Source organism: Nerophis ophidion, linkage group LG12 (genome assembly GCF_033978795.1).
Source record: "Nerophis ophidion isolate RoL-2023_Sa linkage group LG12, RoL_Noph_v1.0, whole genome shotgun sequence".
Classification (NCBI taxonomy): domain Eukaryota; kingdom Metazoa; phylum Chordata; class Actinopteri; order Syngnathiformes; family Syngnathidae; genus Nerophis; species Nerophis ophidion.
Window position 1 is genome coordinate 18,061,543 of NC_084622.1, and position 72,089 is coordinate 18,133,631.

Consider the following 72,089-nt stretch of genomic DNA (forward strand, 5'->3'; position numbering starts at 1 on the left):
AAAGTAGGTATTTTTCTCTAAGTGTCAAAAAGTCAGTCACAAAGTTTAGATTTGTTCTATATGTCAAAAAATCTGGATTTTTTTTCCAAGTATTAAAAAAATCGGGATTTTTTTCTAAGTGTCAAAAAGTTGGGATTTTTTCCAAATCACAAAGTCTAGATTTTTTTTCTAAGTGTTAAAAAATCTGGATTTTTTCCAAGTGTCAAAAAGTAGGGATTTTTTCTTAATGTCAAAAAATCTGGATTTTTTTCTAAATGTCAAAAAATCTGGATTTTTTTTTCCAAGTGTCAAAAAATCTGGATTTTTTCTAAGTGTCACAAAACCGGGATTTTTTCTAAATCTCAAAAAAATCGTTATTTTTTCTAAGTGTCAGAAAGCTGTGATTTTTTTCTAAGTGTCAAAAAATCGGGATTTTTTCCTAGTCACAAAGTCTCGATTTTTTTTCCAAGTGTTAAAAATCTGGATTTTTTTTCCAAGTGTCAAAAAGTATGGATTTTTTGTAAGTGTCACAAAACCGGGATTTTTTCTAAGTCTCAAAAAGTCGGTATTTTTTCTAAGTGTCAAAAAGTCGTGATTTTTTTCTAAGTGTCAAAAAGTTAGGGTTTTTTTCTGTCACTTATTTAGGTTACTAGCAGTTGGAGGGAAAAAAGTTGGGATGTTTTCTTAGTGTCACAAAGTAGGGATTTTGTCTAAGTGTGAAAAAGTGGGGATTTTTTCTAAGTGTCACTTATTTAGGGTACGGGCAGTTGGTGGAGAAAATGGCGACGGTGTGCTTGTTCAAGTGACAATCTACAATTTCCCTGATGTTGATTACGTGCTCATACAACGCCGTTATTTCTCCAGCTCGTTAGAGTTTTTTGACAGCCTTGTTTACGATCATGGATACGTGGCGGGCCCTTATTTGTCAGACTGGTTCTTTAACGCTGTGACACAGTGGCAGAGTCAAAATGAGGTGAGTTGGTTGACCGCACCTGTTCGGACAGCACCTGTTCACAAAGTCAGCTGTGGCTTTTCAAACCACTGAGTGATCAGAGCAGATCTGAGGTGCACATGCGGCACACTTGTGTGTGTGATAAGTGGCTGTCAGTCACTCCTCGCCAACCACCAGCTGCTGGCTGCACACATCAATGGAGGCCATTGGCTGCCATCACGCAGTAAACATACACAAGCAAAGATAAAAACATATTATTTCACACCAGCAATGTCATGACGTGACGACGACGCCTTCATGCCCGGGAACTGGTACTTTTCAAACAGTGTATAGTACCGTCTTTATTCATTACTACCGCGATACTATACTAGTACCGGTATACTGTACAACCCTAATATACATATACGGTACTACTTTGACTGCACACTGTAACTGTTTAAAGCAATTATCTACAATAGATTTAGTCTGAAATGCTTCTTTCAAATGTTTTAATGGACGTGTACTCTGCTTCTTCAGGATTTGTAATGTGATCTTCATCACATCAAACTATATTTTCTACTCAACGTACTCAAGGGAAGAGTTCATCAGCGGCATCCTTGGAATTAGAATAAGCTCCATTATGATGTTTCTCCTGGACATCTCCGAGCAGTAAAAATAGCAATAATAAAAGCTTGATACGTGTGTTTTGTTGACAGAATTCCCAATTCTCACTCTCTGCTTTGTCACCGTGTTTTTACAGAGTACGACAAAGAGGATGAATATTTGAGTTGGAGTCAGTAGACCAGGGCTAACTAAACTTTCATTTATTTTGTAAAAAACAAAAAATAAAGTAAAATTAAAAACAATAATAGATAAATAAATTTGAATATTTTTCATTTTGTAAAAATCATATAATGAATGAATAGTGTCAGGCTGGCTTCACGGTGGCAGAGGGGTTAGTGCGTCTGCCTCACAATACGAAGTTCCTGCAGTCCTGGGTTCAAATCCAGGCTCGGGATCTTTCTGTGTGGAGTTTGCATGTTCTCCCCGTGAATGCGTGGGTTCCCTCCGGGTACTCCGGCTTCCTCCCACTTCCAAAGACATGCACCTGGGGATAGGTTGATTGGTAACACTAAATTGGCCCTAGTGTGTGAATGTTGTCTGTCTATCTGTGTTGGCCCTGCGATGAGGTGGCGACTTGTCCAGGGTGTACCCTGCCTTCTGCCCGATTGTAGCTGAGATAGGCGCCAGCGCCCCCCGCGACCCCGAAAGGGAATAAGCGGTAGAAAATGGATGGATGGATAGTGTCAGGCTTGCCACTGACAGTTTGTTTGTGTTTTACTTTTTCCTCTGTGCGTTTATATTTCCTGTTTTTAGTTCCTGTCAGCGCTCTTATTTTGTCTGTTTCCTGTTTTTTCCCCTGTGCGCTGTTTTCCCCTCAGCTGCGGCTGATTGACACCTGGCCACAACTGGTGTCAATCAGCCCGCTCCTATTTGCACCTGCTTTGTCTTCCAGTCAGTGCTGGATTATTGGATTGTCATGTCGCTCTCGTCGTTGCTACATGTCGTATCTTGTCTTGTCAATGCAGTGTTGCGGTAAGCTATATTTGATTAGGGTTTTTAGTTTACTGCCTTTTGTTCCCTGCTTCCAAGTTGGTTTTTATACTACATGCCCGACTTCTGTTTCCTGCTCACTACCTGCTAGCTTCCACGCTAGGCCTTTTTGTTTTTGCTCGCTTCCATGCTAGCTCTCTTTGTTTGTTATCCGCCTCGTGCGCGCTTTGTGTTTGTACCCTTTTGGTTTTGGTTTTGCCTTAGTATTTAATTAAATCATGTTTTCTCACTCCATGCCTGCTTCCATCTCCGCATCTTGGGGTCTGTCAACAACTAACTTTGACAAATAGAATACAACAATAAATACATACATATAACGATTTGTAATGTTTATTAGTAACAACATCTTAGTTTTGACTTTTTTTTGCGCTATTTTTATTTTTACAATGTGCCGATAAAAACTTTGGACACCCCTGCAGTGGACACTTCATTAGGTACGCCTGTATAACTTATGTCAAGGCCTCCCCACTGAAAAAGTGCCTCTTGCGTCGTCATAACATCAAATGAATAAAAGCAGGATGACAGGAACTGCAGAATAAAGTGTTTACTAAGCACAGCTGCTTGCATGCCGATGATATTGCATAACCGACCCCAAAAAATTTAAAGATACCTTCAAGTCATTCGCTCCTTCCTAAAATAAAGAATTAATTGTGAATAATATAATTCAAATCCTACAATAATGATATATAGTTTTTGCATATTTGTGTTACTGTACTACTCCTTTCAGCAATTACACTTTAAGTTTATTTTATTAAACAATTTCGTTGAACTTCACACTGTCTGGATTTTCGCTCAGTCCTGTAATCCTAATGCATCGCTCCCTCTGAAAAAAGTAGAAAATTCACAAGGTCCACAGGAAGTTGCATCATTCATGTACCCTGTAGGCCGTGGGAAGACCATAAGTAAGTCCACTCATGTTTTATGTTTTCATTCACCCAGGTCGTTGTTTTCTCAGGGCGTCGAATCAATCACAACTTTTAGATCGTCTTCAAAGACCTTTCACATCTCATCCAAGCGGTATTCATCAGTTCATGCTCTCAGTCTTAGATAGGACAGTCTAGTACCCGCACTCTTTTACTACGAAACCACACTGTTGTAAAATGTGGCTCGGCATTTTCTTGCTGAAATAAGCAGGGGTGTCCATGATAACGTTGCTTGGATGGCAACATATGTTGCTCCAAAACATGTAAGTATTAATGGTGTCTTCACAGATGTGTAAGTTAACCATGCCTTGGCCACTAATACACCCCCATACCATCACACATGCTGGCTTTTCATCTTTACGCCTGGATCCGGAGGACACAACATCCACATAGTCCCCCAAAAAATTGAAATGTGGACTGGTCAGACCACAGAACACTTTTCCACTTTGCATCAGTCCATCTTAGATGAGCTTAGGCCCAGCGAAGCAGGCGGCGTTTCTGGGTGTTGTTGATAAATGGCTTTCGCTTTGCATAGTAGAGCTTTACCTTGCACTTACAGATGTAGCGACAAACTTTATTTAGTGACAGTGGTTTTCTGAAGTCTTCCTGAGTCCGTGTGGTGATATCCTTTAGAGATTGATGTCGGTTTTTGATACAGTGGAGGGATTGAATGTCACAGTCATTCAATGTTGGTTTGCGGCCATGCCGCTTACGTGGAGTGATTTCTCCAGATTCTCTGAACCTTTTGATGATATTATGGAGCGTAGATGTTGAAATCCCTAAATTTCTCGCAATTGCACTTTGACAAACGTTGTTCTTAAACTGTTTTTACTATTTGCTCACGCAGTTGTGGACAAAGGGGTGTACCTCGCCCCATCCTTTCTTGTGAAAGACTGACCATTTTTTGGGAAGCTGCTTTTATACCCAATCATGGCACCCACCTGTTCCCAATTAGCCTGCACACCTGTGGGATGTTCCAAATAAGTGTTTGATGAGCATTTCTCAACCTTATCAGTGTTATTGCCACCTTTCCCAACTTCTTTGTCACGTGTTGCTGGCATCAAATTCTAAAGTTAATGATTATTTGCAAAAAAATTGTTTTTTATCAGTTTGAACATCAAATATGTTATGTGTTATATATGTTATATGTCTAACACGATTTCCCAACTCATATGGAAACAATGTTTGTAATCTACCACTATAAACATGTACTTATTGTGTTATGATAATGTTACATTAGAGGAATAAGAAATGCATGCAGGATTTAAAACGATGGTTGCATAATTGGTTGACTGATATTACTCCTGTGAGGTCATTTTAACGCACAAAGATGAATTCTTTCAAATGAAACGTCATTCCTGGATGCAAAGTGCTTGTGGAGTCGCTGGCCAGCCAGGCTAGAAGAATCCATAAAAGTGAGCAAAGCCTGAGCAAGACAGGAATTATTTTGAGAGACATATCTGGTGACGCTGGACCTTGGACTCTCGGCACCCAGGCTTGGATCCATATTACAGACCAGGGCAGGTGCAAGCAAGAGAAGGCGATCCTAAAAATATCCAAAGCATCTTTGTGAAGATTAGAAGACACTCGCGTGTCCAAGCTCAACGCCAGTCTGGGGTCCTAACTACTTTTTAATAAAGCGGCCAAACGTGCTGTAGTACACATTATGATATTTGACTCTTCATGCATCTAAATAGGCAATATCATCATTTCATATGTAGAAATAATTACACTGTACTCCACTAGGGGGAGCAAATAAGGAATTGAGATTTGCCTTCATCATAACAATAATATATACAGTATGAATTGTATTACTATATATAACTATTATTGTGTATAAAATATATAGGTGTGTATATTTTTGGGTCATTATTGCAAGATAAATTAAATTACAAAGCTAGTTTTAAACCTCAACAAAGTACACCAGTTTTTCTTAGACGACATTTGGCCTCTCTTCATTTCATGCACATAGACTTCTACTTTACTACCATCTTCATAAGGTATTGTTCATCATTGTACTGAAAGTCCAAAGGTAGGAAAATTAAAAAAAAACGATTTTAGTTTATCGTCACTCAATATTTCTGTCCTACTCTGCTCGAAGTAAGTCGGTGTACGATTTGAATGAATAATTGTTATATCGCACAATACACATATTGCACAGAATATATATAAATATATGTATATGTGTATGTATATATATATATATATACACACACACGCACATACATACATATATATAAATATGTATGTATGTATAATAGATATTTGTGTATACACATATTTATGTATATATGTATATATGTATATCTAATGTGTGTGTGTGTAGGGATGTAATAGCTTCAGTGTTTTTTCCTGACCTAATGTATATTCCGATCGACCCCGGTATTAAGAACGGATAAACCATGACTATATATATATATATATATATATATATATATATATATATATATCCATCCATCCATTTTCTACCGCTTATTCCCTTCTGGGGTTGCGGGGGGCACTGGCGCCTATCTCAGCAACAATCGGGCGGAAGGCGGGGTACACCCTGGACAAGTCACCACCTCATCGCAGGGCCAACACAGACAGACAGACAACATTCACACTCACATTCACACACTAGGGCCAATTTAGTGTTGCCAATCAACCTATCCCCAGGTGCATGTCTTTGGAAGTGGGAGGAAGCCGGAGTACCCGGAGGGAACCCATGCATTCACGGGGAGAACATGCAAACTCCACACAGAAAGATCCCGAGCCTGGATTTGAACCCAGGACTGCAGGACCTTCGTATTGTGAGGCAGATGCACTAACCCCTCTGTCACCGTGAAGCCTATATACATATATCTATCTATATCTATCTATATCTATATCTATCTATATATATATATATATATATATATATATATATATATATATATATAATAGATGTATATATATATATATATATATTATGTATATATATATATATATATATATATATATATAGAGAGAGAGAGAGAGAGAGATGGATATAGATATATATATATATATACATATATATATAGATATAGATATAGATATATATATATATATATATATATCATGGTCAGTTGTATTTCTGTTTTAGTGTGATTTTCTTATTTTATTTAAAGCATGTACAAAATAGATACTGATACAAAATACAATAAAAATGATAAATGAAAAATTCTATTTTACAGTTTTGTTTTTTTAAATTAAATGAAGGTTGTTTTTTTTGTCCGTTTTGTTTTGACTTCAATTTTCCTTTAGTATACTTTACTTTTGTTTGAGTCTACGAATGTGGAAAAAAAACCCTCATACTTCTTTATTAAAATAACATTTTAAATAGTAATTTATTAAATCAAATAATATTAATATATTAAAATAGTATATCATAAAATATTATACGTAATTGAAATATTTTAATAAAATAATAAAATGCTGTCTCCCTATTTAAAAATACTGTTTAAGTCAAAGAAAGCCGACAAAAATAAACTAATATTATTTTCACAGAATAATACTATTTTACTAAAATAACATTTAAATAAAATAATAGTATTTCATCAAAATAGTCATATTTTGATAACTGATTTAAATTTTAATCAATTCTGATTGATTTTATGATTGTATTTTCTGATTTGAATGTGAAATATTTGGATTTTTGCCTTCTTCTCATTTTCTGTAAAGCACTTTGAACGTGTGCATGAATTGTGCTCTAAAAATAAACTTGCCTTGCCAATATTATTTTGTGACAATCATGTTGTTAAAATCAAAGAAAAACACACATTTACAGAATATAGATTAAAAAGTAAAAATAAATACGTCTTATTTGATACAAGTTGTGTACATTTCCCAGTAAACGACCACAGCACACACACATATTAAAAGGTGTTTATGATGACTTTATTACCTTTTCAAGCTGGGTTTCCTTTTTTTTACACACAAGAGAGAAAACTTACAAAAAATGTTTGATAAAAAGCAAAACACACACAACATCAAAAAAACAACGAGGAAAACTGTTTAGAGTACACAAGATATTACACCCCCAGCCTCAATAAGATGTGAGGTTGTGTCTGCCTGCGGCCAAAGACATCAACAGTTTACAAGGAGGATTTCCTGTCGATTATCAGGTAAACTCATCGTTTTTTGGGGGCCTCTCAGCTTGAACAAATATCCCAAGAAGCCACTAAATGGAGCTGCCCTTCCCTCCCGTCCAAACACACTCTGTATGTTTTTAAAAGTCTGCTGCAGCTGCTTGTGGTTCCGCACTTTTTGAGGGACTGTGAATGAGAAAAAACATTACGAGGAGATGCTCTTCATCTCCATTAAATACAAAAGCCAAAAGTAGTGAAGTTGTCATCTTGTTGAAATTGGAAATAAAAACATTGGTTTGCAAATCCTTTTCAACTTATATTCAATTGAATAGTCCGCAAAGACGAGATATTTCATGTTCACACTGTGAACCAACTCGTTGCACAAAAGTTGTCAGAGGGGCATTTTTACCAGTGTGTTACATGGCCTTTCCTTTTAACAACACTCAGTAAAGGTTTAGAAACTGAGGAGACACATTTTTTAAGTGGAATTACTTGATGTACAGCTTAAGTTGTTCAACAGTCTCCTGCCTCATATTTTAGCCTTCATATTGCACCACACATTATCAATGGGAAACAGGTCTGGACTACAGGCAGGCCAGTCTGGTATCCGCACTCTTTTACTATGAAGCCACGCTGTTGTAACACGTGGCTTGGCATTGTCTTGCTGAAATGAACAGGGGCGTCCATAATAACGTTGCTTGGATGGCAACATATGTTGCTTCAAAACCTGTATCGACCTTTCAGCTTTAATGGTGCCTTCACAGATGTGGAAGTTACCCATGCCTTGCTGGCTTTTCAACCGGATGGTTCTTTTCCTCTTTGGTCCAGAGGACATGACGTCCACAGTTTCCAAAAACTATTTGAAATGTGGACTCGTCAGACCACAGAACATTTTTCCACTTTGTATCAGTCCATCTTAGATAAACTCGGGCCCAGCGGAGCCAGCTTCGTTTCTGGGTGTTGTTGATAAATGGCTTTGGCTTTGCATAGTAGAGTTTTAACTTGCACTCTCAGATGTAGCGACCAACTGTAGTTACTGACAGTGGTTTTCTGAAGTGTTCCTGGGGCCATGTGGTGATATCCTTTATGCACTGATGTCGCTTTTTGATGCAGTAGCGCCTGAGGGATCCAAGATCCGTAATATCATGGCTTACGTGCAGTGATTTCTCCAGATTCTCTGAACCTTTTGATGATATTACAGAGCGTAGATGGTGAAATCCTTAAATTCCTTGCAATAGCTGCTTGAGAAATGTTGTTCTTAAACAATTTGCTCAGGCATTTGTTGACAAAGTGGTGACCCTCGCCCCGTCCTTGCTTGTGAATGACTGAGCATTTCATGGAAGCTGCTTTTATACCCAATCATGGCACCCACCTGTTCCCAATTAGCCAGTTCACCTGTGGGTGTTGTGCTTTGTCATTTCCCTGCCTTTTCCTTTTTTTTATGGTGTCTGTTTTCTTCAGTTAATTAGTCCCCAGCGAGGCACACCTGCAACAAATCCTACTCAGGTGTATTTATGCTCGTCACCGACAGCTGGGTCCTGCCAGTTATTCTCTTCTGTACCTCCCACGTGCAGGCGCCTTTTTTACCTCGTCAGTCCTGGTACCTTGTTTTTCCTTATTCCTGAAATTCCTCACCTCTTTGTGTTTGCTTCCTAGCCTCCCTGAGGTGAAGAGGATTTTGTGCTGGACTTTTTGTTATGCTCAAGTGCGCCCAGGCCTTTCCCCCTGCCAACCACTGAGGGACCTGTTTGTGTTTGATTATTCATGGTGTGCACTTCTGCCCCATCGCTTTTTGTTACACTTTTTGGACTTATTACATTTTCCTTGATTTGTAATTCTACCTGGCTTCCCGTCTCTGCATCCTGGGGTCATCCCCACTTGATCAAATCCTAACACTGGGATGTTCAAATAAGTGTTTGATGAGCATTCCTCAACATTCTCAGTCATTTTTTCCACTCGCGCCAGTTTGTCATAACCATGTTGTAGGCATCAAATTTCAAATGAGCTAATATTTGCAAAAAAATAACTAACTTTACCAGTTTGATTATTAAATATCTGGTCTTTGCATTCTATTCAATTGAATATACCGTATTTCGTTGAATTGCATATAGTATGCGCCTGCCTTGAATTACTGCCGGGTCAAACTCGCTTCCCAAAATAATTAGCGCATGCTTAGTATTACCGCCTGGTCAAACTCGGGAGATCACGAGTGACAATTCCTTGTCATCATTTTCAAAATGGAGGAGGCTGATTTCAATACCGGTAATTTGAAATCACATAAAGGGAAGAAGATAAAGAGCTATTCAGTAGGATTTAAGGTCCAAGCTTACATCACACTCAAATTTTTACTGCATGCCTTTGTTAAGTGCCGGAGTGAGAAGAGGTTTTAAAATAATTAGTGCATGCTTACTTTTACCGCATGCCTTTGGTAACCGCAGGAGTGAGAAGAGCTTTTAAATTAATTAGCGCGCCGGCGGCAATTCAAGGAAATACGGTATGTTGAAAAGGAGTTGTTGTATTCTTTTTATTTACAAGGTGACAACTTCACTGGGTTTGGGGTTTTGTAGCGTCTGCTATGAGCAGCAAGCCTGCATGCACATCCCATATAAAGACCTCCTAAAGGCCAAGTGTGTTCAGTAAGATTGGACGAATCACCACAAAGACCCTGAACAAGACGTTCTCCTCCCTCCCCAAAAAAAGTATTGGATGTCTGGCAGGAATCTGCGGGGCCCCCTCCCTCTTCTAAGAACATATTTGTGAGGCCGCTCCGAAGGCAGAGCCCGCACTCCGGCTTCACGTCCTCTCAGGAACACACGCCGCTCTCCAACGCTCTCGCCTGCTTTGTCTTTTTTCGGGGAGGGGAAACGCTGAGGTCGGTAAGCAGCCATGGACGCCATCAAGAAGAAGATGCAGATGCTGAAGCTGGACAAGGAGAACGCCTTGGACCGGGCGGAGCAGGCCGAGTCGGACAAGAAGGCAGCGGAGGACCGAAGCAAGCAGGTCAGACTCGGAGCACGCGGGTGTGATTTGCTTTCTTGACGTTCATAACCTGCTTGTCTTTATGCATGCGTGTGTGTGTGTGTGTGTAGTTAGAGGACGAAATAAGAGAGTTGGAAAAGAAAATGCGTGTTACTGAGGACGAAAGAGATAAAGTGTTTGAGGAGTTCCAAACTGCTGAGGAGAAGCTGCTGACTGCTGAAGAAGTGGCTGCCAAGGTATCCGCCCTCACCTGTGTCGCCGCCGTTAACTTTCTCTTCTCTTCTCTCCTGTCCTGTCCTGTCCTGTCCTCTGTGTGTGTCCATATATGTGTCTTCCACCTGTGCACAAACACAAACACACACACACACACACACATCAGCTTGAGGACGACCTGGTGGCGCTGCAAAAGAAGCTGAAGGGGACGGAGGATGAGCTGGACAAGTACTCCGAGGCGCTTAAAGACGCCCAGGAGAAACTTGAACTGGCTGAGAAGAAAGCCATGGATGTGAGTAAAAAAAAAAGAAAAAAAAAAGACATACGCACAGACACTTTTTCCTTTTCCCTCTCATCACTGCATGGTTCACACCCTTCTTTTCCAGCTTCAAAAGTGGACATTTCCTCAATACCTGCTCACTTTTGGAGCAAAAATCTGCCTTAGAGTCTGATACAGGGTCACCAACCTTTTTGAAACCAAGAGCTACTTCTTGAGTACTGATTAATGCGAAGGGCTACCAGTTTGATACACACTTCAATAAATTGCCAGAAATAGCCAATTTGCTCAATTTACCTTTAACTCTATGTTATTATTAATAATGAATGATATTTATCTTTGTGTAAACACTGATCCTCTTAATGATTTCTCACAATAAATATATATTTTTGATGACATGTTTTAAATAGGTTAAAATCCAATCTGCACTTTGTTAGAATATATAACAAATTGGACCAAGCTATATTTCTAACAAAGACAAATCATTATTTTTACTAGATTTTCCAGAACAAAAATTTTAAAAGAAATTCAGAAGACTTTGAAATAAGATTTAATTTTGATTCTACAGATTTTCTAGATTTGCCAGAATATATATTTTTTTAATTTTAGTCATAAGTTTGAAGAAATATTTCACAAATATTCTTTGTGGAAAAAACAGAAGCTAAAATGAGGAATTAAATTAAAATGTATGTATTATTTTTTTACAATAAAAAAAATAAATTTATTTGAACATTGATTTAAATTGTCAGGAAAGAAGAAGAAGGAATTTAAAGGTAAAAAGGTATATGTGTTTAAAAATCCTAAAATCATTTTTAAGGTTGTATTTTTTTCTCTAAAATTGTCTTTCTAAAACTTATAAGAAGCAAAGTAAAAAAAAAAAAAAAGAATTTATTTAAAGAAGTGAAGACCTGGTCTTTAAAATATTTTCTTGGATTTTCAAATTCTATTTGAGTTTTTTCTCTCTTAGAATTAAAAATGTCAAGCAAAGTGAGACCAGCTTGCCAGTAAATGAATGCAATTTAAAAAAAAATAGAGGCAGCTCACTGGTAAGTGCTGCTATTTGAGCTATTTTTAGAACAGGCCAGCGGGCGACTCATCTGGTCCTTACGAGCGACCTGGTGCCTGCGGGCACCGCGTTGGTGACCCCTGGTCTGATAAATCCATCCCGTTTCCTCACAAAAATACGTTTTTGAAGGTCGCTATAATGTTATTTATCATTACGTCAATTGCAAGCTACCAGAGCGGCATTTTTCAACAACTAGTGTGCCGTGGAAGATTATATAATTTCTCCTATTTGGGTTAAAAATATTTTTTTGCAAACCAGTAATTATAGTCTGCAAATGATGTGTTGTTGTTGAGTGTCGGTGCTGTCTAGAGCTGGGCAGAGTAACCGTGTAATACTCTTCCATATCAGTAGGTGGCAGCCGCTAGCTAATTGCTTTGTAGATGTTGGAAACAGCCGGAGGCAGTGTACAGGTAAAAATGTGTCTAATGCTTAAACCAAAAATAAACAAAAGATGAGTGCCCCTAAGAAAAGGCATTGAAGCTTAAAGAAGGCTATGTAGAACGAAACTAAAACTGAACTGGCTACAAAGTAAACAAAAACAGAATGCTGGACGACAGCAAAGACTTACTGTGGAGCAAAGAGAATGTACATCCTAACATGACATGACAATCAACAATGTCCCCACAAAGAAGGGTAAAAACAACTGAAATATTCTTGATTGCTAAAACAAAGTAGATGCGAGAAATATCCTTCGAGGGAAGACATGAAACTACTAGAGGAAAATACCAACAAAACAGGAAGAATCACCAAAATAGGAGCGCAAAATAAGAAGTAAAACACTACACAGGAAAACAGCAAAAAAGTCCAAATAAGTCAGGGTGTGATGTGACAGGTGGTGACAGTACACCTACTTTGAGACAAGAGCTATAGTCATGCATGCTTGGTTATGCTTTAAAGCAGGGGTGTCAAACTCAAATACAGAGTGGGCCAAAATTTTAAAGTGAACAAAGCCGCGGGCCAAGGTTGAACAAATTAACCTTTTAATAGGGACCCAAACAAGTTTTGCATTAAATATTGAACAAACAAGGCTTATATAACTTTAGTGACATGCAAAATCCAGTTTCAAATAATGATAATAATAATAATAATTAATAAAAATATCAATGTCATATCAAATAAAATTTAAATTAAAATGTTATGCCTTTTTTTCTATTTGCAATCTTCTGAGGTAAATATCAATTTTTTTTCCACAGGCTAATAATAAATTTGAAAATAAAATAACAATAATGAATGAACCAAACATTCTAGCCTTGAAGTAGCAAGAGAAAATGCATAAATAAAACGTTAATTATTGGTCAGTTTGCTGGACGTTTCCCGGAAGAGTTAGTGCTGCAAGGGATACTGGGTATTAATTATGTTGTGTTACGGTGCGGATGTTCACCCGAAATGTGTTTGTCATTCTTGTTTGGTGTGGGTTCACAGTGTGGCGCATATTTGTAATAGTGCTAAAGTTGTTTATACGGCCACCCTCAGTGTGACCTGTATGGCTGTTGACCGAGTATGCCTTGCATTCACTTGTGTGTGTGTGTTAAAGTCACAAATATTATGTGACGCGCTGTTAGTATGGAAGAAAAGTGGACGTGACAACAGGTTGTAGAGAACACTAAAGACAGTGCCTTAAATGCACGCCCCCAATATCGTTGTCCAGGCGGAAATCGGTAGAAATTCGGGAAAATGGTTGCCCCGGGAGATTTTCGGGAGAGGCACTGAACTTCGGGAGTCTACCGGGAAAATTAGGAGGGTTGGCAAGTACGAGTATCAGCGGTGAATGCGGTGTTACAGCGGCACCGACGCTGTATAACACCGGCGGGCCAGCTCTAATGCTAAATTGATATTGCCTCAAGGGCCAAATTAAATTACACGGCGGGCCAAATTCGGCCCGCGGGCCAGAGTTTGACACCCATGCTTTAAAGTCATACCCAACGACTTTTTACTGTCAACTGAGTTTATGATTTCTGTTGATGGTGTGCCTACGCATTTATTCAACACAAAAAATGTGCCTCGGCTCAAAAAAGGTTGAAAAACACTTTACCAGAGGGTGTGTCAGTCGATCGCCAGCCAGGCATTAAAAAATAGACCTCATTTATCTTTATTTTTTAATATAACCTTTTATTTATAATGTTGAACATTTACAAACAAACATATACATGATAAATGGGTTGTACTTGTACAGCGCTTTTCTACATTCAAGGTATTCAAAGCGCTTTGACACTACTTCCAAATTCACCCATTCACACACACTGCAAAAAGTCAGTGTTCAAAAACAAGAAAAGAAAATTCAACAATGAGGGGTATTTTATTTGAACTGAGCAAAATTATCTGCCAATAGAACAAGAAAATGTGGCTTTCCAAAACAAGTCAAATTAGTTAACCTCAACAAACCCCAAAATAGCTTAAAATAAGTATAATCTCACTAATAACAAGTGTACTTTTCTTGGTAGAAAAATAAAGACCTTTTTACTCAATATGTTGAAAAATATTCTTAAATGAAGTAAATTCTAGTGCCATTATCTTGACATAATGATTTTTTTTTCAATCTTGAAGTAAGAAATTATTACTTTAAAAAAAGTAGTTTTATTGTCGTATGTCGCTATGGTGTGGTTTGTTTTCCCGGAATGCAAAGGAAGGTGACGGGACATGGCGTGATGGTAAAGACGTATTTAATCTATTAATATAAAAAAAGTGCAAACCAAAGGCGCACACAAGGCGGAGAACAAACTTGTTTAAGAAAACAAAACTAGCACAAAGGCAGAACTATGAAAGACACTAACCGTGGCATTAATAAACAAAAACTTGCGGTGACGTGAGCAGGGCAGCATGAACTATGACATGAAACAGAGTGGTCATAAACAGGGTGATGACGCCAGAACAACCAACTGAAAAACCCGGCTTAAATAATAATGACATGATTGAAACAGGTGAGACAGGTGAAACTGATGGGTCGCCACGGTGACAAAACAAAGGGGTGAAAAAAGAGGAACTAATGGACTCTTGAAGCAACAGAACATAACTAAATAAAACATGCTCACCAGACATGACATTTATACTTGTGAGTGTTGATGACACAGCTTTGCAACAGTTGGTATTCTACTTTCAAGCATGTTTTACTCCAGCGGTCACCAACCTTTTAGAAACCAAGAGCTACTTCTTGTGTACTGATTAATGCGAAGGGCTACCAGTTTGATGCACACTTAAATAAATTACCAGAAATAGCTAATTTGCTCAATTTACCTTTATATATACATATATATACAGTATATATATATATATATATATATATATATATATATATATATATATATATATATATATATATATATATAAAGGGTATTTCTGTCCGTCATTCCGTTGTACATTTTTTTTCCTTTTACGGAAGGTTTTTTGTAGAGAATAAATGATGAAAAAAACACTTAATTGAACGGTTTAAAAGAAGAGAAAACACGAAAAAAATGAAAATTAAATTTTAAAAACATAGTTTATCTTCAATTTCGACTCTTTAAAATCCCAAAATTCAACCGAAAAAAAGAAGAGAAAAACTAGCTAATTTGAATCTTTTTGAAAAAAATTAGAAAAAGAATTTATGGAACATCATTAGTAATTTTTCCTGATTAAGATTATTTTTTAGAATTTTGATGACATGTTTTAAATAGGTTAAAATCCCATCTGCACTTTGTTAGAATATATAACAAATTGGACCAAGCTATATTTCTAACAAAGACAAATCATTATTTCTTCTAGATTTTCCAGAGCAAAAATTTTAAAAGAAATTCAAAAAACTTTGAAATAAGATTTAAATTTGATTCTACAGATTTTCAAGATTTGCCAGAATATTGTTTTTTTAATCTTAATCATAAGTTTGAAGAAATATTTCACAAATATTCTTCGTCGAAAAAACAGAAGCTAAAATAAAGAATTCATTTAAAATTTATTTATTGTTCTATTATTAGGCCGTAACCAGGACCCATCAGGAGCAAGGGTGAAGTGTCTTTGCTTAAGGACACGACGGTTCGTGACTAGGTTGGTAGAAGGTGGGGGATCGAACCAGGAACCCTCAGGTTGCTGGCACGGTCACTCTCCCAACGGCGCCACGCCATTTTATGAACAATAATAGAATGCAAAATATATTATACATGTTGCAATGTGTCAAGTCATAGTTCCGTAAATAATCCAGATTCGGAGCACAAAATCATAGTTTTCCCTGTTTTTTGGAAAGACCTAAAAATGTGCGATCATCAATCTTCACCGTGACGTCACTTTGGTCACTTGATTGACATCCACGCCACCCGAGGCTCTCGTGGCTGCTGGCACATCTTTATTAAGAAAAAACGACCGACAGAAAGGCGAGAAACCATTTCCATTTCAACCGCCAAAAGCCTAAAGACTGACCGCACAGTTTCTGTCTTCACAATAAAAGCGCTGCTCCATGCTGCCGGGGCTAACAAAATAAGAGTCTCCGAATGCTGATGATATATATCAGGGGTGTCCAAAGTGCGGCCCGGCGGCCATTTGCGGCCCGCTGGTCATTTTTAACGGCCCCACTTTACATTTTAAAAATACAATTGAAAACAATTAAAAACATGAAAAGTGGTATAAAAGAGCAAACAGGTGAAATGTGACAAGAAAATGTTGCAATGATTTAATAACACAAAGCTGCCATGCAGGCTGTTTCATTCTTTAAAAAAATAATACTGAATCAAAATCAATGTCATTTTGAATTATTGACCTATGCAAGGCTTCAATTACGTCACATTAAATATTCCACTTTGAGATATTTTTTGCGGAAAATGTTGCATATTTTGTGTTTTGCCATATAAAAAACTAAGCTGTTTTTTTTTTTAAAGAAGGGCCTAAAACATATAAACAAAACATAAACAACAATAAAACTTCAAATTGACGGCTATATCTAAAGTTGATCTCAAGATTATTGAGTAGGAAACTTTTGGATCCCCAATTATTTTAGTGTGATTTGTTTTTAAGTGTCATTGCTCCAAAAATAATAATGAATCAAAATCCAAAATTAAGGCTCCAATTATCACATAATCTCAAATATTACACCTAAAAAGGTTAATTGGGTAAAAATATTGCATATTTTGCGTTTTTTTCCCCCAAAAAATTCCTAATGTTGATCTAGAGATTTTAAACTTGAATAATAATGAAAATAATACTGAATAACGACACATTTTTAATATTTTTTTGAGTGGAGGCCTAAATGCATATTTTTTATACATATATTGTATTGGTTTTTAAAATAAAAAATATGAAAATGGCCCCCGCTTGCTTTGATTTTTCAGTGTGCGGCCCTCAGTGGAAAAAGTTTGGACACCCCTGATATATATGAATGAGGTAGATCCCCTCCACTTGGTACATTGAAAAGTAGCTCGCCTGCAGAAAAAGTGTGGCCACCACCGGGCATAAAACATGACTACATTTCAATTTTATTTATCATAAAAGATGAATACTGCCAGGTTCAAACACTGATGACATTTATTAAACAAGACAAGAAGCAAGGAATTAAACAGAGACAGAATTACATTTGGCTCAATTGAGGAGAGACATCAGGCCTGTACTCTTTGTGCAGTCTCACCACGTTCTGACGAAAGATTGTACGCCTCCTCTTTTATTTGGACTTTCCCTGATTACATGGCAACAGCTCTTTCTAAGGCACGGGGGTCGTAAACAGCCATCGCCTTTGATTACAAACAGTTCAAAGAAAAGGTCGCCTTGAGGGGAGTCCGGTCCTGCTTCCTGCCCGCTTTGTAGTTCTCGGGTCAAGACACAATCTTTCCGTGGATTACAACACGTCAAAGAAACAGAACACCTTCATGTTGCTTCCCATCCTACACCGTTGAGTTTTACAAACCTTCTTCTTGGTAGGATCAAACACAGCTTTTGTTTTCTCGCCAGGAACTCATTTAAACACAAAGTTTGGTGATAACTCAGATACAATTATTCTGACAAATACATTACAATGTTAAAACATGACCACATTACAATGTTATTTATCACAAAACATGAATACCTTACGATGTTATTTATCATAAAATATGAACACATTACGATGTTATTTATCATAAAACATGAACACATTACAATGTTATTTATCATAAAACATGAACACATTACAATGTTATTTATCGTGAAACATGAATACATTACGATGTTATTTATCACAAAACATGAGTACATTACAATGTTATTTATCATAAAACATGAATACATTACGATGTTATTGATCGTAAAACATGAATACATTACGATGTTATTTATCACAAAACATGAATAATTACAATGTTCTTTAGCGTAAAACATGAATAAATTACGACGTTATTTATCATAAAACATGAATAAATTATGACGTTATTTATCATAAAGCATGAATACATTACAATGTTATTTATCATAAAACATGAATACATTACGATGTTATTTATCATAAAACATGAATACATTACAGTGTTATTTATCATAAAACATGAATACATTACGATGTTATTTGTCATAAAACATGAATACATTACGATGTTATTTATCATAAAACATGAACACATTACAATGTTATTTATCATAAAACATGAACACATTACAATGTTATTTATCATAAAACATGAACACATTACAATGTTATTTACCATAAAACATGAATACAATACAATGTTATTCATCATAAAACATGAATACATTACAATGTTATTTATCATAAAACATGAATACAATACAATGTTATTCATCATAAAACATGAATACTGTCAGGTTATTTATCATGACTTTATGTGCACAATTCAATCCTCAACTCTATAGGTCGTGTCAGCACAAAAAGATCCATCTATTTCCAATATGGACACACGATAGCGAGCCGTAATATAATATTTTGCACACTCGTCCTCTCAGTTTTACATGTCTCTGACTGCTGAAGGAATTTTTGTTCCCTGCGAGTCAGACAGTGCAGGATATATATAGTCTGCTTCTTTATATGGTCAACTTTCAGCTGCTTGCTTAGCAAAAGAGGGAAAAAAAACCCACACTGTTCCTCCTTGTGTCCTCACACCAAATATAGCTAGAAGTGGAAAATATGTCATATGTGGAAAGAAATGCTGGCCGTGCAGATGTACTGGCTGGACAAATACCTCGCTGCGCTCATTTAGTTTATGGCAGGTCAAAAGTCAAAACGTGATGTTTTTTTTGTCACGTTAAACATGTAAAATAATTATAATAGTACAAATACAATATGATCGTGCATAACTTTTCTACTCCCAGATGTTGTAGATGATTTGGGGCTTTTTAAAAATGTTTTTTTTATATCATTGGTGTCAAACTCAAGGCCCGGGGGCCAGATTTGGCTCGTTACTTTATCTTACAAGTCTGGAAAAATGTATTGTCCTTTTTTTATTTTTATTTTTTTGTACTAAATACATTCGTTCTTTCAATTTTGAAATAATTTTATTATTATCTGATCATGTCAAATATTGTATTATTATCCATATCAGGGGTCACCAACCTTTTTGAAACCAAGAGCTACTTCTTGGGTACTGATTAATGCGAAGGGCTACCAGTTTGATACACACTTAAATAAATTGCCAGAAATAGCCAATTCGCTCAATTTATCTTTAATAAACAAATCCATATATATAAAAAAAATGGGTATTTCTGTCTGTCATTCCGTGGTACATTTTTTTTCCTTTTACGGAAGGTTTTTTGTAGAAAATAAATGATGAAAAAACACTTAATTGAACGGTTTAAAAGAGAAGAAAACATGGAAAAATAAAAATGTAATTTTGAAACATAATTTATCTTCAATTTCGACTCTTTAAAATTCAAAATTCAACCGAAAAAAAGAAGAGAAAAACTAGCTAATTAGAATCTTTTTGAAAAAATTAAAAAAAGATAATTTAGGGAACGTCATTAGTAATTTTTCCTGATTAAAATTTATTTTAGAGTTTTGATGACATGTTTTAAATAGGTTAAAATCCAATCTGCACTTTGTTAGAATATATAACAAATTGGACCAAGCTATATTTCTAACAAAGACAAATTATTTCTTCTAGATTTTCCAGAACAAAAATTTTTAAATAAAATCAAAAGACTTTGAAATAAGATTTAAATTTGATTCTACAGATTTTCTGTATTTGCCAGAATACTTTTTTTTAACTTTAATCATAATAAGTTTGAAGAAATATTTCACAAATATTCTTTGTCGAAAAAACAGAAGTTAAAATGAAGAATTAAATTAAAATTGATTTATTATTCTTTACAATACAAAAAAACATTTATTTGAACATTGATTTAAATTGTCAGGAAAGAAGTGGAAGGAATTTAAAAGGTAGAAAGGTATATTATATGTTTAAAAATCCTAAAATAATTTTTGAGGTTGTATTTTTTTCTCTAAAATTGTCTTTCTGAAAGTTATAAGAAGGAAAGTAAAAAAATAAATGAATTTATTTAAACAAGTGAAGACCAAGTCTTTAAAATATTTTCTTTGATTTTCAAATTCTATTTGAGTTTTGTCTCTCTTAGAATTAAAAATGTCGAGCAAAACGCTGCCAGCTTGCTAGTAAATAAATACAATTTAAAAAACAGAGGCAGCTCACTGGTAAGTGTTGGTCTTTGAGCTATTTTTAGAACAGGCCAGCGGGCGACTCATCTGGTCCTTACGGGCGACTGCGTTGGTGACCCCTGATATATATAATATGATTAGCAAAAAATATTAATTTTGTTAAATAACCCAGTTATATATCTGCTTGTCACCTTTACTGATGATTTTAGTTTATTAGATTAGTTTATTATTTTTTCTTCGATCAGTGGTCAACAAAATAATCAAAGAGTTTTACATAAACAAAGAGTTGAACATTCATAAAGTGAAAATGTTGCAGACAGAAAGTGTTTAGGCTGAAGTTGAACACTAAAATACCCAAATTCACTTGTTTGTTTATGTAAAATTGTTTGTTTATTTTGTTGACCACTGACCGAAGAAATAATAATAAACTCATTGTTAAAGCAAGTTTTCTACCAATATGTGCATAAAAAAACCCAGAAAACAATAATCAGATGCTTTGGCAAGCCTGCAATAATTAGAGTTGATTATGCAATTACATAATTGCTGGCAAGTGATTTTTTTTTTAAACTGATGCATCACACTTGAATTTCAATTAATCATGATTAAAAACGGGTTATTAACTACATTTTATTTTTTGAAAACAAATATTTTTACATTAAATTATACTGTAAAAAAGTGTATATACAAGGGACGGCGTGGCACAGTGGGAGAGTGGCCGTGCACAACCAGAGTCCCTGGTTCAATCCCCACCCAGTACCAACCTCGTCACGTCCGTTGTGTCCTGAGCAAGACACTTCCCCCTTGCTCCTGATGGGTGCTGGTTAGCGCCTTGCATGGCAGCTCCCTCCATCAGTGTGTGAATGTGTGTGTGAATGGGTGAATGTGGAAGTAGTGTCAAAGCGCTTTGAGTACCTTGAAGGTAGAAAAGCGCTATACAAGTACAACCCATTTATCATTTATCATTAAATTGAATTATTCTGAAAGGGTTAATTGTTGTTTGTATTTCTATTCAAAATTTTTTCATATTTATTTTCCTAAAGGAATGACAGTTTGGAGTTTTTCACTAACTTGTCACCAAAAATGTTTTTTTTTTTGCTGCTGGTGGACATATTTATCTTATCTTTAGTCAACATGAAATAGGAACCCAAATTATGCTCAAAATATTAATATTTTTATTAATATTTTGAGCATATTCTTTTAGTTTTTTCAAAAAATATTTCAGATTCATGTGAACTGGTTTCACATTTTTTCTGTGTTTTTTTTTTTATTATATTTGCTAAATCCCCTATAGACACGTGTACTGCTCACATCTGGCCAGCAGAGGGAGCTATGGGGTAGTCAATCCCTGATGTAAACATTTAAAAGTTACGATGTGAACCAACTCTCAGTAAAATACACAGAGAAGGGGGAGTTAAATATAAACTTTGCCTCTTTTCTACTCCTTTTCAGATATGTTGGAATGTGCAAATGTCACCAAGGGATGTTTCTTAAAGTGACTTGTCAAACATGTGAGACTTAAACTAATAAATCATAACTATACATGGAAGCAGTCCCAACCAACACAAAAACAAAAGATTTGATGTTGATTTTATTAAAATATGTTATTTTTTATTTTCACATGAATGAAATATGTCAGATTAATAAGAACATATAAATGGCTAGCACAATTTTTAACCAATGTATCATCGAATTCTGTTTTAAATTGTTTTACATCAAATTATACTGTAAAATAATGTTTATAGTATTGTTCTGTAAGGGTTAGTAGTTGTTATTATTTTCAGTCAAAATGTTTCCACATTTATTTTCCTAAAGTTTTGAGTGTTTCGCTAATTTGTCACCAATATATATTTTTTTGCTCCAGATGGATATATTTATTTTATCTTTAGTCAACCATATTAAGCTTAAAATATTAATTCTATATTTTTATTTGGTTTTCAAAAACAATTTTAGATTTTGTAAACTGGTTTCACATTTTTTATATATATATTTGCTAAATCCCCTATAGACACATGTGTACTGCTCCCATTTGGCCAGCAGAGGGAGCTGTGTGCTATTTAATCCCCGTGTTTCGTTGAGTTAATTTCTTCACATTGAATTAAATTGTACTGTAAAATAATGTATATATTGCTGTTATTTGAGGGTTAGTTGTTGTTAGTTTTTTCATACAAAATGGTTCTACGTTTATTTTTCTAAATTAATGATAGTTAATTAATACATTTTCACTAATTTGTCACCAACATTTTTCTTGTTCCTACAGAGGACATATTTATCGATTACATTTTTAATCATAATGACATAGAAACCCAGATTATGCTTAATATATTAATGCCATATTTTATTTTTGTTATTTATTAAAAAAAATTAGATTTATGGAAACTGGTTACACATTTTTCCAGCATTTGTTTTGTTAAATTTTCGCTAAATCCCCTATAGACACATGTGTACTGCTCACATTTGGCCAGCAGAGGGAACTATGTGCTAGTTAATCGTGTTTCGTTGAGTTAATTCCTTCGCATTGAATTAAATTATACTGTGAAATAATGTATATAATACTGTTCTGTAGGGATTAGTTGTTGTAAGTTTTTTTATTTAAAATGTTTCCACATTTATTTTTCTAAATTAATGACAGTTAATTCATTTTCACTAATTTGTCACCAATTTTTTTGTTGTTGTTACTTGTGGACATTTTTATCAATTAGATTTTCAATCATAATGAAATAGAAATCCATATTATGATCAAAATATCAATACTATATTTTATTTTCGTTATTTTCATTTTTTATTTATATATATATATATATATATACATATATATATATATATATATATGTATATATATATATATATACATATTTATATATATATATATATATATATATATATATATATATATATATATATATATATATATATATATATATGTATGTACTGGTTTCATATTTTTTCAGTATTTTTTTTTTTTTAATATTCGTTAAATACCCTAGACACATGTGTACTGCTCCCATTTGGCCAGCAGAGGGAGCTGTGTGCTAGTTAATCCCTGTGATTGGTTGAGTTAATTCCTGCACATTGAATTCAATTATACTGTAAAATAATGTATATAATACTGTTCTGTAGGGATTAGTTTTCGTTAGTTTTTTTAATTCAAAATGTTTCCAAGTTTATTTTTCGAAATTAATGACAGTTAATTAATTAATTTTCACTAATTTGTCACCAACTTTTTTTTTGTTGCTACGGATGGACATATTCATCATTTAAATGTTTTAATCAAAATGAAATAGAAACTAGGATCATGCTTAAAATATCAATACTATATTTTATTTTTGTTATTTTTTTTTTTTTTTAGATTTATGTAAACTGGTTACACATTTTTCCAGTATTTGTTTTTTTAAATTTTTGCTAAATCCCCTATTGACACATGTGTACTGCTCCCATCTGGCCAGCAGAGGGAACTGTGTGCTAGTTAATCCCTGTGATTCGTTGAGTAAATTCCTATGCATTGAATTAAATTAGCCCTGCGATGAGCTGGCGACTTGTCCAGGGTGTACTCCCCCTTCCGCCTGATTGTATCTGAGATAGTCACCAGCGCTCCCCGCGACCCCAAAGGGAATAAGCGGTAGAAATGGATGGATGGATGGATGGATGGATTAATTATATTACAATGTAAAATAATGTATACAATACTGTTCTGTAAGGATTAGTTGTTGTTAATTTTTACATTTAAAATGTTTCCACGTTTTTTTTTCTAAATTAGTGACAGTTAATTAATTAATTAATTTTCCCGAATTTTTCACCAATTTTTTTTGTTGCTACTGGTGGACATATTTATCGATTTTTTTTTATTTTTATCATAATTAAATAAAAACCCAGATTATTCTTAAAATATTAATAATATATTTTATTTTAGTTTTTTTTTTAATTAGATTTATGTAAACTGGTTTCACATTTTTTCAGTTTTTTTTTTTAATATTCGCTAAATCCCCTGTAGACACATGTGTACTGCTCCCATTTGGCCAGCAGAGGGAACTGTGTGCTAGTTAATCCCTGTGATTGGTTGAGTTCATTCCTGCACATTGAATTAAATTTTATTGTAAAATAATGTATATAATACTGTTCTGTAAGGATTCATTGTTGTTGTTTTTTTATTCAAAATGTTTCCACCTTAATTTTTCTAAACTAATGACAGTTAATTAATTAATTTTCACTAATTTGTCACCAATTTTTTTTTTGTTACTACGGATGGACATATTTATAGATTACATGTTTAATCATAATTAAATAAAACCCTTATTATGCTTAAAATATTAATACTATATTTTATCTTAGTTATTTTTTTATTGTTTTAGATTTATGTAAAATGGTTTCACATTTTTTCAGTATATTTCTTTTAAATATTCGCTAAATCCCCTATAGACACATGTGTACTACTCCCATCTGGCCAGCAGAGAGAGTTGGGTGCTAGTTAATCCCCGTGCTGTTGAGTAAATTCCTGCACATTGAGTGCGCGTGTACGTCATTTAGGGCTCGCTTTTTAAATTCGACCTTCTATTCCTTTAATGACCCATGCAACACATTATTTAAATGTTGATATTCGGCAGACATATCGCGCTTTCATCGGAATAAAGGCGTTGATTTATCAAGAAGAAGTACTTCCTGGATAGTGTGGTGTCGTCAGTGTGCCGGCGATGACGTCATCCTGCTTCTTTGCATGATCTCGGAAGCTTCTGCGGGTTTTTTTTTTTTTTTTTTTGGTTTCCAAGACGAAGTAGAAGTAGAAGAAGAAAAAGAAGAAGGGGAAGAAGAATGGCAGGAGCCTCGCCGGTGGAGGCGGTGAGACGTAAAATCCGCTCTTTAAAGGAGCAGGCGGGCTGTGCGGACGACAGAGCAGAAAGATTCCAACATGATTTGCGTGAGCAGCGCAAAGCCAGGGAGCAAGTAAGACCAAAATGCAGATTTTTTTTGTATTATTTAAAGTTGCTTTCGCGACGAGATGGCGGCCTGTGCCATGCGGGATGCTGCTGTACGTTAACTTCACCTGCTGCAACTGTGGGATACAGTCTGCTGTGCCGTGGGAGATGATCTCATTTCACCTAATTGGGTTAAAAATATTTTTGGAAAACCTGTAATTCTAGTCTGCAAATGATATGTTGTTGTTGAGTGTCAGCGCTCGGAAGAGTAACCGTGTAATACTCTTCCATATCAGTAGGTGGCAGCCGGTAGCTAATTGATTTGTAGATGTCGGAAACAGCGGGAGGCAGGGTGCAGGTAAAAAGGTATTGAATGCTTAAACCAGGGGTGTCAAACTCATTTTAGATCGGGGCCACATGGAGAAAATCTACTCCCAAGTGGGCTGGACTGCTAAAATCATGGCACGATAATTTAAAAATAAAGACAACTTCAATTTGTTTCCTTTGGTTAAAAATAGAGCAAGCACGTTCTGAAAATGTGCAAATTCTAATATTGTTTTTTTTACTCTACCATGTTGCGTTTAATAGTATTCCATCTTTATTTGTCATTATTTATACTTTCTGAATAAATGCTGTGATAATGTTAATCAGTCAACTCATTGGTGTTGATTCTCAATCCATCAAAATAAAAAAATCATATCAAATTCAAATTACAGAATGCTATTTATGTACTTTGCTCAATTTCCTCGACTGGTGCACTCACATCATGTGGTTTATTTATTTATATCTTTACATATGTAGCATCATTTATAAAAGGTAGAAAGAATTGCTATTGCGACATTTAATGGACACATTTAGAACAGCTGTTTCTTTCATTCCAAATGTTTTTCTCATTTTTATGCTTTGATTGATTGATTGAAACTTGCATTAGTAGATTGCACAGTACAGTACATATTCCGTACAATTGACCACTAAATGGTAACACCTCAATAAGTTTTTCAACTTGATTAAGTCGGGGTCCATGTTATTCAATTCATGGTATATTTAGCCAACTCAGCTCGCGGGCCGGATAAAACCTGTCCGCGGGCCTGATCCGGCCTGCGGGCCTTAAGTTTGACACTCCTGGTTTAAACCCGAAAATACCCTTAAGGTGAGTGCCCCTAAGAAAAGACATTGAAGCTTAGGGAAGGCTATGCAGAAGTGAAGTGAAGTGAATTATATTTATATAGCCCTTTTCTCTAGCGACTCAAAGCACTTTACATAGTGAAACCCAATATCTAAGTTACATTTTTAAACCAGTGTGGGTGGCACTGGGAGCAGGTGGGTAAAGTGTCTTGCCCAAGGACACAACGGCAGTGACTAGGATGGCGGAAGCAGGAATTGAACCTGCAACCCTCAAGTTGCTGACACGGCCGCTCTACCAACCGAAACTAAAACTGAACTGGCTACAAAGTAAACAAAAACAGAATGCTGGACGACAGCAAAGACTTACTGTGGAGCAGAGACAGCGTCCACAATGTACATCCTAACATAACACAAAGAAGGATAAAAACAACTGAAATATTCTTGATTGCTAAAACAAAGTAGATGCGGGAAAATATCGCTCCACCAAAATAGGAGCGCAAGACAAGAACTAAAACACTTCACACAGGAAAATAGCAAAAAAATCAAAATAAGTCAGGGCGTGATGTAATTTAGTTATGTAATTTCACCTAATTGGTTGAAAAATATTTTTTGCAAACCAGTAATTATAGTCTGCAAATTATGTGTTGTTGTTGAGTGTCGCTGCTGTCTAGAGCTGGGCAGAGTACCCGTGTAATACTCTTCCATATCAGTAGGTGGCAGCAGGTAGCTAAATGCTTCTTAGATGTCGGGAACAGCGGGAGGCAACGTGCAGGTAAAAAGGTATCGAATGCTTAAACCAAAAATGAACAAAAGATGAGTGCCCCGAAGAAAAGGCATTGAAGCTTAGGGAAGGCTATGCAGAAAGAAACTAAAACTGAACTGAAACAAAGTAAACGAAAACAGAATGCAGGATGACAGCAAAGACTTACTGTGGAGCAGAGACAGCGTCCACAATGTACATCCTACATAACACAAAGAAGGATAAAAACAACTGAAATATTCTTGATTGCTAAAACAAAGTAGATGCGGGAAAATATCGCTCCACCAAGACAAGAACTAAAACACCACACACAGGAAAATAGCAAAAAAAAATCAAAATAAGTCAGGGCGTGATGTAATTTAGTTATGTAATTTCACCTAATTGGTTTAAAAATATTTTTTGCAAACCAGTAATTATAGTCTACAAATGATGTGTTGTTGTTGAGTGTCGGTGCCGTCTAGAGCTGGGCAGAGTAACCGTGTAATACTCTTCCATATCAGTAGGTGGCAGCCGGTAGCTAATTGCTTTGTAGATGTCGGAAAAACCGGGAGGCAGCGTGCAGGTAAAAATGTGTCTCGTGCTTAAACCAAAAATAAACCAAAGAAAAGGCATTGAAGCTTAGGGAAGACTATGCGGAACGAAACTAAAACTGAACTGGCTACAAAGTAAACAAAAACAGAATGCTGGACGACAGCAAAGACTTACTGTGGAGCAAAGACAGTGTCCATCCGAACATGACATGACAATCAACAGTGTCCCCCCCAAAAAAGGATAAAAACAACTGAAATATTCTTGATTGCTAAAACAAAGTAGATGCGGGAAATATCGCTCAAAGGAAGACATTTAACTGCTACAGAAAAATATCAAAACAAGAGAAAAAGCCACCAAAATAGGAGCGCAAGACAAGAAGTAAAACACCACACACAGGAAAACAGCAAAAAAGTGCAAATAAGTCAGGGTGGGATGTGACAGGTGGTGACAGTACACCTACTTTGAGACAAGAGCTATAGTGATGCATGCTTGCTTATGCTTTAATGTCATATCCAACAATTGCGACAACCACTTTTTACTGTCAACTAAGTTTCGTTTTTTAATGATTTTTGCTGGTGGTGGGGCTCCGCATTTTTTCAACGCAAAAAATGTGCCTTGGCTCAAAAAAAGGTTGAAAAACACTGACCTAAGTCACTGTTGATGCCTGATCTGACTTTTACTATTATTATTATTAGTAGTAGTAATACTACTGTGAGTCATCGCAACCAGGAAACTGAAACTATATTCAGGTGACAGCCTTCCTGCCATGCCCTTATATGGTCACTTTCCCCTCCTCGCAGTAGAAGAGTTAAATCCTTCAATCAGGGCTTACACCGTCTGAGGTCAAGTCAGGATCAGTCCAAATATCGCCTTATCTCCTGTGTGCACTTGCAGCTCAACCTGTACTGTCCTCTAGTCTTGGAACTTCCTTCTTCTGGACTTTGTGCTGCACAAGTTGCAAAAGACCCCTTCTGGGTAAACACTGGGCATGGTGTTCTTACAACAGGCCTGGGCAATTATTTTCACTCAGGGGGGCCAAATTTAGAGAACAAAATGTGTCTGGGGGCCGGTATATCTATTTTTAGGAACAGTAGTACAAAACCTCACAATATTGTCTCATTGAATGCAAAAAAACGTTATGACAGACCGGGATGACATTTTTTATATATTTACTGAATGAGAATGTACATGTAAATAAAGAATGTGTGATTTATAATATTAGGTAAGAAGGATAAAACACTGAATATTGACAGCAAATAAATGCCACACACCCTCTCAATTGACATATTTTTAAAAAAAAATACCGAATCGGTGGAAGAGGGGTTAGTGCGTCTGCCTCACAATACGAAGTTCCTGCAGTCCTGGGTTCAAATCCAGGCTCGGGATCTTTCTGTGTGGAGTTTGCATGTTCTCCCCGTGAATGCGTGGGTTCCCTCCGGGTACTCCGGCTTCCTCCCACTTCCAAAGACATGCACCTGGGGATAGGTTGATTGGCAACACTAAATTGGCCCTAGTGTGTGAATGTGAGTGTGAATGTTGTCTGTCTATCTGTGTTGGCCCTGCAATGAGGTGGCGACTTGTCCAGGGTGTACCCTGCCTTCCGCCCGATTGTAGCTGAGATAGGCGCCAGCGCCCCCCGCGACCCTGAAAGGGAATAAGCGGTAGAAAATGGATGGATGGATACCGAATCAGACACCCACAACGTACATAAAAATAAAGAATGTGGGATAAATGATTCCCGGGCGCGAAACTGCTGCTGCCCACTGCTCCCTTCCCCTCCCAGGGGGGTGATCAAGGTTGATGGGTCAAATGCAGACAATAATTTCGCCACATCTAGTATGTGTGTGACAATCATTGGTACTTTAACTTTAACTTTAATTTACAAAAATAACTATGAAGGATAAAACACTGAATATTGACAACATATGAACGTCACACCCCCTCTCCATCCACATAGTTTACATTTTTTTACTGAATGAGACACCCAGAATGTACATAAAAATAAATGTGTGATTTACAAATTAACTATGGAGGATAAAACACTGAATATTGACAACATATGAACCTCACACCCCCTCTCCATCCACATATTTTAATTTTTTTTTACCGAATCAGACACCTAGAATGTACATAAAAATAAAGAATGTGGGATTTACGTTATTAACTGTGAATGATAAAACACTGAATATTGACAACATATGAATGTCATACACCCTCTCAATTGACATATTTTTAAAAAAAATACTGAATTAGACACCCAGAATGTACATAAAAATAAAGAATGTGGGATTTACAATATTAGCTATGAAGAATAAAACACTGAATATTGACAACATATGAACGTCACACCCCCTCTTCATCCACATAGTTTACATTTTTTTACTGAATGAGACACCCAGAATGTACATAAAAATAAATGTGTGATTTACAAATTAACTATGGAGGATAAAACACTGAATATTGACAACATATGAACCTCACACCCCCTCTCCATCCACATATTTTACTTTTTTTTTTACCGAATCAGACACCCAGAATGTAAATAAAAATAAAGAATGTGGGATTTACATTATTAACTTTGAATGATAAAACACTGAATATTGACAACATATGAACGTCACACACCCTCTCAATTGACATACTAAAAAAAAATACTGAATCAGACACCCAGAATGTACATAAAAAAGAGAATGTGGGATTTACATTATTAACTATGAATGATAAAACACTGAATATTGACAACATATGAACATTACACACCCTCTCAATTGACATATTTAAAAAAAAATACTGAATTAGACACCCAGAATGTACATAAAAATAAAGAATGTGGGTTTTACAATATTAGCTATGAAGAATAAAACACTCAATATTGACAACATATGAACGTCACACCCTCTGTCCATCCATATAGTTTACATTTTTTTACTGAATCAAACACCCAGAATGTACATAAAAATGAAGAATGTGGGATTTACAATATTAACTATGAAGGATAAAACACTGAATATTGACAACATATGAACATCACACACCCTCTCAATTGACATATTTAAAAAAAAAATCTGAATTAGACACCCAGAATGTACATAAAAATAAAGAATGTGGGATTTACAATATTAGCTATGAAGAATAAAACACTGAATATTGACAACATATGAACGTCACACCCTCTGTCCATCCACATAGTTTAAAACATTTTACCGAATCAGACACCCAGAATGTACATAAAAATAAAGAATGTGGGATTTACGTTATTAACTGTGAATGATAAAACACTGAATATTGACAACATATGAATGTCATACACCTTCTCAATTGACATATTTAAAAAAAAATACTGAATTAGACACCCAGAATGTACATAGAAATAAAGAATGTGGGATTTACAATATTAGCTATGAAGAATAAAACACTGAATATTGACAATGTATGAACGTCACACCCCCTTCTCCATCCACATAGTTTACATTTTTTTACTGAATGAGACACCCAGAATGTACATAAAAGTAAATGTGTGATTTACAAATTAACTATGGAGGATAAAACACTGAATATTGACAACATATGAACCTCACACCCCCTCTCCATCCACATATTTTACATTTTTTTTACCGAATCAGACACCCAGAATGTACCAAAAAATAAAGAATGTGGGATTTACATGTTTTAACTATGAAGGATAAAACACTGAATATTGACAACATATGAACGTCACACACCCTCTCAATTGACATATTAAAAAAAAAATACTGAATCAGACACCCAGAATGTACATAAAAATAAAGAATGTGGGATTTACATTATTAACTATGAATGATAAAACACTGAATATTGACAAAATATGAACGTCACACCCCCTCTCCATCCACATATTCTACATTTTTTTTACTGAATCAGACACCCAGAATGTACATAAAAATGAAGAATGTGGGATTTACATTATTAACTATGAATGATAAAACACTGAATATTGACAAAATATGAACGTCACACCCCCTCTCCATCCACATATTCTACATTTTTTTTTACTGAATCAGACACCCGGAATGTACATAAAAATGAAGAATGTGGGATTTACATTATTAACTATGAATGATAAAACACTGAATATTGACAAAATATGAACGTCACACCCCCTCTCCATCCACATATTCTACATTTTTTTTACTGAATCAGACACCCAGAATGTACATAAAAATGAAGAATGGGGGATTTACAATGTTAACTATGAAGGATAAAACACTGAATATTGACAACATATGAACGTCACACCCACTCTGCATTAACTTATTTTACAATGAAGCAAAACGCAAAAAAAAATAGCAAAAAAACACAGTGAAATATGAATGCAAAGAGTAAAAAAAATCCACCTACAATCTAATATATCTGATATATGATTAAGCTTTAGAACTTTGTTGTGAAAATGTCTTTATTCGTCTTTCCCTGACACCCACATTTCAGACTGGCCCCTTTGGAAACACTCCCCACCCACACTGCTTGGTGCCTCATCTGAGCTGCTGTGACTTAGATGACCATAGTAACTAATTAGATGACCATAATAACTAATTAGATGACCATAGTAACTAATTAGATGACCATAGTAACCAGTATATCATGTAAAACTGCAGATTCCAAGCATGTAAAGACTTAGTATAGTTGAAGACTTACGGTCATTAGAAAACATGAGTGCACATCATCATGGCAGCTAAACTTTACATCTTAAACATCTAAAAAAAAAAAAGATTTGGGATTGTCCGGCGGGCCAGATTGAAAAAGCTTAAAGAGCCGCATGTGGACCCCGGGCCTTAATTGGCCCAGATCTGCCTTACAAAGGCCACATTTTTTTTTACCCTTGGGAGCACTGCCTGTCAAAGTGATCAACAATACGTTGCCCTAATTATTGGGCCCAAGTTGCATGTCAAAAAGCAGAACCAACTCAGGAAGTGGACAAGTATTAGCACACACCTCGGAGAATGCAACCGTTTATCGCCGTTAATCGTTTCCGGTGAATCGTTCAAATATGTTCAGAGCTCAAGCATAGAAAAAACTGTTTATGGCCTTCTAAATACATTTTTCCACATAGAGCCCCCTCAACATGAAATAACACCGCTTAGCCCAGAGCTGGGCAAATATTTGGACTCGGGGGCCACTTTGAGAGAGAAAAAATGTGTCTGGGGGGCCAATGTGTATACATGACATATACACATTTAGCTGTACAGTATGTGTGTTTGGGTCCCTTTTTTTCAGGAACACTAATACCAAAAGTCACAATGTCCGATAGAGTTCTAAAAAAGTTATGACAGGCCACCTCAAAACAGCGAAATGGAATTTTACGTTTTTTTACTGAATGGCACACCCAAAATGTACACCTCTAAAGGCTTAGTGGCCACATGCGTGGACATCACCTTCTAGTTCGTATTTCCAAAATTGTGTACACTACTGAATTGGGGTCTTATGGCCACTTATGTGGACACTTATACTGCCATCTGGTGGTGTCAGAAGAGTACAACATACAATGGAATTTGGAAATAGAAAAGTGTAAAAATAAGAATTAGCATGTCACTAAACATGAAAAACATTTGTGTACTTATGGATTAAGTACATCGTATAAAAAGATGATTCTTAGTTGTTTTTCTAATTAGGGTCCAATAAGCCCAACTAGCAGAGAGAAATAAAAAAAAAGCATGTAAACAGACAGCTTGGGCCTTAAAATTTATAAAGTGGGATTTGCAATATTAACTACGAAGAATAAAACACTGAATATCAACAACATATGAATGTCTTTTACTTCTCAGACCAGCTCCTCCATAGTTGTGTGTCTTTTACAATCAAGCGGAACACAACAAAAATGTGACAAACAGAAACATATGAATGCAAAGGGTAATAAACACCTACAATATGATACATTGTCACTTTTAAGCAGAACTTTGTGGTAAAAATGTGCTGCCGCATGCGTTTCTGAAACACGCGTTTGGGGCTGGCTGCTCTGAAAACAAGCCCGCCCACTCTGCTTTGTACTTGGTCTGAGCTGCTGTGACCGACATTACCCTAATAACTCCTATAACACCCAAAAGTTCAGATTTCAAACATTGATATACTTTCAATGTGCAGTAATATATTTAAATGACCGTAGGTCATTTAAATACATTACTGCACATTATAATGGCGGCTACAGTTTTGATGTTAAAGGTCTAAAACAAATTATATATAGAACGTCTTTGCATCAGTCGATCTTAGATGATCTCGGGCCCAGAGAAGCCGGCGGCGTTTCTGGATGTTGTTGATAAATGGCTTTCGCTTTGCATAGTAGAGCTTTAACTTGCACTTACAGATGTAGCGACCAACTGTATTTAGTGACAGTGGTTTTCTGAAGTGTTCCTGAGCCCATGTGGTGATATCCTTAAGAGATTGATGTCGGTTTTTGATACAGTGGTGTCTGAGGGATCGAAGTTCACGGTCATTCAATGTTGGTTTCCGGCCATGCCGCTTACGTGGAGTGATTTCTCCAGATTCTCTGAACCTTTTGATGATATTATGGAGCGTAGATGTTGAAATCCCTAAATTTCTTGCAATTGCACTTTGAGAAACGTATTCTTAAACTGTTTGACTATTTGCTCACACAGTTGTGGACAAAGGGGTGTACCTCGCCCCATTCTTTCTTGTGAAAGACTGAGCATTTTTTGGGAAGCTGTTTTTATACCCAATCATGGCACCCACCTGTTCCCAATTAGCCTGCACACCTGTGGGATGTTCCAAATAAGTGATTGATGAGCATTCCTCTACTTTATCAGTATTTATTGCCACCTTTCCTAACGATTATTTGCAAAAAAAATGTTTTTTTATCAGTTTGAACATCAAATATGTTGTCTTTGTAGCATGTTCAACTGAATATGGGTTGAAAATGATTTGTATTCCATTTATATTTACATCTAACACAATTTCCCAACTCATATGGAAACGGGGTTTGTAATTGGTGTGGTCCCGTCTAGCCAATACCACTAAACTATTGATATTTTTAGGTAATTTAGCCACTTTCAAGCTTAAAAATGCTTAATTTAGGACAAAGAGCTTGTAGAGTATACTTTCTAAAACAAGTTATGTTGCACCGCTGAAATGAGGTTTGCAATTTTCCAAGAAATGTTTTTTCTTGATCTTCTCAAGGAGTCTCACTGAACGTGGAGATCATTTTAAATGAGACTTGTAAATTCTCTTCCCAGGCCGAGGGTGACGTCGCTTCCCTCAACAGACGCATCCAGCTGGTGGAGGAGGAGCTGGACCGTGCTCAGGAGCGTCTGGCCACCGCCCTGACCAAGCTGGAGGAAGCCGAGAAAGCCGCCGATGAGAGCGAGAGGTGGGTCGCTCGACAGGAAGTTGTGCCGTTTGTGATTCTTTCCAGGTGTTTTGTTGACCCGCTTTGCTGCTGTCCTGGCAGAGGCATGAAGGTCATTGAGAACAGGGCCATGAAGGATGAGGAGAAGATGGAGATCCAGGAGATCCAGCTGAAGGAGGCCAAGCACATCGCAGAGGAGGCTGACCGCAAATACGAGGAGGCGAGTTTTACTCCACTGATTGGAAGCATGCAAAAATTATACTTTAGAAGCGTAAAGGTGTCCACAAAAATAAGAAATAATTCATGGTTGGTTAGTGACATTTTTTAGATCATTTGTAAATGGTAGTAAATGCTTTAAAAAGTGTTATGTTTTTATAGACAATTAAATACGTAAATAAAAAGACTGTGGCGTGTGTAACTCAGTGGTTAGCACTTGTAAGTAATAGTTGTTTTTGAAATAAAAACTTGTTTTAGTTTTGCAAGAAAATAAGAAATTAATACATTTTGGATTACAGTTAAGGCTTTCAAAGTGCTTACAACATTCTATTTTCATAGATAGTAGATTAAAAAAAAAAAGACTAGTGTAGCAAAGGTTATAATGAAGTTTTTCCACACAATGTATGTTTATAGAAAATCCTGCAAATAAATAAAAAGACTATTGTACGCCAATGGTTGGCAGCTGACAGTAATATTTCTTTTTAAATACTTTTTTGTAGGTTTGAAGCTTAATTTTGCCAAACAATTAGGAAAGAATAAAGGGGGGGTAATGAAACATTTTTTGATAATTTTTAGATAATAAAAAAACTCGTAAAGGGTGTTTTCCACACGGTATATTCCTGAAATAATTCAGACAAATAAAAAGGCTAAATTGTCACTAATAGTTTTTTGTTTTGTTTTTCAAATAAAGTATTTTTGTAATGTTTAAGCTTTCTTTTATGACCAGATGAAATGCTCTAATGTATTTTTAAAAATGTATATAAATAATTTGATTGTTAGCAATTGTATTAATTATTTTTATATACATTTTTATATACATTCTCACCTATGGTCATGAGCTTTGGGTAATGACCGAAAGGATAAGATCACGGGTACAAGCAGCCGAAATGAGTTTCCTCCGCCGTGTGGCGGGGCTCTCCCTTAGAGATAGGGTGAGAAGCTCTGTCATCCGGGAGGAACTCAAAGTAAAGCCGCTGCTCCTCCACATCGAGAGGAGCCAGATGAGGTGGTTCGGGCATCTGGTCAGGATGCCACCCGAACGCCTCCCGAGGGAGGTGGTTAGGGCACGTCCAACCGGTAGGAGGCCACGGGGAAGACCCAGGACACGTTGGGAAGACTATGTCTCCCGGCTGGCCTGGGAACGCCTCAGGATCCCCCGGGAAGCGCTAGACGAAGTGGCTGGGGAAAGGGAAGTCTGGGCTTCCCTGCTTAGGCTGCTGCCCCCGCGACCCGACCTCGGATAAGCGGAAGAAGATGGATGGATGGATGGATACATTTTTAGGTACTTCTAAACAGTTTCTCAATTAAAAAAATAATATCAAAAATATATAGTTTCATTTTCATTACATCATATCAATCATGCAAATGATTTAAATGATATATAATGTATGTGTTTATATGTAAATATATATACACATATATATGTGTGTGTGTGTATATATATATATATATATATATATATATATATATATATGTGTGTATATATATATGTATCTATGTATGTGTGTATATATATATATATATATATATATATGTATATTTTTATTTGCATGTATACATGTGTGTGTGTGTGTATATATATATATGCATATATATATATATGCATATATATATATATATATATATATGCATGCATATATATATATATGCATATATATATATATATATATATATATATATATATATATATGTATGTGTGTATAGGTATATATATGTGTGTATATGTTTATATATGTATATATATGCATGTATGTGTGTGTGTGTGTGTATATATACAATACCATATATATGACAATATATATATAAATATTAATCTTAAAAATATGTGTATATTATTTAAATAACTTTTATAATTTTAATTATTATGTTATAATCCAACAATATTCTTAAAAATATGGATTAGAATATCAAAAATAAAAAATACTTTATTTAATACAAAATATTACAACGAATAATTGTAAAAAGTGAATGAGAATTAAATGAGAAGATTAAAAATGGATTGTTGGAATGCACAAATAAGTAGAAACATAACGTTACAGATTCCTGAGCATAAAAATGTTACTAACCTGGTGAAGCACACAACTCACCTTGCAGCAGAATGTGTGGCATGCAGCGCAACACAAACCCACTATTTCCTGTTTAGGCACTCAACCGGTCGAGCCTCTGCTGAGTTGTAAACTCCATTCATGCTCGTACTAATACAAGTAATAATACTACATTCATACTAGTACTAATACAAGGAATAATACTACATTCATACTAGTACTAATACAAGTAGTGTCACTGCATTCATACTAGTACTAATACAAGTATTAATACTACATTCATGCTAGTACTAATACAAGTAATAATACTACATTCATACTAGTACTAATACAAGTAGTGTTACTGCATTCATGCTAGTACTAATACAAGTAATAATACTACATTCATGCTAGTAGTAATACAAGTAATAATACTACATTCATGCTAGTACTGACACAAGTAATAACACTACATTCATACTAGTACTAATACAAACAATAATACTACATTCATACTAGTACTAATACAAGTAATAATACTACATTCATGCTAGTACTGATACAAGTAGTGTTAATACATTCATACTAGTACTAATACAAGTAATAATACTACATTCATGCTAGTACTAATACAAGTAATAATACTACATTCATGCTCTTACTAATACAAGTAATAATACTACATTCATGCTAGTAATAATACTACATTCATGCTAGTACTGATACAAGTACTAATACTACAAGATGAGATGAATGGGTGACATGCCATGTCCTGTGCTGCACTCGAAGGTGGCTCGTAAGCTGGTCATCATTGAGGGAGATCTGGAGCGCACGGAGGAGCGTGCTGAGTTGTCAGAAGGGTAAGTAAGATGTCAGCACCTGGATAAACAAACATCTGCACTCACTGCATGCATAAAAAAAGGCATCATTACGCCTAAATTGACGTCTCTCCTGCCCGGGTTGCACACAATGGCACACACACAGTGCGTATCGAAGGATGGACGATGAGCTCAGAGTTATGGAGCAAAGCACAAAATCCCGAATGGCCTCGGTCCTGCAGGTACCAAGTCAAGGCTAAGTCACTCCTTTCTTCACGTCGGTCACTCCTCTCGCTTTCATTCCGGCCAAATAAAGGAAACTTCCGCTTGGCTTGCTGTGCTCGCTCTCCTTTTTTGGTCAACTGTTCAGTTAAAGTACATTTTTATTGGTTGAATGGGTATTGTATAACAAGACAAATATGACATCATATTTAGTAGGGCTGCAACAATGACATGTTTTTGGACGGGACAAGCGGTAGGAAATGGATCGATGGATGGATGGATGCAACAATTACAATGAAAAGAGCTTTGTTGCTTTGATTAAGTGTTATAGCTATTTCTGGCAATTTATTTAAGTGCGTATCAAACTGGTAGCCCTTCGCATTAATCAGTCCGCAAGAAGTAGCTCTTGGTTTCAAAAAGGTTGGTGACCCCTGTTTTAAGTGATGCCTATTCATGTCAATTTGTATAAAACTTATATTAAACGTAGAAAACAGGGGGTTTTTTTAAGTGAAAAGCTACCCCTTCCCATGTAAAAATTCACTTTAAACTCAACATTTGGCCACTTTATGAATCATTTTGGTCTTAACTGTAAAGCCACCAAGCAGAACAATAGAGTTTGGATCATGACTGCATTTGGTGGCATTCTGGCCCCCCTAAAGACCAGTGGGGGGGCTGGAGTCTACATCAAGAACAGTCCCTGGTCAGTTTTGTGCTGGTTGGTGGAAAAATCTGTCTTGTGTAACGTGGACTCTCCACATTGGTTCTGCTCTGTTTAAAGGCCTACTGAAAGCCACTACTAGCGACCACGCAGTCTGATAGTTTATACATCAACGATGAAATATTAACATTGCAACACATGCCAATATGGCCTTTTTAGTTTACTAAATTGACATTTTAAATTTCGCGCAAAGTATCCTGTTAAAAATGGCGCAGTATGATGACGCGTGCGTGTGACGTCACGGATTGTAGCGGACATGTTGTTCCAGCCCTGAGCCCAGCTTTAATCGCATAATTACACAGTATTCTGGACATCTGTGTTACTGAATCTTTTGCAATTTGTTCAATTAATAATGGAGACATCAAAGAAGAAAGATGTAGGTGGGAAACGGTGTATTGCGGCCGCCTTTAGCAACACAAACACAGCCGGTGTTTCCTTGTTGGTAGAGTGGCCGTGCCAGCAACTTGAGGGTTGCAGGTTCGATTCCCGCTTGTGCCATCCTAGTTACTGCTGTTGTGTCCTTGGGCAAGACACTTTACCCACCTGCTCCCAGTGCCACCCACACTGGTTTAAATGTAACTTAGATATTGGGTGTCACTATGTAAAGCGCTTTGAGTCACTTGAGAAAAGCGCTATATAAATATACTTCACTTCACTTCACATTCCCGAAAGATGACGGTGAAGCTTTACTATGGAACAGAGCGGTCAAGCGAACATGGTTCCCTACCACATGTCAACCGGCAGGTTTCGGTGAGAAAATTCTGGTTATAAGTCGGCTCTTACCGTAGACATGAGCGGATAGCTTGCGTCGTTCCTCCTGCACCTGTCAAAGAGGCAGCTGCGGACTCTCTTGCCTCCTCCGACCGGCCGCCCCCAAACGTGGGATGCTTCCACCGTGGAGGAGGGGGAAAAAAATCTCAGCCCGGCCCCAACGGCTGCCTTCGCTTCGCCTCGTCGAGAAACGTGGCTTCCCTCAGAGACACTGGCGGTCACCACGCCCGTGGCCACACATACCATGAATTAATTCACCGGATCCCGACTTAAAAAAGTTCGAAAAACTTATTCGGGTGTTACCATTTAGTGGTCAATTGTACGGAATATGTACTGTACTGTGCAATATACTAATAAAAGTATCAATCAATCAAGCAAAACACCCTTCCGACTTTCAAGTACGACCATATAATCTCACTAAAACACTAGTAACGCAATAAGCAGATAAGGGATTTTCCAGAATTATCCTAGTAAATGTGTCTAATAACATCTGAATCGCTCCCACTGCCCTCGTCTTTTTTTGTTTCTAGTCCTTCACTCTAACTTTCCACGTCCACGAATCTTTCATCCTCACTCAAATTAATGGGGAAATTGTCGCTTTCTCGGTCCGAATCGCTCTGGCTGCTGGTGGCCATGATTGTAAACAATGTTCAGATGTGAGGAGCTCCACAACCCGTGATGTCACACGCACATCGTCTGCTACTTCCGGTACAGGCAAGGCTTTTTTATTATCCACCAAAAGTTGCGAACTTTATCGTCGATGTTCTGTACTAAATCCTTTCAGCAAAAATATGGCAATATTGCGAAATGATCAAGTATGACACATAGGATGGACCTGCTATCCCCGTTTAGATAAGAACATCTCATTTCAGTAGGCCTTTAAGTGACTGGCGGTTCTAATCTTTGTGGTTCTTATGATGATTTTATTTCCTGTTTCTCGTCTGCGTCGTTGTCCTCCCTCTCTTTGCCCCCCCTCCCTCCCTCTTCGCACCCGCGTCAAACAACCCAGCAAATGTGCTGAGCTGGAGGAAGAGTTGAAAACTGTGACCAACAACCTGAAGTCACTGGAGGCCCAGGCAGAGAAGGTAAGCGCCCCCTGCTGGCCGACTGCATGCCGACAGTGACAACTCCCTCCCAGCTCCTGGAGGTGGAACACATTCTCCTCTTCTTCTTTTTCTCTCCTGTGATACTTTCTGGAGTCTTGACTAGATTTGATGACTTCTATGAGACTGATGAATGTGACTAAGGTGACTCCATGACCTCTTATGGTGTTTGTGTGCCACAGTACTCCCAGAAGGAGGACAAATACGAGGAGGAGATCAAGGTCCTCACCGACAAGCTGAAGGAGGCAAGTGTCGATATTTTGGGACGGGTCATCTCTGATTCCGGGGCTTTTATAAATCTGTGTTTCTTCCTCAGGCTGAGACGCGTGCCGAGTTTGCTGAGAGATCAGTAGCCAAGCTGGAGAAGACCATTGATGACCTGGAGGGTATGTTTGATTCTATCACCTCCACACTACACCCCCGATTGGGTTTTTGTTCTCTACATATTGTCATTTAAGTCATTTTCTGGACAATCAATATCATCATTTTCATTTCACTCTCACCTTGGTGACTTCAAACCCCGGCTGAGTCATACCAAAGACTATAAAAATAAGACATATCGTATTTCCTTGAATTGCCGCCGGGGCGTTAATTAATTTAAAACCTCTTTTCACTCCTGCACTTACCAAAGGCATGCGGTAAAAGCAAACATGCGATGATTATTTTAAAACCTCTTCTCACTCCGGCGCTTACCAAAGGCATGCGGTAAATTTAGGCCTGCGCTTAAAAATTTGAGTGTGATGTAATGATACCATCATGAAAAGCACATTTAATAAACCTTTGCTTATAAATGAAGTCCATGCGCAGCTCCTTCTCATCAAAAGCGTCGATAACTTGTTTATAGAAGTCTTCCTTATCTTTCTTCAGTTTTAAAAGTCTCTCTGTTTAGATGGAGATCTTCCTTTATTACCTCCTGCTTTGATTGAAAGTCCAGTTTAGAAAACTTGTTTATTTTAGATATGTAATCCTCCATGTTAAAAGTGCAAGCGAGAGGAAAAAATAAACGCTTCCTGTTTGTTGTCACTTCTTCTGCAGCTGAGTAGTCGCAAGAAGGATCACTAGCGCCCTCTACCACCAGGAGGCGGGAGTCATTTAATGACTCATATTTGACACACGCAGCTACGGTATATTAATAAAACATAGCTGCTTACTGTTCTTTTTAGTATATTCAATAGCTGGGACCTTAAATCCTACTGAATAGCTCTTAATCTTCTTCCCTTTATGCGATTTCAAATTATTGAAATCAGCCTCCTCCATTTTGAAAATGATGACAGGTGAAGTGTCACTCGTGACGTGACAAGTTTGACCCAGTGGAAATTCTAGACATGCGCTAATAAAAATAATATTTTGCGAAATGAGTTTTTAGTAATTCTAGGCAGGCGCGTACTATATACCCGGCGGCAGTTCAAGGAAATACGGTATTACCTCCGTGCTTGGCACTCAGCATCAGGGGTTGGAATTGGGGTTTAAACTCCTGCTCACTGCTCCCCTCACCTCCCAGGGGGTGCTTAAGGGTGATGGATCAAATGCAGAGAAGAATTTCGCCACACCCAGTGTGTGTCAATCATTGGCACTTTAACTTTACATAATAGTTCATGTTGCAAACTAGTGGGGCCTGAATTATTGCTCCTTCTATATTCAACTATAACTATAATGCATATATTGCTATTAAATCTCAAAGGGATGTAACAACATCAACAATTAATATCACAATTTTTGTGAACAAAATTATAACGGTTATCATAATAGAATTGACAATGTCAATTTTCATTGTTATTTGAGTGCTTAACCTCTTACGGCCCAAGCTGTTTGTTTACATGCTTTTTTTTTCCTCTTTGCTATTTGGGCTTATTGGACCCTAATTGGAATAGAAACTAAGAATCATCTTTTGATATGATGTACTTAGTCCATAAGTACACAAATGTGTACTTCATGTTTAGTGACATGCTAATTCTTAATTTTACACTTTTTTTTTCCAATATTCCATTGTATGTTAAACTTTTCTGACACCACCACCTGGCAGTATAAGTGTCCACATAAGTGGCCATAAGACCCCAATTCAGTAGTGTACACAATTTTGGAAATAAGAGCTAAAAAGGTGCTGTCCACGCATGTGGCCACTAAGCCTTTTTAATTATGTTTTTCTTTGTCCATTTTAATCTGTAGAGATTTTAAGTGTTTGGTAATGATAAAGGCAAAACTGGGGTTGCGCTTCACTTCCTGTTTATGTGATGTCACGCGGGTTCACTTCCTGCTTTAGACCATACTTGCCAACCCTCCCGATTTCTCCGGGAGACTCCCGAATTTCAGTGCGCCTCCCAAAAATCTCCCCGTGCAACCATTCTCCCGAATTTCTCTTAAAAGCACTGCCTTTGGCGTCCTCTCCAACAGTAGTTCTCTACCTTTTTTCAGTGATGTACCCCTTGTGAACATTTTTTTAAATTCAAGTACCCCCTAAGCAGAGCAAAACATTTTTGGTTGAAAAAAAGATATAAAGAAGTCAAATACAGCACTATGTCATCAGTTTCTGATTTATTAAATTGTACTACTGTGCAAAATATTGCTCATTTGTAGTGGACTTTCTTGAACTATTTGGAAAAAAATATATAAAGAGAACTAAAAACTTGTTGAAAAATAAACAAGTGATTCAGTTATAAATAAAGATTTCTACACATAGAAATAATCTTCAACTTAAAGTGCCCTCTTTAGAGATCCATCTGGATTCATCAACTTCATTCTAAACATTTCTTCACAAAAAAAATAAATCTTTAACATCAATATTTATGGAACATGTCCACAAAAAATCTAGGTGTCAACACTGAATATTGCATTGTTGCATTTCTTACATTCATATTTTCTTGAAGTATTATTCAATAAATATATTTATAAAGCATTTTTGAATTGTTGCTATTTTTAGAATATTTTTTTAAAAATCTCACGTAAACCTTGGCATACCTTCCAGTACCCCCAGGGGTACGCGTACCCCCATTTGAGAAACTCTGTTCTACAATCTGTCGTCCACTTTTCATCCATACTAACAGCGTGCCGGCCCATTCACATGATATATGCGGCTTTCAAACACACACAAGTGAATGCAAGTCATACTTGGTCAACAGTCATACAGGTCACACTTAGAGTGGCCGTATAAACAACTTTAACACTGTTACAAATATGCGCCTCACTGTGAAGCCACACCAAACAAGAATGACACACACATTTCGGGAGAACTTCTGCACTGTAATACAACAGAACAAATACCCAGAATCCCTTGCAGCACAACCTCTTCCGGGACGCTGCAATATACACTCCCGCTACCACCAACCCCCCATCTCCTGAATTTGGAGGTTTTAAGGTTGGCAAGTATGCTTTAGACACGCCCATATATAGATCTTTATATTTATCACTTAAGATGAAGTGATACCGTGAATTGATTAACGTGGACCCCGACTTAAAGAAGTTGAAAAACTTATTGGGGTGTTACAATTAAGTGGTCAATTGTACGGAATATGTACTGTACTGTGCAATCTACTAATAAACGTTTCAATCAATCAAAAAGAAGAAAGAATGTATGTTTAGTGTACACAAATTAATACGTTATTTGTGTTTCATACAAGTTAAGGTTGGGCTAAGACAGTGGTTCTCAAATGGGGGTACGTGTACCTTTGGGGGTACTTGAAGGTATGCCAAGGGGTATGTGAGATTTTTCAAAAATATTCTAAAAATAGCAACAATTCCAAAAATCCTTTATAAATATATTTATTGAATAATACTTCAACAAAATATGAACGTAAGTTCATAAACTGTGAAAAGAAATGCAACAATGCAATATTTAGTGTTGATAGCTAGATTTTTTGTGGACATGTTCCATAAATATTGATGTTAAAGATTTATTTTTTTGTGAAGAAATGCTTAGAATTAGGTTGATGAATCCAGATGGATCTCCAAAGAGGGCACTTTAAGTTGATGATTATTTCTATGTGTAGAAATCTTTATTTATAACTAAATCACTTGTTTATTTTTCAACAAGTTTTCAGTTATTTTTATATCTTTTTGTCCAAAAAGTTCAAGAAAGACCACTACAGATGAGCAATATTTTGCACTGTTACACAATTTAATAAATCAGAAACTGATGACATAGTGCTGTATTTTACTTCATTATCTCTTATTTTCAACCAAAAATGCTTTGCTCTGATTAGGGGGTACTTGAATTAAAAACATGTTCTTAGGGGGTACATCACTGAAAAAAGGTTGAGAACCACTGGGCTAAAAAGTCTTCTTGTATTCAAGTCAGCATTTAAACTAGCTTGAGATTAGCAGGCTTGCTGCTTCTCCAGGAAATGAGATATTTAAAGTGTGGTAATCAATTAAATCTTCATGGTCATTAACATTTTAAACCATGACACTGATCGTTAGTCTCATTAAAATCAAGATAGCAGGTAAACCTTTTTCCCTGGACTTTTTCCTGGCTTCTGCTGCACTTTCATTCCTCTCATTCTCCTGTGGTGTAACTTTTCATTTCCCTTTTTCTGTTCCCACTCTCTCTTTTTCTCCCATGAATGGTCTTCACTGACTTTTTCTCACGTGCGCCTCCTCCTCACCTTTGCCCCTCCTGTCACTGCACCTGTGGCCCGCCCAATAGACGAGTTGTATTCCCAGAAACTGAAGTACAAGGCCATCAGCGAGGAGCTGGACCACGCCCTCAACGACATGACTTCCATGTAAAAAAATATTGTCATTCATTTCCAAGCTGGCGTGCCTTGCCGTTTTGTGCTATGCGCTTCTTTGACGCGGCGTTGCTGGCGGGGAAGCACATTGTTTCACAGGGCTGGTCTTAGGAACTTTAATGTGTGGGCATTCCTGTCATTGATTAGTGACTAAAAATGCATGACAGCAGCATGCACTCATATTTCTTCTCATCAGTCATACAGTCAAGTGGCGTCCTTAGCAAAGCATGCAAATCAGCCACTCGCTTCCTCCTTTGCTTGATCATTTACCGTATTTTCCAGACCATAGGGCGCACTGCCGATGAGCGGGTCTATTCAGGTCTTTTTTCACCGGGTTTTGAGGCGCATTAGAGGGTCTATTCACCCCAGAAGCGGACAGTCATGGCAAAGATAAAACTGTGCTGCCAACCATAGAACCAGGAAGGAAAGTCTGCAACATATAGCAAAGACTGTGGCAGCTCAATATATGCAAAACAATTAAGAACGTTGTTCTTAATCTCTTTGACTATTTGCTCACGCAGTTGTGGACAAAGGGGGGTACCTCGCCCCATCCTTTCTTGTGAAAGACTGAGCATTTTTTGGGAAGCCGTTTTTATAGCCAATCATGGCACCCACCTGTTCCCAATTAGCCTGCACACCTGTGGGATGTTCCAAATAAGTGTTTGATGCGCATTCCTCAGCTTTGTCAGTATTTATTGCCACCTTTCCCAACTTCTTTGTCACGTGTTGCTGGCATCAAATTCGAAAGTTAATGATTATTTGCAACATCAACAAAATGTTTATGAGTTTGAACATCAAATATGTTGTCTTTGTAGCATATTCAACTGAATATGGGTTGAAAAGGATTTGCAAATCATTGTATTCTGTTTATATTTACATCTAACACAATTTCCCAACTCATATGAAAACAGGGTTTGTAATAGGTGCCATTTTGGTCCTTATACACACACCATAATATTACTAGTATGTTTAATGCATTGACAATCCATCAAGTTGTGCGGTTTCATAGCTTACTAAAGTCGTACTAAAAACATTTTGACATATTTTTGAGTTCCGTGTATAATGTTCTATATTCTCAATGGAACATTTTTTAAAGTTTTGGTGTTGTTTACTGCCATCGTATTGCAGTATGTGTGACTGCCATCTACTGGTCACAGTTATCATTACACCACGTAGCAAATAAAATAGCTTCGAGTTCGGTAAGCACAACCAGAATTATTCCGTACATCAGGCGGCCAGGTTATAAGGCGCACTGTCGAGTTTTAGAGAAAATGAAAGGATTTGAAGTGCGCCTTGTCGTCGGAGAAATACGGTACTAACATGTCCTGCCTCCACCCTCATTAAAGCACCCGCCTCCTGGTTTGGTTGATGTCTGCTTCACTCTGCCTCTTCTCTCCTCCCCATCCACGCAGATAAATTGTTTCCATCCCATCAAAGAGGCCTCCTCCCGGCTGAGTGGCGTCTCTCCGCCCTCCCTCCGTCCTCCTTTCCTTCCACTCATCTGCGCTTTTTCCCGCCATCTTGTTTGTTCTCATCCTCATCTCCAAGTCCATCCTATCTCTTGTACAGAATCCTAAAGTCATTCTGCGTTGTGTGTCAAACAAAAACAGAAAAACCTCATCCATTCTATGTTTATGTCGTTACTCTGTCCCTATTTATTTCCACCTTTTTTTTATGTTCTGTCTCCATTTTTTTTTTTCCCTTTTTCTCCCCATCCTTGTCATGTTGTAGCCTTGTTAGACATGGACAATACTCCTTTAAATGCTGAGACTGTTGAATGCTAATCACTGCGGCAGGGAATCTTACTTGGGAAGATGTTGGTAAAGTAGCGAGACGACGGGGAACATCTGCTTGGATAAATACGATTGTCGGTTGCAAGGTTATGGCGCCTGGGCATTGTACGTTATGCAGTGTTTCAATAAATGTAACATGGAAGTGCTCTGAGTCTTATTGCTGTAAATGACCATGCAGGGGATTCATTCGTCGCAGATTACCTGACACATGAAACGTGCACTATCCACTACACTAGGGCTGGGCGATATATCAATATTCGCGATATATTGAGGGTTTCTCTCTGTGTGATATAGAAAATGACTATATCGTAATATTCGAGTATACGTTCTCACGCAGTTGTTTTTTGCTGTGGGCATTACACTACAGGCTCTTCCCACTCCTTCTTGTGTCTCCTCACAGACAGCAAGCGCACACACTTACTCACGTCATATACTGTCACCTCATACGTCACATACTATCACCTCATACGTCACATACTGTCACGTCATACGTCACATACTGTCACGTCATACGTCACATACTGTCACGTCATACGTCACATACTGTCACCTCATACATTACATACTGTCACCTCATACGTCACATACTGTCACCTCATACATCACATACTGTCACCTCATACATCACATACTGTCACCTCATACTTCACATACTGTCACGTCATACGTCACATACTGTCACCTCATGCGTCACATACTGTCACATCCTACGTTACATACTGTCACATCATACATTACATACTGTCACCTAATACATCACATACTGTCACGTCATGCATCACATACTGTCACGTCATACATCACATACGGTCACCTCATACGTCACATACTGTCACCTCATACGTCACATACTGTCACCTCATACGTCACATACTGTCACGTCATACGTCACATACTGTCACCTCATATGTCACATATTGTCACCTCATACGTCACATACTGTCACGTCATACGTCACATACTGTCACGTCATACGGCACATACTGTCACCTCATACGTCACATACTGTCACATCATACGTCACATACTGTCACGTCATACATTACATACTGTCACCTCATACATCACATGCTGTCACGTCATACATCATATACTGTCACGTCATACGTCACATACTGTCACGTCATACATCACATACTGTCACCTCATACATCACATACTGTCACCTCATACATCACATACTGTCACGTCATACGTCACATACTGTCACGTCATACGTCACATACTGTCACGTCATACGTCACATACCGTCACCTCATACCTCACATACCGTCACCTCATACATCACATACTGTCACATCATACATCACATACTGTCACGTCATACGTCACATACTGTCACCTCATACGTCACATACTGTCACCTCATACGTCACATACTGTCACGTCATACGTCACATACTGTCACCTCATACGTCACATACTGTCACCTCATATGTCACATACTGTCACCTCATACGTCACATACTGTCACCTCATACGTCACATACTGTCATCCTACGTTACATACTGTCACATCATACATTACATACTGTCACTTAATACATCCCATACTGTCACGTCATACATCACATACTGTCACGTCATACATCACATACTGTCACCTCATACATCACATACTGTCACCTCATACGTCACATACTGTCATCCTACGTTACATACTGTCACATCATACATTACATACTGTCACCTAATACATCACATACTGTCCCCTCATACATCACATACTGTCACGTCATACATCACATACTGTCACGTCATACGTCACATACTGTCACGTCATACGTCACATACTGTCACCTCATATGTCACATACTGTCACCTCATACATCACATATTGTCACGTCATACGTCACATACTGTCACCTCATACGTCACATACTGTCACCTCATACGTCACATACTGTCACGTCATACGTCACATACTGTCACCTCATACGTCACATACTGTCACCTCATACGTCACATACTGTCACCTCATACGTCACATACTGTCACATCCTACGTTACATACTGTCACCTCATACGTTACATACTGTCACCTCATACGTCACATACTGTCACAGACTGTCACCTCATATGTCACATACTGTCACCTCATATGTCACATACTGTCACCTCATACGTCACATACTGTCACCTCATACATCACATACTGTCACCTCATACGTTACATACTGTCACCTCATACGTTACATACTGTCACCTCATGCGTTACATACTGTCACCTCATACGTCACATACTGTCACATACTGTCACCTCATATGTTACATACTGTCACCTCATACGTCACATACTGTCACCTCATACATCACATACTGTCACCTCATACGTCACATACTGTCACATCCTACGTTACATACTGTCACCTCATACATCACATACTGTCACCTCATACGTCACATACGTATACACCCTCGCCCAGCAGAGAGGTATCAGCGTGGCTAACGTTAGCTGTGATGCTAGCGGACTCGGAGGTGCTGATTCTCATCCCAGTGGAGTGGTAATACGAGAGAAAGAAGGTGCGAATATGGTAACCAATGAAGGAAGAATTAATTCCCAAGAAAAACAGCAGGGGGTCCATGGTCTGGCGGTGGTTTGGCTTCAAGTGGGAATATGTCGAATAGACAACTTTAATTTGTCATGTGTGGGGCACAAGCGTTGCTACCAAAAGTAGCATTACTGCTAATATGTAGCATCATTTGAAAAGTCACCTGCTAATAACTTTAATAAATACAGTTTTGGTAAATTGACTTAATTGTGATTTCCTTCTCTGCATGAAAGTTTAAAATGACCATATAGTAATGCAGTATGAAGAAGAATGTTTTAATGTAGACACATGGAATCATCATACTGCTGTGATTATATGTATCAAGTGTTCATTTACGGCTAAAGCAAAATACGGACATATATATTGTATATTACGATATGGCCTATAAATATTGCGATATTAAAAAAAGGCCATATCGCCCAGCCCTACAATACAACGCAAAAAGTCAGTGTTCAAAAACAAGGGGAGAAAAATACAAAAACTGGGGGTATTTTATTTTAACTACCATATTTCCTTGAACTGCCGCCGGGGCGCTAATTAATTTAAAACCTCGTCTCACTCCGGCGCTTACCAAAGGCATGCGGTAAATTTAGGCCTGCGCTTATAAATTTGACTGTGATGTAAGGATACCATCATGAAAAACACATTTAATAAAAAAATGTTATTATGGTCTTACCTTTACTTATAAATGAAGTCCATGCGCAGCTCTTTCTGATCAAAAGCATCGATAACTTGTTTATAAAAGTCTTCCTTACCTTTCTTCAGTTTTGAAAGTCTCTCTGTCTCGATGGATGTCTTCCTTTATTACCTCCTGCTTTGATTGAAAGTCCAGTTTAGAAAACTGTTTTATTTTAGATATGTAATCCTCCATGTTAAAAGTGCAAGCGAGAGGAAAAAAATAAAGGATCGCTGCTCACTCTTGCTGCTTGTTGTCACTTCTTCTGCAGCCGAGTAGTCTCAAGAAGGATCACTAGCGCCCTCTACCACCAGGAAGCGGGAGTCATTTAATGACTCATATTTGACACACGCAGCTACGGTATATTAATAAAACATAGCTGCTTATTGTTCTTTTTAGCATATTCAATAGCGTGGACCTTAAATCCTACTGAATAGCTCTTAATCTTCTTCCCTTTATGCGATTTCAAATTATTGGAAATCAGCCTCCTCCATTTTGAAAATGATGACAGGTGAAGTGTCACTCGTGACGTGACGAGTTTGACCCGGCAGAAATTCTAGACATGCGCTAATAAAAATAATATTTTGCGAAACGAGTTTGACCCGGCAGTAATTCAGGGCAGGCGCATACTATATACCCGGCGGCAATTTAAGGAAATACGTTATTATTGAAGTTGTTTGTTATTATTTATTTATTTATGTATTATTTATTTATTACTTATCATTGTTATTATTATTATTGGTTTTTATTATTGGTCCTGATGGCTTCATCTGACCGGGATCTTCAGCTCTCGCTGGATCGGTTCGCAGCCGAGTGTGAAGCGACCGGAATGAGAATCAGCACCTCCAAGTCCGAGTCCATGGTTCTCGCCCGGAAAAGGGTGGAGTGCCATCTCCGGGTTGGGGAGGAGACCCTGCCCCAAGTGGAGGAGTTCAAGTACCTAGGAGTCTTGTTCACGAGTGAGGGAAGAGTGGATCGTGAGATCGACAGGCGGATCGGTGCGACGTCTTCAGTAATGCGGACGTTGTACCGATCCGTTGTGGTGAAGAAGGAGCTGAGCCGGAAGGCAAAGCTCTCAATTTACCGGTCGATCTACGTTCCCATCCTCACCTATGGTCATGAGCTTTGGGTCATGACCGAAAGGATAAGATCACGGGTACAAGCGGCCGAAATGAGTTTCCTCCCCCGTGTGGCGGGGCTCTCCCTTAGAGATAGGGTGAGAAGCTCTGCCATCCGGGAGGAACTCAAAGTAAAGCCGCTGTTCCTCCACATCGAGAGGAGCCAGATGAGGTGGTTCGGGCATCTGGTCAGGATGCCACCCGAACGCCTCCCTAGGGAGGTGTTTAGGGCACGTCCAACCGGTAGGAGGCCACGGGGAAGACCCAGGACACGTTGGGAAGACTATGTCTCCCGGCTGGCCTGGGAACGCCTCGGGATCCCCCGGGAAGAGCTAGACGAAGTGGCTGGGGAGAGGGAAGTCTGGGTTTCCCTGCTTAGGCTGTTGCCCCCGCGACCCGACCTCGGATAAGCGGAAGATGATGGATGGATGGATGGATGGTTTTTATTTATTTTTTTATTTTTATTAAGCTGGTGTGTGTTGCTTCAAGTCTTCATACGTCTCCAACAAGAGTTCATTAATTAACACAACTTATTAGTCTTTTGACAATTTCTGGCTTCCTCCCAAAGTTTGACCTCTGGTGCTTCATTGTGAGATTTATATTGATCATGTTATTAGAAATCCCTTGCTATTGTTTTAAATGATCCACTCAAGACAATATCATATCCTGATTAGCTTTTCTAGCAAAGGTAGGCGCTGCATTTTCCAGATTTCTCTGTTTTGTTTACTGCAAGATGCGCCGTTAAAACTGCCCTGTCACTAATGGAGTAGCTAAGCCTTGAATGGGGACTAATACCTTTTGAATTTAACATGTTCGTTCGAAGTGTACGTACAAAAGCCAAAAGCGGTGAAGTTGTCATGTTGTGTAATTGGTAAATAAAAAGAGAATGCAATGATTTGCAAATCCTTTTCAACTTATATTCAGTTGAATAGACTGCAAAGACAAGATAATTAATGTTCCAACTGGTAAACTTTGTTGTTTTTTGCAAATATACATGAACTTAGAATGTAATGGCAGCAACTCATTGCAAAAAAGTTCTCACAAGGGCATTTTTACCAGTGTGTTACATGGCCTTTCCTTTGAACAACACTCAGTAAAGGTTTGGGAACTGAGGAGACACATTTTTGAAGTGGAATTCTTTCCCATTCTTGCTTGATGTACAGCTTAAGTTGTTCAACAGTCTCATGTCTCATATTTTAGCCTTCATATTGCACCACACATTCTCACAATGCCAGTCTAGTACTTGCACTCTTGTACTACAAGGCCACGCTGTTGTAACACATGGCTCGGCATTGTCTTGCTGAAATAAGCAGGGGCGTCCATGTTAACCTGTATGTACCTTTCAGCATTAATGGTGCCTTCACAGATGTGTAAGCTACCCATGCCTTGGCCACTAATACACCCCCATACCATCACACATGCTTTACACTTTGACCCTAGAACAGTCCGGATGGTTCTTTTCCTCTTTGGTCCGGAGGACACGACGTCCACAGTTTCCAAAAACAATTTGAAATGTTGACTCGTCAGACCACAGAACACTGTCCTACTTTGCATCAGTCCATCTTAGATGAGTTTCTGGGTGTTGTTTATAAATGGCTTTAGCTTTCTATAGTACAGTTTTAACTTTCACTTACAGATGTAGCGACCAACTGTAGTTACCGACAGTGGTTTTCTGAAGTGTTGCTGAGCCCATGTGGTGATATCCTTTAGACACTGATGTTGCTTTTTAATGCAGTACCGCCTGAGGGATCGAAGGTCCGTAATATCATGGCTTATGCGCAGTGATTTCTCCAGATTCACTGAACCTTTTGATGATATTACGGAGCGTAGATGGTGAGATCACTAAATTCCTTCCAATAGCTGGTTGAGACATGTTGTTCTTTAACAATTTGCTCAGGCATTTGTTGACAAAGTGGTGACCCTCGCCCCGTCCTTGTTTGTGAATGAGTGAGCATTTCACGGAAGCTACTTTTATACCCAATCACGGCACTCACCTGTTCCCAATTAGCCCGTTCACCTGTGGCATGTTCCAAATAAGTATTTGATGAGCATTCCTCCACTTTCTCAGTCTTTTTTGCCACTCTTGCCAGCTTTTTTGAAACAAGTTGCAGGCCTCAAATTCCAAATGAGCTAATATTTGCAAAAAGGTTTACCAGTTAAAACGTTAAGTATCTTGTCTTTGCAGTCTATTCAATTGAATATAAGTTTAAAAGGATTTCTTGTATTCTCTTTTTATTACCATTTACTCAACGTGACAACTTCACTGCTTTTGGGGTTTGTATGTGCATGAGGTCAGATAGCTTTTACATTTGTATTGCACAGTTTCAAACTACTACAATATCATTTTTAACAAATTTGCTGGTGTGTCTGAATAACAATGTTACATTTTTGTTGCCATGTTTTTTGAGTGCGGTGCAGCGTTGGCTAAAAACACTTAAATATGTAACAAGCTTGATTATTAACAGTTCAGATAACCAACATGTGTGCAGCGCAACTAACACCAGCTTTTCCATACATTTGTCAACAGAGAAACTGTCCCATGCTAAAGAAGAGAACCTTGACATGCACCAGATGTTGGACCAGACTCTAATGGAACTGAATAATTTGTGAAAAGCGCAGTCCGACCCCGACTTGCACTGTGGTTTTTGCTTCTTTTTTTTTTTGTACTTGCACCTTTGCTACCCCGTCAACCTGTACCTTGCCCACGGTGCAGATGCTATTTGTGTTGCACCGTCCTGCCTTCAGTGGAACCAAGGAGCCAAGGGATGTTAAGCTTAACCATTCCCTCTGATGTCGCCCACAGTGAGATGCATGTTAGATAGATTGTCCTCGGGTGAAGTTGCAGGTGACAAAGATTGTCTGCAACATCGCATACATGTCTTCTCTTCCACTTTAATTTTTGCACATACCAAAGGACAAAGTGGAGAAAGTTAGCACATAATCCAACCTCACAATAATGCCTTTTCTGCATTCTGTTAGAAGCATAGATGCTGCACTTCTTTTAAAAAAAAAAAAAAAAAAGTAAATATTCTGGTGCTAGTGCATCCATCTTTAGGCATTACTATATATTGTTTTGGTAATTTTCTTCATTTTGTCGGTTCTGTATTTGGTTGTGCATTGTTTTAGCATTTTTAATGGTGATGTTTCAAATGTTTATCATATTTGAAATGTAAAAAAAAAAGAAGAATTAAATTAAAGCACGTTTTGAAAGCTTTTTACTTTTGGGGTGTGTACATATGCGTGTGTGGGTGTGGGTGTTTGTGTGTCTTTTTTTAACAGGCATGAAGGCATGTCGTCACGTGACATTGCTGGTTTTATGAGCAGAGGAGCATATATATATATATATATGTGTATATATATATATATATATATAATATAGTTTTTTATTGAACAATAAACATACACTTATAATTCACTCAACAGTCAAGATACTTTCAACAAACAAAAGCAAATACGGATAGAGTATTACATATAAATTTAAAAAAGACAAAAAGGGCTACCAAAATCACTTTAAATGTTTTTAACAAATATATCAATTTAAGTGCTTTTTCACTCTTAATCATTCTCCAAGATTTGATTGATAATTGTAAACCATTAAGCCAATTAGAAAATGTAGGCCTTACTTTCATAAATCGATATTTATGTAGAAACATTTTTGCCTTGAGCATAATAATGTTGACAAATGAGAGACTCGTGCAATTATAAAATGAAACTGAAGATAGCAGTAATGCAACACGGATGGATGACAGCTGCTGTAAAACTGAGAAGAAGACAAAGGAGAGACTGTTTTTTTATTTGTATTATTACTATTTATTTTTATTGAACAACAAACATACATTTATAATTCACTTAACAGTCAAGAAACTTTCAACAACAGGGAAAGAAAACGAAAGCGAATACAGTTTGGGTATTGAATAGTCATTAAAAAAGACAAAAAAGGCTACCTAAATGACTTTAAATGTTTTTAACAAATATATCAATTTAAGGGCTTCTCCAAGATTTGATTTGTAATTGTAAATCATTAAGCCAATTACAAAATGTAGGCCTTACTGTCATAAATCGACATTTATGTAGAAACATTTTTGCCTCGGGCATAATAATGTTGACAAATGAGACTCGTGTAATTATAAAATGAAACAGAAGATGGCAGTAATGCAACACAGATTGATGCCAGCTGCCGTAAAACTAAAAAGAAGAGAAGGAGAGACTTTTTTTTTTTTTTTTTTTTATCTTTTTTTAATTATTGAACAACAACCATACATTTATAATTTACTCAACAGTCAAGACACTTTCAACAACAGGGGAAAAAAAAGCAAATACAGGTAGCGTATTAAATAGTAATTAAAAAAGACAAAAAGGGCTACTTAAATCACTTTAAATGTTTTTAACAAAGATCAATTTAAGGGATTTTGCACTCTTAATAGATCTGATTAATAATTTTAAACCATTAAGCCAATTAGAAAATGTAGGCCTTACTTTCATAAATCGACATTTATGTAGAAACATTTTTGCCTTGAGGATAATAATGTTGACAAATGACTAACTCATGTAATTATAAAATGAAACTGAAGATAGCAGTAATGTCACACAGATGGATGTCAGCTGCCGTAAAACTGAAAAGAAGAAGAAGACGAAGGAGAGATTGTTTTTTATTTTTATTATTATTATTTATTTTAATTGAACAACAAACATATTTTTATAATTCACTCAACAGTCAAGACACTTTCAACAACAGGGAAAGAAAACAAAAGCGAGTACAAATAGAGTATTAAATAGTAATTGGGAAAAAAGACAAAAAGGAATACTTAAATAACTTTGTTTTTAACAAATATATAAATTTAGGGGCTTCTCCAAGATTTTATTTGTAATTTCAAACCATTAAGCCAATTAGAAAATTTAGTTCGTACTTTCACAAAACGACATTTTTTATTAGAATGTTTTCCCCTTGCGCATAATAATGTTGAGAAAGGAGAGGCTGTCATGTAATTCTAAAATGAAACAGAAGATGGCAGTAATGCCACACACATGGATTCCAGCTGCCGATAAACGGAAAAGAAGAAGAACCAAGCAAGCGGAGTGTTTTAACCAAACAAAAGAGTGTTGTTGTTTTTTAAAATGTTACGTTTGTTGTTTTCAACAAATGTAACATTGCCGAGGTGTTCCTCCACTTTATGGAGGTCGCCGACAAGGCAGCCAGACACCACATTGAGTGTTTTTAACCAATGGCGGCGCCATTCTCATGCTGGCAAGTCCAGTACAATCTTTTCAAAATACCGACCTAAGTCTCCCGTGGTCTGGATATGCGGTCTCGGTGCGGGTCTGGCCCTGGTTTTAGGACTTACTGGTCGAGCGGGGACTGAGGAGACTTCGTGTGATAATAACACGACGACAGTCCATCAATACGACCTCGCCGTCGCAGAGAGCCGCGTGTTGTTGCAGCTGATACGGGTAGGTAGTAGTTGTTGTTGTTGCAGCTGATACGGGTAGGTAGTAGTTGTTGTTGCAGCTGATACGGGTAGGTAGTTGTTGTTGCAGCTGATACAGGTAGGTAGTTGTTGTTGCAGCTTATACGGGTAGGTAGTTGTTGCAGCTGATACAGGTAGGTAGTAGTTGTTGTTGCAGCTGATACGGGTAGGTAGTTGTTGATGTTGCAGCTAATACAGGTAGGTAGTTGTTGTTGTTGCAGCTGATACAGGTAGGTAGTTGTTGCAGCTGACACAGGTAGGTAGTTGTTGTTGTTGCAGCTGATACAGGTAGGTAGCTGTTGTTGTTGCATCTGACACTGGTAGGTAGTTGTTGTTGTTGCAGCTGATACAGGTAGGTAGCTGTTGTTGCAGCTGACACAGGTGGGTAGTTGTTGCAGCTGATACAGGTAGGTAGTTGCTGTTGCAACTGATATGGGTAGGTTGTTGTTGCAGATGATACGGGTAGGTAGTTGTTGTTGCAGCTGATACGTGTAGGTAGTTGTTGTTGCAGCTGATACAGGTAGGTAGCTGTTGTTGTTGCAGCTGACACATGTAGGTAGTTGTTGCAGCTGATACAGGTAGGTAGTTGCTGTTACAGCTGATATGGGTAGGTAGTTGTAGTTGCAGCTGATACGGGTAGGTAGTCGTTGCAGCTGATACGTGTAGGTAGTTGTTGTTGCAGCTGATACAGGTAGGTAGTTGTTGTTGCAGCTGATACAGGTAGGTAGTTGTTGTTGTTGCAGCTAATACAGGTAGGTGGTTGTTGTTGTTGCAGCTGATACAGGTAGGTAGTTGTTACAGCTGACACAGGTAGGTAGTTGTTGCAGCTGATACAGGTAGGTAGCTGTTGTTGTTGCAGCTGACACAGGTAGGTAGTTGTTGTTGCAGCTGATTCAGATAGGTAGTTGCTTTTGCAGCTGATATGGGTAGGTAGTTGTTGTAGTTGCAGCTGATACGGGTAGGTAGTTGTTGTTGCAGCTGATACGGGTAGGTAGTTGTTGTTGCAGCTGATACAGGTAGGTAGTTGTTATTGTTGCAGCTGATACAGGTACGTAGTTGTTGTTGCAGCTGATACGGGTAGGTAGTTGTTATTGTTGCAGCTGATACGGGTAGGTAGTTGTTATTGTTGCAGCTGATACAGGTAGGTAGTTGTTGCAGCTGATACGGGTAGGTAGTTGTTGTGCAGCTGATACATGTAGGTAGTTGTTGTTGCAGCTGATACAGGTAGGTAGTTGTTGCAGCTGATACAGGTAAGTAGTTGTTGGTGCAGCTGATACAGGTAGGTAGTTGTTGTTGTTGCAGCTGATACAGGTAGGTAGTTGTTGTTGTTGCATCTGATACAGGTAGGTAGTTGTTGTTGCATCTGATACAGGTAGGTAGTTGTTGTTGCAGCTGATACAGGTAGGTAGTTGTTGTTGCAGCTGATACAGGTAGGTAGTTGTTGCAGCTGATACAGGTAGGTAGTTGTTGTTGCATCTGATACAGGTAGGTAGTTGTTGTTGCAGCTGATACAGGTAGGTAGTTGTTGTTGTTGCAGCTGACACAGGTAGGTAGTTGTTGTTGTTGTTGCAGCTGATACAGGTAGGTAGCTGTTGTTGTTGCATCTGACACAGGTAGGTAGTTGTTGTTGTTGCAGCTGATACAGGTAGGTAGTTGTTGTTGCAGCTAATACGGGTAGGTAGTTGTTGTTGCAGCTGATACAGGTAGGTAGTTGTTGTTGCAGCTTATACGGGTAGGTAGTTGTTGTTGCAGCTTATACGGGTAGGTAGTTGTTGTTGCAGCTGATACGGGTAGGTAGTTGTTGTTGCAGCTGATACAGGTAGGTAGTTGTTGTTGCAGGTTATACGGGTAGGTAGTTGTTGTTGCAGCTGATACGGGTCGGCAGTTGTTGTTGTTGCAGCTAATACAGGTAGGTAGTTGTTGTTGTTGCAGCTGATACAGGTAGGTAGTTGTTTCAGCTGACACAGGTAGGTAGTTGTTGTTGCAGCTGATACAGGCAGGTAGCTGTTGTTGTTGCATCTGATACAGGTAGGTAGCTGTTGTTGTTGCAGCTGACACAGGTGGGTGGTTGCAGCTGATACAGGTAGGTAGTTGCTGTTGCAACTGATATGGGTAGGTAGTTGTTGTAGTTGCAGCTGATACGGGTAGGTAGTTGTTGTTGCAGCTGATACGTGTAGGTAGTTGTTGTTGCAGCTGATACAGGTAGGTAGCTGTTGTTGTTGTTGCAGCTGAAACATGTAGGTAGTTGTTGCAGCTGATACAGGTAGGTAGTTGCTGTTGCAGCTGATATGGGTAGGTAGTTGTAGTTGCAGCTGATATGGGTAGGTAGTTGTTGTTGCAGCTGATACGTGTAGGTAGTTGTTGTTGCAGCTGATACAGGTAGGTAGTTGTTGTTGCAGCTGATACAGGTAGGTAGTTGTTGTTGCAGCTGATACAGGTAGGTAGTTGTTGTTGTTGCAGCTAATACAGGTAGGTGGTTGTTGTTGTTGCAGCTGATACAGGTAGGTAGTTGTTGCAGCTGACACAGGTAGGTAGTTGTTGTTGCAGCTGATACAGGTAGGTAGCTGTTGTTGTTGCAGCTGACACAGGTAGGTAGTTGTTGTTGCAGCTGATTCAGGTAGGTAGTTGCTGTTGCAGCTGATATGGGTAGGTAGTTGTTGTAGTTGCAGCTGATACGGGTAGGTAGTTGTTGCAGCTGATACGGGTAGGTAGTTGTTGTTGCAGCTGATACAGGTAGGTAGTTGTTATTGTTGCAGCTGATACAGGTATGTAGTTGTTGTTGCAGCTGATACGGGTAGGTAGTTGTTATTGTTGCAGCTGATACGGGTAGGTAGTTGTTATTGTTGCAGCTGATACAGGTAGGTAGTTGTTGCAGTTGATACGGGTAGGTAGTTGTTGTGCAGCTGATACATGTAGGTAGTTGTTGTTGCAGCTGATACAGGTAGGTAGTTGTTGCAGCTGATACAGGTAAGTAGTTGTTGGTGCAGCTGATACAGGTAGGTAGTTGTTGTTGCAGCTGATACAGGTAGGTAGTTGTTGTTGTATCTGATACAGGTAGGTAGTTGTTGTTGCAGCTGACACAGATAGGTAGTTGTTGTTGTTGTTGCAGCTGATACAGGTAGGTAGCTGTTGTTGTTGCATCTGACACAGGTAGGTAGTTGTTGTTGTTGCAGCTGATACAGGTAGGTAGTTGTTGTTGCAGCTTATACGGGTAGGTAGTTGTTGTTGCAGCTGATACAGGTAGGTAGTTGTTGTTGCAGCCTATACGGGTAGGTAGTTGTTGTTGCAGCTGATACGGGTAGGTAGTTGTTGTTGCAGCTGATACGGGTAGGTAGTTGTTGTTGCAGCTTATACGGGTAGGTAGTTGTTGTTGCAGCTGATACGGGTAGGTAGTTGTTGTTGTTGCAGCTGATACGGGTAGGTAGTTGTTATTGTTGCAGCTGATACAGGTAGGTAGTTGTTGCAGCTGATACGGGTAGGTAGTTGTTGTGCAGCTGATACATGTAGGTAGTTGTTGTTGCAGCTGATACAGGTAGGTAGTTGTTGCAGCTGATACAGGTAAGTAGTTGTTGTTGCAGCTGATACAGGTAGGTAGTTGTTGTTGTTGCAGCTGATACAGGTAGGTAGTTGTTGTTGCATCTGATACAGGTAGGTAGTTGTTGTTGCATCTGATACAGGTAGGTAGTTGTTGTTGTTGCAGCTGATACAGGTAGGTAGTTGTTGTTGTTGCAGCTGATACAGGTAGGTAGTTGTTGTTGTTGCATCTGATACAGGTAGGTAGTTGTTGTTGCATCTGATACAGGTAGGTAGTTGTTGTTGTTTCAGCTGATACAGGTTGTTGCGGCGCATGAACATGGTCCACTGTGCTTCAGCTGTGTGTTTGTTTCTTGTCAGACTGAAGTGGGAGCTCCTGGTCTGGTGGTGGGGGTCTCCGTGGATGGGGTTCATGTCTGGTCTGAAGGTAATTTTATAGTTTGGACTTGTCCCACTTTGTCTGGTTGGATTTAAATTTCCAGGCACTACATTTGATTAAAAAAAAATTATCAGTCACACTCATTAAACGAGTCTAGTCTAAATCAGGGGTGTCAAACTCATTTTAGCTCAGGGGCCGCACGGAGGAAATTCTATTCCCAAGTGGGCCGGAATGGTCAAATCATGGCATTATAACTTAAAAATAGAGACAACTCCAGGTTTGTTTTACTTTGGTCAAAATTAGAACAAGCACATTATCAAAATGTACAAATCCCAAATACTCTTCTGGACAAAACACTTCAAGTTTGTTGAAAATTCTGAGGAAATTGGTGTAGTTTCAAAAACACAACAAGCTTAGACTTGGTCTCAGTGCATCTACAAGGCTAGGATTCAACTTCAGGTCACCGTCTTACTGGGATTGGACAAAAACACAACATGTAAACTCTTCTAGGAATCAAATACGTCATTTGTCATGTCAACGTATCAATCCAGTGCTAACTCAACAAACCCTAAGAAACGGAAATGAAAACTAGGGTTAAGTTCCCTTTTATTGTGTTTGATAAAGACATTTTAGGGCAAGGAGGGTTGCAAATGACCATGAGTTCGAAGCAGAACCCATAAAACAGCAGGTTTTAAGTTTCATGTGGGTTGAGGAGGAGGAGCCACAGTCCCCCTTTACTGTGTACCTCTTGCTTGGTCCCGGTAAAAAACGTTCGCTTGCCTAACAGAATTGCTATTGTGACACCCAGTGGAAACATTTACAACAGCAGTTTATTTCATTAAAAAAAAAAGTAATTTTAATACTTGGCAAACTCATCCCGCGTGACGGAAAAAATATTTTTACCCCTTGTCTAAATCAAAGATCTTTCCCCCAATCACTTTAATTGATTTCATAGTTGTAGCACTAATAATGATAGCTGTTGATAGCAAATCCAGCCTTGCTTAAGTCTTGCCGCCCTACAATACCAAAATAAATTTGGTTTCTATGACGTCCTACTGGAAAATTAGCTGTACAATCCAAAGCAAAGGCGGGGTTCCACTGTAAATAGCGTATTTTCCGCACTATAAGGCGCACCTGAAAACCTCAAATTTTCTCAAAAGCTGACAGTGCACTTTATAATCCGGTGCACCTTATATATGGACCAATATTGAGCCACAACAGGTCTCACAACTACGGTAAACAGCCACCGACTTCATTTTCCCCCGTAGAAGAACAAGTGCTCTTCTTTTTCTACAATAAGCAGCCGTCGACTTAATTTTCCCTCGTAGAAGAAGCGCGCGGTGCATGCTGGGATATTTGACTGCGGGAGGCGGGCTGTTTCCGTGTGTTTATGTAAAGAGCCCAAGATGGCTCCTATTGAAAGACACGCTTACGACACAGAGTTTAAACTCAAGGCGATCAGTCACACAGTAGAAGACGGGAATAGAGCAGCAGCGAGAGAATTTAACATTAACAGCAGCGACACTGACTCCTTTAATGACGACTTCGACGAGACGGAGCCGGGCATGTTGGATGCCGTATTCGCCCAACTGTTTGATTCAAACACTGAAGAATAAGAATTTGAGGGATTCGTGGATGAGGAATAACTTAATAAAGTGAGCTTTACATGAGTTAATGATATATTATTGTTTTGCACTATTTCCAGTGTTACTATATTGTGATTGCACTAACGTCTGATTTACCGTAACAGTATCAGACTGTTTTTTTACCTGTTTATTGAATCGAGGAAAATAATAAAATAGCTATTTATTCATTTTAGGAGTGAACGGAGTTGTCAGAACGCTGGTATGTAATCTATTAATAAGGTTTGAATTACCTATCTGACTGTTTTGTTGACATTCCCTTTAGCGTAGCTCCATCTCAAGCAGGTGTAGGGAACCTATGGCTTTAGAGCCAGATGTGGCTCTTTTGATGACTGCATCTGGCTCTCTGACATTATTAACAGGATAAGTAATGAATAATTCCGCTGGTAATCGCAGTGTTAAAAATAACGTTCAAAATATAAAACATTCTAATGCTTTTTAATCCATCCATCCGTTTTCTACCGCGGTGGTTCTCAAATGGGGGTACGCGTACCCCTGGGGGTACTTAAAGGTATGCAAAGGGGTACGTGAGATTTTTTTTTTTTTATTCTAAAAATAGCAACAATTCAAAAATCCTTTATAAATATATTTATTGAATCAAACTGTCAAAAGAAATGCAACAATGCAATATTCCGTGTTGACAGCTAGATTTTTTGAGGACATGTTCCATAAATATTGATGTTAAAGATTTGTTTTATTTGTGGAGAAATGTTTAGAATTAAGCTCATGAATCCAAAAGGATCTCTATTACGATCCCCAAAGAGGGCACTTTAAGTTGATGATTACAAATATGTGTGGAAATCTTTAATCATAATTGAATCACTTGTTTATTTTTCAACAAGCTTTTAGTTATTTTTATATCTTTTTTTTACAAATAGTTCAAGAAAGACCACTACAAATGAGCAATATTTTGCACTGTTATACAATTTAATAAATCAGAAACTGATGACATAGTGCTGTATTTTACTTCTTTATCTCTTTTTTTCAACCAAAAATGCTTTGCTGTGATTAGGGGGTACTTGAATGAAAAAAAATGTTCACAGGGGGTACATCACTGAAAAAAGGTTGAGAACCCCTGTTCTACCACACCTGTTCAACAAGTATTATGTATTATTGGTTCTGCTTCAGAATAACAATGTTATTAAAAAGAATGGCCGACTTATTATACTCTAAAAATGTTGGTGTTACCTAAAAATGAACGCATTTACTTGTATTCAGTGTTAAATAATATATTATATGGCTCTTACGGAAATACATTTTAAAATATTTGGCTTTCATGGCTCTCTCAGCCAAAAAGGTTCCCGACCCCTGATCTAAAGGATGCATAACGTAACCCCAGCTTCTACTGTAGTGCCTATTCTATGCGCCTTATAATGCGGTGCGCCTTATATATGAACAATGTTTTAAAATTGTCCATTCATTGAAGGTGCGCCTTATAGTGCGGAAAATACGGTACTTTATTGACACGTCATGTCCAGGTGTTTGCAGGCCAGGAAAAATAATGTGGCCTTCAGTTTGACACCTGGAAAATCGAGGGTTCGTAAATCGAGGTTCCACTGTATTGAATTTGCAACGTTCACTACTTTGATCATGAGTTATCCACATTGTTTCATGACACACTCAAACTATTGATATAATCCAGGGATTGGGTATGCTGATCTGGAGAACCAGGTGCAATGTGAACCTAAAACTAAGATGCGAATCGCGAGCATCAGTAAGTCCCTGACATCTGCAGCTGCTGCTCGCCTGTGCGATGAAGGGAAACTCGATCTGGATGCTCCAGTCCAGAAATACTTACCAGAGTTTCCTGAGAAAGAGTTTGATGGAAAGAATGTAAGTTACCCAAACTCACTCCAATAAAATGTTCCGGTCTTCAACAATCCAACATGTCCTTTTTCCACCCCTTCCATCCGTCTTAGGTCACAGTAACCCCTCGCATGATTCTCTCCCACTTAAGTGGAATACGGCACTATGAGAAGGATGCCAACAAAGTGAGGGAGGACAAGGAGAAAGCCGAGCGGCTTTTAAAGCCGAAAAAAGAAGACAAGGGCTCGGGTGAAAACAACAGTGATCCCTCAAAAGAGCAGAATCCCCAATCCAAAGAGGCGAAGAAGAAAAAAGAGTTTGATCATGAAGAATATTACCTGATGGAGAATTTTGAAAATGTCACCCAATCACTGAAGCTCTTTAAGGACGACCCGCTCATGTTTAAACCAGGTAAGTCCTACTCAGTCTGTGTTTACTGGAATTTGACTTTAACAAGAGGAATGTTCACTTCCAGTTAATGTGGAACAGGGGTCACCAACCTTTTAGAAACCAAGAGCTATTTCTTGGGTACTGATTAATGCAAAGGGCTACCAGTTTGATACATACTTAAATAAGTTGCCAGAAATAGCCAATTGGCTCAATTTACCTTTAACTCTGTTATTATTAATAAAGCTAGCTAATTTGAATCTTTTTGGAAAAAAAAAAAAATTATGGAACATCATTAGTATTTTTTCCTGATTGAGATTAATTTTAGAATTTTGATGACATGTTTTAAATAGGTTGAAATCCAATCTGCACTTTTTTAGAATATATAACAAATTGGACCAAGCTATATTACATATATACAAAGACAAATCATTTCTTCTTCTTGATTTTCCAGAACAAAAAATGTAAAAGAAATTCAAAAGACTTTGACATAAGATTTAGATTTGATTCTACAGATTTTGTAGATTTGCCAGAATATTTTTTTTGAATTTTAATCATAAAGTGAAGTGAAGTATATTTATATAGCGCTTTTTCTCTAATGACTCAAAGCGCTTTACATAGTGAAACCCAATATCTAATTTTTACATTTAAACCAGTGTGGGTGGCACTGGGAGCAGGTGGGTAAAGTGTCTTGCCCGAGGACACAACGGCAGTGACTAGGATGGCAGAAGCGGGGATCGAACCTGCAACCCTCAAGTTGCTGGCACAGCCGCTCTACCAACCGAGCTATACCGCCCCATAGTAAGTTTGAATAAATATTTCACAAATATTCTTTGGCGAAAAAACAGAAGCTAAAATGAAGAATTAAATTAAAATGTATTTATTATTCTTTACAATAAAAAAATTACTTTACTTGAACATTGATTTAAATCGTCAGGAAAGAAGAGGAAGGAATTTAAAAGGTAAATGTGTTTAAAAATAATTTTTAAGGTTGTGTTTTTTCTCTAAAATTGTCTTTCTGAAAGTTATAAGAAGCGAAGTAAAAAAAAAAAGAATTTATTTAAACAAATGAAGACCAAGTCTTTAAAATATTTTCTTGGATTTTCAAATTCTATTTGACTTTTGTCTCTCTTAGAATTAAAAATGTCGATCAAAGCGAGACCAGCTTGCTAGTAAATAAATACAATTTAAAAAATTGAGGCAGCTCACTGGTAAGTGCTACTATTTGAGCTATTTTTAGAACAGGCCAGCGGGCGACTCATCTGGTTCTTACGGGCGACCTGGTGCCCGCGGGCACCGCGTTGGTGACCCCTGATGTGGAACATGCATACATAATGCATCACATATATCCACTTCTTTCATTACAGAAGGTCCGAAAAGGAGTAAAAAGAAGCTGAGTTTATTTAATCCTACCCCTTTTCATACCATAGCAATGTTATCCCATTTCCTTCTTCTCTGTAACAGAACACTGAATAAATAAATAATATACCATATTCAGTAAACAAATATTAAACACATAATCTTTATCTCAAAAGAAAAAAAAAGTGTTGAAGATGTTGATCATAATTCTTGGTTTGTGTACTTAGTGAACACTTGTAGTTTGAACAGTCTCTCAAAGTGAATCATATTGCTGCTTTGTTTAACTGATTCATCCATTCCCTCATTTAATTCCAAATACTGATGTACTCAAGGTTTTAAGTGTTGTACGTGTATACAAATGTTTTGAATTACATTTTCCTCAAAGGTTATATTTATTTTCTGTTGTTGAGAAGGATTGTTGTACATTCTTGGCTAGCAGGTTATAGTTTATTTTGTACATCATTTTACATGTTTGCAAATGCACCAAATCCTTGAATTTCAACATTTGTGATTGAATAAATAACGTGTTTGTATGTTCTCAAAATCCAACATTATGTATTATTATAATTGAAGTGCACTTTTGTAGTTGTTTCCCATATTTCTACACAATAAGTCAGAAATGTAATACAAGTGAACAGTAGAGAATATGAAGTCATTTTTGGTCCAGAACATATTATGTTTTATTCATTATTGACATGTTTCTTGCTACTTTACGTTGCATATTTTTTTACATGAGATTTCCGGATTATTTTATCATCCATAATTACACCCAAAAATGTGTTTTCTTTGACCCTTTCAATGTCGTCTCCTCTTCCTGCAGGCACAACTTTCCTGTACTCCACCCACGCCTACACCCTGCTGAGCGCTGTCATGGAGCAGGCCGCTGACCAGTGCTTCCTGGATGTCATGATGAACCTGTTTCATGAACTTGGAATGCTGGATACCGTGCCAGATCAGAATGAACCTCTCATTTACCATCGCTCCAGGTAATCTCATTCCATGGAATTAAGTGTCTTTTCACTTACCCTAGACGGGTTTTTTCCTGGCTTGAATTCAGGCCGAGGTGCTAAAATCCTGACCATGCGCCAGAATTTTAACGCTAAAAAAATGGTAGTTTTTTTTTCAATCTACAGTAATTTGTTGTAGAGAACACCGTAAAATGTATTGTCCTTTTTATTCATTTGACGGTAGTTTGCTGTAAAATCGGATATTTCAGTATTTAGGTTAAAGTCAAAGTACCAATAATTGTCACACACACACCAGGTGTGGTGAAATTTGTCCTCTGCATATGACCCATCACCCTTGATCACCTCCTGGGAGGTGAGGGGAGCAGTGAGCAGCAACCGTGGCCACGCCCGTGAATAATTTTTGGTGATTCAACCCTCAATTCCAACCCTTGATGCTGAGTACCAAGCAGGGAGGTAATGTCTTTGGTATGACTCGGCCTACCCATCTCAGGGCGGACACTCTAACCTAGGGGTGTCCAAACTTTTTCCATTTAGGGCCGCAGACTGAAAAATCAAAGCAAGTGGGGGCCATTTTGCCATTTTTTTATTTTTAAAACCAATAAAATATATGTATAACCAATATACATTCAGGCCTCCAATCAGGCTTGATCCCGGGGACCCCAAAGGGTTTTGGTCAAAAAAATATTAAAAATGTGTCATTATTGAGTATTATTTTGTTTTATTAATATTCAAGTTTTAAATCCCCAGATCAACATTAGGTTTACCTGTCAATGTAATGATTTTAAAGATTGAATTGGTATGCTCTTTTTGTCAAAGAAAACCCTTTTTTTTATGGAAAAAACCACAAAATATGCAATATTATCACCCAATATTTTTTTTAAGTGGAATATTTGCGATTATATAATAATTGGAGCCTTAAAAAAGTCAATAACTAATAACACCATTGATTTTAAGGCTTACTGAAACCCACTAATACCGACCACGCAGTCTGATAGTTTATATATCAATGATGAAATATTAACATTGCAACACATGCCAATACGGCCGCTTTAGTTTACTAAATTACAATTTTAAATTTCCCGCGGAGTTTCTTGTAGAAAACGTCGCGGAATGATGACGCGTGCGCATGACGTGCTGGGTTGCAGGGGACATATTAGCGAAGCACCATTTGAGGCTAAAAGTCGTCTCTTTTCATGGCGCAATTACACAGTATTCTGGACATCTGTGTTGCTGAATCTTTTGCAATTTGTTCAATTAATAATGGAGGAGTCAAAGTAGAAAGATGGAGGTGGGAAGCTTTAGCCTTTAGCCACACAAACACGGTGTTTCCTTGTTTAAAATTCCCGGAGGTGAAGCTTTACTAAGGATCAGAGCGGTCAAGCGAACATGGATCCCGACCACTTGTCAACCGGCAGGTTTCGGTGAGAAAATTGTGGTAAAAAGTCGACTTACCGAGATCAGCTGAGCTTGCGCCGTCCATGCAGCTGCCGTCGACTTCCCTCGGAGACTGGCGTCAAGACACCCGTGGACACACCCCTCCGACTATCAGGTACTTTTTAATCTCACTAAAACACTAGCAACACAATAGAAAGATAAGGGATTTCCCAGAATTATCCTAGTAAATGTGTCTAAAAACATCTGAATCCGTCCCACTTCAAACTTTATTTTTTATTTTAGTTTATTTTTCTAGTCCTTCGCTATCAATATCATCATCAACAAATCTTTCATCCTCGCTCAAATTTATGGGGAAATTGTCTTTTTCTCGGTCCGAATAGCTCTTGCTGCTGGAGGCTCCCATTATAAACAATGTGAGGACGTGAGGAGCCCTCACACTTGTGACGTCATCGTCTGCGACTTCCGGTACAGGCAAGGCTTTTTTATTAGCGACCAAAAGTTGTGAACTTTATTGTCGAATGTTCTCTACTAAATCCTTTCAGCAAAAATATGGCAATATCGCGAAATGATCAAGTATGACACATAGAATGGACCTGCTATCCCCGTTTAAATAAGAAAATCTAATTTCAGTAGGCCTTTAATTCAATATTATTTTTTGAGCTATGAAAATTAAAAACAAATCACACTAAAATGATTGGGGATCCAAAAGGGTCCTACTCATAAAAGTGTTAAAAAATAAATTATACATTTTTTTACTGTTTACTTTTAACACAATAATCTCGAGATCAACTTCAGATCTATCCGTTTATTATAAGTTTTATTGTTGTTTATGTTTTTTGTTTGTTCATTTTAGGCCCTTCTTTAATTTTTTATATGGCAAACAAAAAATATCCAATATTTCCCCCCCAAAATATGTCAAAGTGGAAACTTTAATGTGACGAAATTGGAGCCTTGAATAGGTCAATAATTCAAAATGACATTGATTTTGATTCATTATAATTTTTTAAAGAAAGAAACAGCCCGCATGGCAGCTTTGTGTTATTTGAGGAAACATTGCAACATTTTCTTGTTACATTTCACCCGTTTGCTCTTTTATATCACTTTTAACGTTTTAAAAATGTTTCAATAGTATTTTTAAAATGTGCCATGGGGCCGTTAAAAAATTACCTGCGGGCCGCAAATGGCCCCCGGGCCGCACTTTGGACACCCCTGCTCTAACCACTTGGCCACAAAAGCCTACTTCTAGCAAAAAGGAGTACAAAACAAAAGTCTATGGAGAGATTTTTTGCAAAGTCAAAAGGCCAAAGTGAGTTTTTTCATGTATTCTTTTTTTATGCACGTATTTGCTATACATGTATTTGTCTGCAACACGTGGAAGGCCGATCTGTGAAAATAATGCTTACATTAAACCAGTCCCTGGTGCAAAAAAGGTTGGGGACCCCTGTTCTATTGGAGTCCAGTGATCCCTCCGTACCAATTTTTATTTGTAAAAAAAACACTTTACATTGAGCAAACAACCTCAAAGTGCTACAGTGTATTTTTAAAAATAAATAAAAAAGATGATAATAAAAATAAAAACTAGAACTAGCACGCATAAATCTAAAAAAAAGGCATTTTTAAAAAGAAGGGTTTTTAAGCCTTTTTTAATCCACTTCATTAGTATAGCACATTTAAACAACAGAAATGTTTCGAAAGTGCTGCACACCAATATTAAAAACAATATTCAAATATTATCCTTAGCTCCACCAATGACTGAATAGAAACAAAAAAATAATATATATAAAAACAATATAACAATTATTATGATTTAAAAACTTTTCAAAGGGTAAAACCAATCAAAACAATAAATAGAAATCAAAATTTTAAAAACAGACAGGACCACACAACTCACATAGTGTTAAAAGCCAGAGAATAAAAATTGGTCTGAAGACGAGACTTAAAACACTCCACTGTGGGAGCAGTTGGAACATGGAGGGGCAGAGTGTTCCAGAGCTTAGGGCCGACCACAGAGAAGGCCCTGTCTCCCCTGGTTTTAAGTCTGGTCTTGGGCACCAGGAGCTGGAGCTGGCTCTCTGACCTTAGAGAGCATGCAGGAGTGTCAACTTGGATGAGGTCCGAGATATAATGAGGTGCCAGTCCATGCAAAGCTTTAAAAGCAAACAGCAAAGTTTTAAAATCCATTCTAAAATGAACAGGGAGCCAGTGCAAACTCAAGAATTGGGGTTATATGCTGGCGTTTCCTGGCCCCTGTTAAAAGTCCTGCTGCTGCATTCTGGACTAACTGTAACCGGGAGAGAGCTTTTGGGCTAATGCCAGCACAAAGTACATTGCGGTAGTCCCGGCCACTTGAAATAAAAGCATGCACGACTTGTTCAAAAAGGTAAAAAGATAAAGACGGTTTTACCTTTGCTAAAAGACGAAGATGATAAAAACACGATTCTAAAACGCCATTGACTTGTTTGTCAAGTTTAAAATCACTGTCTATAGTGACGTGACCTTTTTTTAAAATCATTCACAGTCTGTGGTGCCCTCAGGTTGTCAGGGAGAGTGTTCCGCAGACTGGGATCGGCGGAGCAGAAAGCCCGGTCTCCCATTGTCCGTCGAATTGTGCTCCGTATGGCAGAAATCCTCTTGTTACGGCTGTCAACGTTATGCACAAAGTAGCAGGGAAAAAACATGATTTGAGCTCTGTTTCTTCTTCAGTAGTTGCTTCAGGTCTTTCCAGTGCACTATTGTCGATATAGCGCCTCTGTAGTGGCGCAACGCTGTAACTGCAGTTACAATATGTAGCTGCCGCAGAGGGACACCAATCGCTCAATTGACACTTGACTGATATCAATCTCTCTGGCTGGGGGCGGCATAAAATTAGCTGAAGGCGGCCCCCACGCAATTTTGAAGGCAGGAAAAACCCTGTGTAGATGTGAACACACTTTTATTTTTCCCCCTGCAATTTCTGTCCATACGTGCGTTGTTTAAGAAATGATTGTCCCTCACAGATACTATCATCTGAACAAGCGAGGGCGGGTAGTGAACTGCCCGTACGTAGACAACTCCTACAAGTGGGCAGGAGGCGGCTTCCTTTCCACCGTGGGCGATTTGCTGCGGTTTGGCAACGCTCTTCTTTACAGCTACCAGATCGCC

At 37.8% G+C, this 72,089-nt stretch overlaps 2 protein-coding genes and 1 long non-coding RNA gene across 17 annotated transcripts in view; 2 read left to right on the forward strand and 1 right to left on the reverse strand.

The window, feature by feature from the left end:
* Positions 1-10,183: 10,183 nt before the first annotated feature.
* tpm1 (tropomyosin 1 (alpha)) lies at positions 10,184-55,226 on the forward strand. 15 transcript variants are annotated; one of them, XM_061916958.1, is made up of 10 exons: positions 10,184-10,535; positions 10,894-11,019; positions 35,165-35,298; positions 35,380-35,497; positions 38,307-38,377; positions 38,502-38,577; positions 41,332-41,394; positions 41,466-41,535; positions 45,789-45,867; positions 47,286-47,808. In XM_061916958.1, the coding sequence occupies exons 1-10, from the start codon at positions 10,422-10,424 to the stop codon at positions 47,287-47,289; spliced, it is 855 nt and encodes a 284-aa protein (XP_061772942.1). In that variant the 5' UTR covers positions 10,184-10,421; the 3' UTR covers positions 47,290-47,808. The 15 variants fall into 15 exon arrangements, with proteins under 15 accessions (XP_061772942.1, XP_061772948.1, XP_061772938.1 ...); XM_061916964.1 differs by lacking the exon at positions 47,286-47,808 and adding an exon at positions 10,625-10,750 and having other exon boundaries at positions 10,187-10,535; positions 45,789-45,871; XM_061916954.1 differs by lacking the exon at positions 38,502-38,577 and adding an exon at positions 41,056-41,131 and having other exon boundaries at positions 10,193-10,535.
* On the reverse strand, positions 10,361-11,014 carry LOC133563044 (uncharacterized). Its single transcript, XR_009808981.1, has 2 exons — positions 10,765-11,014; positions 10,361-10,592 (listed from the first exon to the last, which is right to left on the reverse strand). It is a non-coding gene; the product is annotated as an uncharacterized LOC133563044 (long non-coding RNA).
* Positions 55,227-60,939: 5,713 nt separating the features above from the next.
* lactb (lactamase, beta) overlaps positions 60,940-72,089 on the forward strand; it is a 13,595-nt gene continuing 2,445 nt past the window's right edge. Inside the window, exons 1-6 of the mRNA XM_061916966.1 lie at positions 60,940-60,952; positions 61,372-61,438; positions 64,676-64,866; positions 64,953-65,250; positions 67,406-67,571; positions 71,945-72,089. The exon at positions 71,945-72,089 is cut by the window's right edge and continues 2,445 nt beyond it. Coding sequence (XP_061772950.1) covers positions 64,729-64,866; positions 64,953-65,250; positions 67,406-67,571; positions 71,945-72,089 — 747 coding nt within the window. The 5' untranslated portion in view covers positions 60,940-60,952; positions 61,372-61,438; positions 64,676-64,728. The remainder of the gene's footprint in view (positions 60,953-61,371; positions 61,439-64,675; positions 64,867-64,952; positions 65,251-67,405; positions 67,572-71,944) is intronic.

Coding starts and splice junctions, on each gene's coding strand:
- tpm1 (XM_061916964.1), top strand. CDS start 10,422: ATGGACGCCATCAAGAAGAAGATGCAGATGCTGAAGCTGGACAAGGAG. Junction 10,751..10,893: donor CTGAAGAAGTGGCTGCCAAG/GTATCCGCCCTC, acceptor CACACACATCAG/CTTGAGGACGACCTGGTGGC. Junction 11,020..35,164: donor CTGAGAAGAAAGCCATGGAT/GTGAGTAAAAAA, acceptor TTCTCTTCCCAG/GCCGAGGGTGACGTCGCTTC.